At 38.9% G+C, this 70,480-nt stretch overlaps 2 protein-coding genes across 2 annotated transcripts; both read left to right on the top strand.

The window, feature by feature from the left end:
• Positions 1 to 418: 418 nt before the first annotated feature.
• On the top strand, positions 419 to 12,519 carry lpcat2 (lysophosphatidylcholine acyltransferase 2). The gene is made up of 14 exons (XM_058089463.2): positions 419 to 733; positions 988 to 1,130; positions 2,110 to 2,327; positions 3,776 to 3,888; positions 4,078 to 4,138; positions 4,238 to 4,296; positions 4,444 to 4,478; positions 4,597 to 4,651; positions 5,928 to 6,010; positions 6,080 to 6,205; positions 6,280 to 6,433; positions 7,401 to 7,499; positions 7,883 to 8,024; positions 9,233 to 12,519. The coding sequence occupies exons 1-14, from the start codon at positions 623 to 625 to the stop codon at positions 9,409 to 9,411; spliced, it is 1,578 nt and encodes a 525-aa protein (XP_057945446.2). The 5' UTR covers positions 419 to 622; the 3' UTR covers positions 9,412 to 12,519.
• Positions 12,520 to 25,566: 13,047 nt separating this feature from the next.
• slc6a2 (solute carrier family 6 member 2) lies at positions 25,567 to 62,167 on the top strand. The gene is made up of 15 exons (XM_058089462.2): positions 25,567 to 25,685; positions 25,917 to 26,346; positions 30,612 to 30,743; positions 34,273 to 34,510; positions 43,801 to 43,939; positions 44,810 to 44,944; positions 47,018 to 47,121; positions 49,261 to 49,385; positions 49,775 to 49,887; positions 50,103 to 50,231; positions 51,846 to 51,945; positions 54,221 to 54,321; positions 57,138 to 57,305; positions 59,699 to 59,770; positions 59,859 to 62,167. Exons 2-15 carry the CDS (start codon positions 26,049 to 26,051, stop codon positions 59,880 to 59,882), a joined length of 1,878 nt encoding a protein of 625 aa, XP_057945445.2. The 5' UTR covers positions 25,567 to 25,685; positions 25,917 to 26,048; the 3' UTR covers positions 59,883 to 62,167.
• The last annotated feature ends 8,313 nt before the right edge of the window (positions 62,168 to 70,480 follow it).

Genomic DNA, 70,480 nt, shown 5'->3' with positions numbered 1-70,480 from the left:
CCTGTAGGTGGTGATAGAGCGCAGTACAAACCATTGACAGACAAAATGATCAAATAATGAAAAACAACGAAGAACTTGTGCGCTACAAGATTTTTACACTCCGGAGGAAAAAAGTCCGGGATTTACTTTGACATTTAAATGTCTTATTTCATTCGGCCTGCTTGTTCTGAATCTTTGGTATCAATTTGTTCAGTAGTTTTTAGTTGATTTTGTTAAAAGTTAGTACGAATATCAAGGGGCAGGCGTGTTAGCTAAAACGGTGGACGTAATCAGTGAGGGTTTGTATATTGGAAAACGAACTATTTTTTTACGTTTTTATTTTCATAGTAACCATTGCCTCAACTATGGCGTCACTTTATTTCGTCACTTGCTATGTGACGCAAGCGTTTCAACTCTCGCTTTATAGGAGGAGGGTCTTCAATCGAGCTACTTCCGGGTTGGCTACCGCTCCTTGTTATGCTAGCTCGAACGCTCGTGTGACTTAGGGAGGGAAGGAAAGGGAAGGGGTGGATAAGGGCCTCCGAACGAGGAAGTAGTGCAATGATAACATGAAGCTCCTGCTGCTGCTGCTGCTGCCGCCTTCTCTGTGATTGCAATCCCCCGCATCTGTTTCCTGCCCGCGATGCCGTCCCAGCGCGTCTTCGCTCTGCCTAGGCAGCAATCTCTGCTCCTTCCTGCTGTTATCAACCCCTTCGTACAGGACACTAAACTCTCCAAGACCACCATACTCAAAGTGAGTGACTACGGCGTTTCTTTTCTTATATTTAAATACGCATCGAGGTATGTGAAATGACGTCCACATCGCCAAGGCCTTGGTGGTGTTATTGTTATTATGATAATCTGCTTTGCTATGTGCAAAGCCTCACTGTGTGGTATGCATTTCAGGAACAATGGGAGCCCTTATGTGATGGATACAGATCTTTATTTTACACAAGGAATGTAAACAATGTGTGTTAACCGCCTGCATTCGTGTGTCTCTCTGAGTAGTGTGTCCTCCAGGGAATCGTCCTGGTCCCGCTTCGCGCCATCCTCATTTCATTGGTGCTCATGGTAACATGGCCAGTTGCTGTCATCATCACCTTCAAGCATCCTCTGAAGGGAGCAGTGGCACCAATGACAGGATGGAGAAGGTAAAGATTAACGGCACCTAGAACGGAATGGTGGGAAAAAGTCAATCCGGTAATTGTACTGCCTTTGAGAGTAGCAAACACTACCTTTATACACTACAGTTATCATAGTTTATGATATTACGCTCTTAACGGTGGATAATTTACCATCAATTGTGAGTGCAGAAATCGATCGATTTGTGTGCTAACGATGGATCCATCTCGGGTGCAGCTCTATCAATCGTGCAGATCCATCGTTGGTGCGTAACAGCCATATTGTACAGAGCATGCACATATGTCACACTAACTTTTGTTTCACATTCTTAATTTTTAACATAGTCATATTGTACTGAGCAGCTAGGACATTGCTTCTATGGTTATCATCACACTTTTTAATCTCTTCAATGGTGGCATCCCACTAATAAGTCATAAGTCTTCCTTTAAATGGTCGCTGAGCCACGGTGGGTTGTTCAGGTGTACCCAATATTGTGATCTACTATGACAAACAAAGAATCGGCATTATCTTGGATTTACGATCCAAACACAAACAAGCAGCCTATTGTCACAACAAATAGATCCTGGCACTTTGTAGAAAGTGCCTTTTTAAAAAAAATGAAAGATCATATCAGCACCACCAACATGACTTCAGCTCTGTTCCCAGAACACAAGAACAGACTGAGTGGGTGCCATAAGCTACAGTAAATTAAGCTAATAATGTTTGATTATCTGATGATTCGATTTTGTTAGTCATGCTGAAAGTCTGTTGTACAAATAGTTATGATTGTAGACTACACCAATGAGGAAGTGTGGCGGAAGTGAAAAGTGGTTGCAATATATAAAGTTGAAGCAAAGTACATAGGTTGTGCAACTGTCACAGCAACAAGCCTTGAAGCCATAAATGCAGAAAAAAAAGCCTACTCCCCAAGATAATAAACATCGTTTCATGAAAATCTCTCTGTTTTGGATTATTATTAAACACGATTCAACTTTGTGTTGTCTGCAGGCTCATGTGTCAGAGTGTGATGGCCACCCTGGGGAGAGCCTACTACTTCTGCATGGGCTTCCGAGTGGTGGTCAAGGGCAAGCAAGTGAGCAGCAGCGAGGCCCCCATCCTGGCCGTGGCCCCCCACTCCACCTTCTTTGACGGTATCGTGTGCATCGTGGCCGGCCTGCCTTCCACTGTTTCCCGCATGGAGAACCTGGCCACGCCCATCTTTGGCAGTGAGTCATTTTAACATAAACGTTGTGTATAATTTGTTGTTGTGTCCATCGTAAAGCCATTATTAACTGCATTGTTACCGACACAAAAAGCTGAAGCAACCTTTGCTGTTTTATTCTTGAATATGGCCTATTATTACTTTAAAAAACACATTGTAAGCAAATTGTACTTATTCTTTGTTGAAATTAAGCATTTTCAAGCAAACAAATGGCTAAATTAACTAAAATTCAATCAGAAGACACATTCTATAGATACAAGGGCTAGACGTGATCACCAGAAAATGTTTAAATTACATCACAACAGGCACAGTAATCATAACATAATCATCGTAATAATAACACGGATTACTGTTGGGCCCACCTAAAAACTTGCTAGAGAACACATTTACTGTGTCACACAATATGCTTGTATTATGTTTTCTGTATTGGTTAATACGAGTGTAAAGCAATTTAAAGCCGCCATTGTAATACATTAATGAGACAATAAAGAACCCTCATTCATTCATTTTGTACCGCTTATCCTCACAATTCATACCTATGGACAATTTGGAGTCGCCAATTAACCTAGCATGTTTTTGGAATGTAAGAGGAAACCGGAGTACCCGGAAGAAAACCCACACATACACGGGGAGAACATGCTAACTCCACACAGAGATGGCCGAGGGTGGATTTGAACTCGGGTCCCCTAGCTGTGAGGCCTACGCGCTAACCACCCAGCTGCCGTGCAGACCTTTCCAAACATACACGAGCAAAAGAGAATTCAACCGTACTGTACAGTAAAACTAAAATAAAGTAAAATTTTAGTCTATTCCAGCTGTCTTTGGGTGAGCGGGGTACACCCTGAACTGGTCGCCAGCCAATCACAGGGCACATATAGTCAAATGGGGGTGGGATTGGACTCTGGTCTCCTAGCTGTGAAGTCTGCGCGCTAACCATTCGATTATTATACTATTTATGTCTAATATATCTTATTTTCTCAGATTATATATATTATATATATCATGTCTACAGGGCTCTAATAATATTAAGTAAACTATTTAGAAGTTTGTAAACAAGTGTCTCTCCATAACTATGAAAATATCTGTCCGACTTGCATAAATTCACTTATCGCAGTAGAGTCTGGAACCATTTAACTGCGATAAACGAGGGACGACTGTACATTAAATGTTGCAGCATATAATAAAGTGTCCGCAAAGGGTTAAAACAGGAATGCAGGCTGTGTGTAAACATATGCGTCACACACTTCATCTCCCTAATCTGATCAGCATCTACGGTTGCTGCACAATTTCACACCCTCCCACAATGTTTATTACGAGACTCAAAGAAGAATTTAACTACTAATTATTACAAAAATGTCTTTATTGTTAATTTTGGTGTGTCCACTGATAATATATCATCTTTAATGAGGACATATTTTCTTAAATGTGCTTTATGTGTGTCCTTTCCTGCAGGGTTTGTACGCTGCCTCCAGCCGGTGCTGGTGTCCAGAAAAGACCCCGACTCAAGGAAGAACACCATCCAAGAGATTGACAGCAGAGCCAAGTCAGGAGGTCGCTGGCCACAGGTTTGTTTAAAAAAAAAAAAAAAAAAAAAAAAGTCTGTTGTTGCCTAAGGATAGTTGCAGACTAATGTTGAAGTAGGCTGCGCCACTTCCTGTTGTATGCAATCCTCCTTAAAAAAAAAAAATCTTGTTTTAAAAAGTCAGGATTATTATAACAAAATTGAAGTTTTCTCTATTGATTTGCCCCTTGAGGTTTTGATATTTCCAGAGGGAACGTGTACAAATCGCTCGTGTCTCATCACATTCAAACAAGGTGCGGCATCACACACACACACACACACACACACGGGAAAAACTCACTTTTATTCGACTTTCTCCACTTTATTATTGCTTGCACATATTCTGTCCTTAGGCGCCTTCATTCCAGGCGTACCTGTGCAGCCTGTGCTTTTGAGATATCCCAACAAACTAGTAAGTGTTCATGCACAATAACACACAACCGATCAAATATTATTATTATCTTTTAAAGGTGGAATTTATTCAACTCTTGTATTAGCTCTTCTTATGACGTGGAACATGTTGTGCTCATTCAGTTGTGTTCCATTTCCTTCCCTGCAGGATACAGTGACATGGACCTGGCAAGGTTTCAGCTCGTAAGTGTTCTTCTGTGAGGACTTGTTTCTTTTTCGATAACAGCCATGATCATAAATAAGTGATTTTGTTTCTGTTGTTTATATAAATTACATTACATCCCGATGAAATCACATGCAGAAGGACCCTGCTGCTTCTAACGCTGTGCCAGCTTTACACCACAGTGGAGATTGAGGTAAGCGGACATATCCAAAATGCAGCACATCGACATCGCTAGCTTTCATTATTCATTCATTTTCTACTGCTTATACTCACGAGGGTTGCGGGGGGTTGCTGGAGCCTATCCCAGCTGTCTTCGGACTGGTGGCCAGCCAATCACAGTGCACATATAGACAAACAACCATTCACACTCACATTTATAGCTATGGACAATTTGCAGTCGCCAATTAAATTATCATGTTTTTAGAATGTTGGAGGAAACCGGGTTACTACACAGAGATGGGCGGGGGTGGAATTGAACCCAGGTCTCCTAGCTGTGCGCTAACCACTCGACCACCGTGCAGCCCCATCGCTAACTTTCATTCATTCATTCATTCACGACCCCCGGTCGTGGGGGTGCTGGAGCCTATCCCAGCTGTCTTCGGGCGAGAGGCGGGGTACACCCTGGACTGGTCGCCAGCCAATCACAGGGCACATATAGACAAACAACCATTCACACTCACATTCATACCTATGGACAATTTGGAGTGGCCAATTAACCTAGCATGTTTTTGGAATGTGGGAGGAAACCGGAGTACCCGGAGAAAACCCACGCATGCACGGGGAGAACATGCAAATTCCACACAGAGATGCCCGAGGGTGGAATTGAACCCTGGTCTCCTAGCTGTGAGGTCTGCGCTCTAACCACTAGACCACCGTGCAGCCCCGTGAGCCTTGATAAATCAGTCAAAATTGTCTAAAATTGGCCGGTAGTGAAGGGGTTGTCTTGAAAATGTTCGACATTTTATTCAAGAGGGGACTGACAACAGCAAGAAAACCTGAGAAACTGCAAAAACCACATGCATTGAACGCATCATCCCAACGAGACACACTCAAAAACAAGAACAACAGAGAAGAGAAGCCGCCCCATCGCTAACTTATAAAATACAATTATTTGTGGCCCGACTTTTATGTCAAGTACGTTTACTGCAATGGCTTTTGGTATAACACACAACATGCGACAATAATGCACATGAAGTATTAATCTAAAATGAAATAACTAAAAAAAAAAAAGATGGTGGAATTAGGGAGATCTTTTTTTTGCATTTTTTTCAAACATTTTACTATGCCAAATATGCAAAAAAGAAATCTGAAAGGGGGTAAATAGGATACCACATGTCTGAGTCAGGCCTCTAGATGGAGAAATATGATAAACATTACATTTTGTATAAGTCTGCAATCGACCACCGCGCCAAGAAATGGTGTTTGAACCTTGTCATCTTCAATTTTTTTTGCTTGTGATGGTTCTTCAGTTCCTGCCACCTCACGTCCCAACAGAAGACGAGAGGAGAAGTCCGGCATTGTTAGCCAGCAGAGTGCGAGACATCATGGCCCAGTAAGTAGACAAGTACATACATGTGTCCTTTCTAGACCGTGTCTGATGTGTGCTTGACGCTGCTTCCAGAGCACTCGGCGTCCCCGTGACAGACCACACGTACGAGGACTGTCGCTTGATGATCTCCGCCGGGGAGCTGACACTACCGATGGAGGCCGGCTTGGTGGAATTCACCAAAATCAGTCGCAAGCTCAAGTAAGACTTTGTTGAATCATCTCATCACTTTGACCCCCCCGACTCTGTATGACCTCCTGACTACTGTTCTTCAGTTTGAAGTGGGACAACGTGAGGAAGGAGTTGGACGGTTTCGCCGCCATGGCTAGCTCGTGTAAAGGAGGACGCATCACCATTAAGGAGTTTGCCGGCTTCCTCAAGCTCCCAGTCAGCCCCGCCCTAGAGGAGCTCTTTGCCCTGTTTGACAGGGTAAGACACTCACATGTCACATATTTACTATAGTTACTTAGAAACCAAAGACTGGCAAGTATTTGAGGCCAAAAAGATGGCACTACTTGTAGTTGTCTGACTAAAGATACAGTATTTAAGTCCGCAATGGCAGGTTGAGCTACAACCATTCTATGTAAATGCAATATGATGCTCAAAAAATCGCATGGTAACAGGAGTTAAAAAATAAAAAAGGACTAATTCACTACAATTTTTTCCCCAAGAATTGATCATGTATTTATGTAGTACATAATATTAGATTGCACATAGGAAAATAAAAAAAAATAATAAATTAGTTATTAATTTTCAGTTAAATAATTCAGATTCCATAGGTCTTCTGTTTTTACAACATTAATGGCAATTGACCCACAGCACCGTTTGTAGTCTCAGGTCTTTTTATTAACATAAAATATGTACAATAATCCCTGGTTTATCACAGTTAATTGGGTCCAGGTACAACCATGATCCTTATTTATAAATGCAATATTTTCATAGTTAATGTATAGAAAACCTGTCTATGATATTCTAAACATGGTCATTTGCATTATTAGAGCCCTTTAGACATGAAATAACACCCCTATAGTCACCTTTACACTCATATTCCCCAATATAGTAGAAGTAATCATAGAATATTTGAGACATAAATTAGGCTTGTGTGTTTTGCTGTAAATATTTTCCGACACAAGGGGAGTGAAGTATGTATTTTAGTTAATTTAGACTTTTTATGCTTGAAAATCCTTAATTCAGGCAAGAAATTCATAAAATTTGCTTGCATATGCATATTTTTTTTTACTAACAATAGACCGTATCAACATCAAAACAGCCTCATTTATGAATTAATATATATATATATATATATTTTTTTTTTTTAATGTGTTAAAGCAAAGCTGTGAAATTCGAAAGGGCAAAGTGATGAGGGATCACATATTTTTTTGTGCTTCTTTTCCAGAATGGCGACGGCACCATAGATTTCAGAGAGTACGTCATCGGAGTGACCATCCTGTGTCGGCCAGCCAACACCGAAGATGTGCTGCGGATGGCATTCCGGGTATGACAAAGATGATTTATTTATACTTGAATACTTGAATACACATACAGATATACTGTATTTTGTGTGAGTTAGCACAAGGTATGTGTTTATCTTTCTGATACTGAGTAAACCTGAAAGCAGAAACACGCCACTGCAGTGAAATGGAAACAGAAAGCAGCACGGGACAGACATGTGGATCATGTCACAGTAATAATATATGGCGTGGGAGGCTTGGAGTCAGTCTCGGGAGTCAATTGTCCGACCAGAACAGCAAATGTGGTTTTGGAAATTCAACAAAGAAAAAAAAAAAATCTTATTACAAAGTGCAGTTTCAGGATGAACTACTGTACATCGGAGGGGAACAAACAGGAAGGATTAATCCAAATGTTGTGTTTTCGTAGCTGTTTGACACGGACGAGGATCAGAAAATCACACGAGAGGAGTTCACGGCGCTGCTGCGCTCCGCTTTGGGCGTGTCCGATATCAACATGGTCAAACTGTTTAAAGAAATCGACGCAGACAGCTCGGGGTTCATCACTTTCAGTGAGTATATTATTATTATGATTGACAAAACACCAATTGCACAATACAAAACAATTATTTAGTAAGCTGAAGATGTTTGGATTTATTGTTTATATGCTATTTCATGGCCTATTATTGGTCCAAAATGATGCCTAAATTCAGCATTTTCAAGCATAATACTTCACAAATGAGCTAAAATACAAATACAAGGCATTCAGAAGATGCATTCAAAGACGAATGATTGCAGCCAGAACAACAAGCTTTTATTGAAAGTTTGAATTATCTCACAAGAGTCACAGTAATACCGAATAAAAACACAGGCTACTTTTGCGGCCATAACCCACGCCAAGCTAAAACCGCTATGCCATTCCCCTCGGGAACACATTTTTAGCAATACAAAGACTTATTCATGCCTTAAATGGCTTATTTACTCTTATTACATTGACTATATTGGGTAATATATATTGGGTAATATATTGGGAATGTAAAGTTGTAGCCTAATAATGTTAAAAGACTTTCTTTATTGTCAGTGCACAATAACGAAATGTTGTTGCCTGCCTCCTGTTTAATAATAAATAATAAATAAATAATAAATAAATAATAAATAAATAATACATAATAAATACATAATAAATAAATAATAAATACATAATAAATAAATAAATAATAAATAATAAACAAATAATAAATAAATATTAAATAATAATAAATAAATAATAATAAATAATAATAAATAATGTGGAGAAGAAATACAAAAAATTTAAATAATTTAGAATAAATAACAATATATACATATCACTATATTGACAGTTACTATGGTAGCCATTATGTCATTGTATGGTCATATCACCTCGTGCTTCAGTACGTGAAAAAAGAAAAACAAAAAAAAACAAAACTTGAAAGCAGGAAGTGAACAAATGTAACAGTTACTGATTGTAAAAGTACCAGATGGAGGGGTAGGATTTAATAAGCTTTGCTTCTTCCTACTCCTTTTGGACATGTGGAACTGTGAACTGATTATGGGATGCATTCAATTGTAATCTGATGCATGTTCAAATGAAATAAAACCATTCCCATTACCAATTACCATGGATAAAATGAGGGTCCCAAGGCCACTTCTGTCCTGTAGGCAGCAGTAATGTCCAACCGGATTAGTTTTGGAATTCACCAGTAGCCGCAACACGTTCTTCTTCACACGTTCCGTGTGTTTCGGGATCCCCTTTTCACAGGTGAGTTTCAAGCTTTCGCCACAACCCACCCGGAATACGCCAAGCTCTTCACCACCTACCTGGAGCTTCAGAGGTACCAAGCCATCCAGGAGGCGAGGCCAGGAGATCTGGAACTGTCCGGTCAGGTCAGTTCAGGGGAAAGTCGGGAGGAGAGCACCTCGGATAAGAAAGACGACTGAGAACCCAATCCATGGTCCACTCCACTTTGGTCTGGTCAGAAGCATCTTTTTTTTTTTTAAGTCTTAGTGCCTTATGGTGCAGACACTACTTCCACCTGTCAATGTCACGGCTAGGTCACAATTATCTATGTCTTTTTTAATGATTATTATTATGACAAATAATAATAATACAAATTATCCTAAAAATTTTTTTTAACAAATAATACTATTGAAATAAATAATTATCTTTAATTATCTGTAACGCAAATACCCAAAGCTGGTGTCATGTTGTGCTTCCTTAGTCAGCAAACTAGCTGAGAATTCTTCAAAACAATCAATAACCATGCCCGTTGCCTCTGGTGCTCAACTCAACTGATTGGATATGATTTGTAAAGACACTTAAACGGTCCCATGAAGGCCTCACAGATGTCAAAAACATATCGTGGCGACAACAAGAGACCGTTGTGACAAGACGCAGATCTATCCGGGTTGGGCTTCTGCTGCCATTGATGTTCCCAAGAAACACAGGAGCGTCTTCTTGACTCAAATTATCAAATCTTTGGGGACGACTACAACTTTTTCCCCAGAGAAGCGAGTTGCTCGTTGCTATGATTGGCATCATCTTCTCTAAGGAGCGCGTACCGATTTTTGCCGCAGTACTAATCCCATGTTGGATTTATCTCCCGTTTCCAGTTCCATTATCATCATCATTACTGGGGGGTGTGTATTGGCAAGAATCTGGCGATACGATATATCGCGATACTGTTAACAAGGCGATATTTTTTTTTTGTTTTTCTTGTAGTTAATAATAATAATAATAATACATTTTATTTATATAGCGCTTTTCAAAATACTCAAAGACACTTTACAAAAGAATGGAGTTGAATAAAAACAAGAAGACACACCAAAATACAACATTCATTGGTTAATACACAGTTAAAACGGGGCACAGCAGTCAGATATAAAAAGTTAAATATTATTTCCTGGGAAAAACTGAATTACACCAGCAATATGCACTTACTAAACATATTTTTATTTTATTACAACAGTATGTTATGCTGTATCACAAACTTTCCACTGTAAAAACTTAAAAGTGTAGCATTTGGATAAATAAAGCTTTAAATTTACAAAAAAAAAAAAAAATTAAATTATGTATAAAGATCCTGCACAAATGTTCACATTCTATTAACTGTGAAAAAATGCTGAGTATACAGTCCCTGAACTATCCACCATCAGAAGAGTATTTTTGTGGAACAAAGTAACTAACATCAGTAAAAAGTCATTTTCAGGATGCTTGAAATAACCATTATTTAACAAAATAGTGATATCAATTTGAAAAATAAAATACCTGCAATATCACAGTACTACTTTTGTAGTATACAAAAGGACCTTGGTATTGCTTGCTAGCGGCAAGTCCTCATGGTGTCTCGCTGAGTGGAATCGCAGATTTGTTTCCCGAATACTTTATTCAGGTTTAAATTAAAATCAGAAATGAACCTTTTATCGTGTCTGCACTTGAATAAATACCATATACAGTCTATGATAAATACCTAAAAATATCCATATCATACTTATAGGTTATCACATGGTTTGGTTTGACCTTCGGTCTCGGGCTGATACTGACACTTGGGGGCATGATACTGGGCAATGATACCAGACAAACCATGTGACATACTATTTAATCAAAAGACTATTTTGTTTCCAGAAAAATGTCAATTAAAGTTCCATTAATCAAGTTTGGGTTTTTTGGTGACTGAAGAAGCACTAGGAACTAAGCACTCGTGCGCTGTTCTCTGATTGGTTGTTTCACGGGCTGATACTGGACATTGTTAAACTCTATATTTTATCAGTATCACTGCCCTGGGCTTTGACACAGTATCATTTCATCCTTTTCCCGTATCATTCATGGGCGGTTTCTAGGGTACAAGGCCAATTAATACTGTAGTATGTGATAATAATGCGATAATATCGATACAGTATCGCGATATATCGCCGAAACGATATTTTCTTACACAACTTAATCATTACTTTTTCTTCCTTGCCATAATTTTTTTTTTATTTTTTAAATGACAAAAATATTTAAAAATAGTATCTCACAGTTGCAGGTAGAGAATGTGCAAAAAGCAGGAAGGAGGCAATAAAGTAGAAAAAAAGAAGCACAGTTAAGTGGGAGACGGAATTGCCGACTAGAAGACACGTTGTTTTTTTACGCACGTTTTTTGCGGTGTGTAAACGCATCTTAAGGCCGCAACACACCAAATGTATTATTATATTTTGTTGTGATAAAGTGACGCTAGTTTCAAGTCTCTTGAACACATTTATACAAACGTATCACAAACATATACATTTTAAACCAACACCTCATGTTCAGAACCGACGAAAAAAACATTTCTTACGTGTTAATCTAATATAAAACGTGTTGGTGTTTTTTAACAAATGGATTATTGTGCTTTGATTTTGCTTATGCTGTGTATTATTCCACTTCATATGTGTTTGTAATTAGTTTACAGTAAGCTTTATTTGGATCCCGGCAAGTGTGTTGTGTGTGTGTGTGTGTGTGTGTGTGTGTGTGTGTGTACTCAGGGACACGGACCTTGTAAAGACGGCTGTATAATTAAGGAGAAGGTTTGCTTTGCATGTTGTATCTATTTGCATCCCCACGCTTCATGTTTGGTGCTGACACAGCAAGAGCGTTCACGTGGAAAATAGGGCAATTTGTGAGCAAAAAAGGCAAAATAGGAGTGTGTGTATTCCGGTGGGGTGTGCGTTCAGATTAACAAGTCGTCATTTTTTTTTTTTTTTTTTGTTGACGTTGCAAAGTTGAAAGTACAACAAGAATGCATATTTAATTGAAAAACTTTAATTGAAAATAAGGCATAGGTTGCATTACCGTGTCATTCTCTAATCCGGCACCAGGTGGCAGCAAAGATCTTTTTTTTTTAATCCAGCTGTTTTCTTTTATTATTTACTTCCTCTTTCATGCATGTGTGATCTGAAGTTTTAATGACTTATATTTTCATGTGACTCCAAACATTACCGCAGTGGAGAAAATTAAATATTTAAGCTCCTGTAAATGTGACATGTAATTGTGAACAAAATAAAAAGGATAAAGATGCCAAAAATGACTCAGTTTATGAGTTTTGTCATTTTTTTTAACCAACAGAAAATTTTTAAAAATAATTAAACGTGTGTATTTAAAATTGGTTTATTTTATAATTTTTTTAAAAAATTAAAAATATATTATTTTTAATGTTTTTATGATTTCAAAATATATTTTCTGGGATTTTTTTCTCTAAGAATTTGGGAGTTGCTGTGTGAAAGGACACAAAATTGCAACAATAGGACGCTGGGCGCTGTGTAAACTTCTGATAAAGGCTTAAACTTCTGTTTTGGGTTCAGAAGTTGCAATTTTGTAGCGAATCTCTGTAAAAAAAAAAAAAATCCGTCATGAATAAGGTCCAGTTTTCCCACTTCCACAGGTGGGAGTCGAGCTGTCACGTGCAATGATCATAATTGTGAGATGGATATCAGGATTTATTCCCTCTTGTGTGTCCAATTTTCATATAATTTTTAATGATCTGATTGTCATTTGGGTTTTAATGACTAATATTTCATGTGACTCCAAACATTACTGCAGTGGAGAAAATTAAATATTTAAGCTCCTGTAATTGTGAACAAAATGAAAAAGATAAAGATGCCAAAAATGACTCAGTTTATGAGTTTTGTCATTTTTTTTTACCAACAGAAAAATGTTTAAAATAGTTATACATGTGTATTTAAAATTGGTTTATTTTATAAATTTATTTTTTTTAATTAAAAATATATTATTTTTAATGTTTTTATGATTTTAAAATATATTTCCCTGGAAGTTTTTCTGTAAGAATTTGGGAGTTGCTGTGTGAAAGGACACAAAAGACTTAAAGTTCTGTTTTGGGTTCAGAAGTTGCGATTTTGTAGCGAATCTCTGTAAAAAATCCGTCATGAATAAGGTCCAGTTTCCCACTTCCACAGGCTGTCACATGCAATGATCATAATTGTGAGATGGATTATCAGGATTTATTCCCTCTATGTGTCCAATTTTCATATAATTTTTAATGATCTGATTGTCATTTAGGATCCCCCCCCGCAGTGTTTGTGTGTAAGCCATGTGCAGTCCATGATTCCGGCCCTGCCCCTTCAAATGACTAGCACAGAAAGCCCTCATGTTCTCTGCACGTGCTCAAGTGAGGCCTGTATAAATGATTATGGTGGGTGTGGTGTCTTTATTAAAAGCCTGCCGTGAAAACAAACTGATTTCCACCTTTTCAATTGGATTTAACCTTTTCAAAGAGTCATTTTATTTTAATCCAAATTGATGCAATCGATGGGTATGGGGGGGGGGGGGGGGGGCACGTGCCTGTCATCCCTTTACGACATTGGGGACTTCTTCCTGCGTGACACCCCACCCCGCTCTGACTACACACACACACCCATTCTCCCTCTTACATGACTGTTGTATATTGCTATATCCATTTCAGCAGCGCCCGGGGGTTGATCCTGTCGCAGTAGATTGTGGGAGATACGAAGGCCGCTAATGTGATTTGGTGGCAGGACCTGGCACAGCGAGCAGCTTCTCTTTGTGGGGCCGCAGCCGGACACGGGCCTCCGACGCACGGTGGAGTCAACGGACCGGCCTGGAGAAAGGAAAAAAAAAAAAGGTCAATACAGACGGGCCTTGTTGGTAAGTGGAGGTGACACCACCAGGTAGTGCCACATAATCACATCCATCACCTGATCCACAATCGCTATATAACACGCTTAAGGTGGGGGTGGGGGGGTTTGTTTGAGGAACGTTACATAAGAGGAAGAAAGATGTTATTTTAGCTTTATGTTCCTGCAGAATGGATCGTCCTGTTTATGAGGACAGGATGCATGCCCACACGCCCACTACAAAAAAAACAACAGTCTCAGCTAATTTATTAGCAACTTCTGCATTAGTATCAGCTTTGTGGGAGCAAGAGTGCAGGAAATACTTGTAATATAGGTAAAAAGGCATTTTATCCCCCCGCTCCTATTTTTTTTGTGTATAAAAAAACAAAAAAACAAAAAAAAAAAACAGGCTGAGCTTATATGTTGACAAGTTATTCATTATCCTCACAGTTGTTGGCGCTAAAGTGCAGGAAATACCCAATTCACCTTTCTAGAGGCATCTTGAATCACACTTGTGTGTCAAACAAAAACAGCTCTCAGCTAATACTTGACTGTTTCGTTGTCTTCAATTTTGTGGCTGTGAGAGTGCAGGAAATACTTGTCATATAGGTGAAAAGGCATTTTATCCCCCCATTCCTACCTACTTTTGGGAAGAAAAAAAAACAAAAACACGAAAAAAACAGGCTGAGCTTATATGTTGACAAGTTATTCATTATCCTGACAGTTGTTGGCGCTAAAGTCCAGGAAATACCCAATTCCCCTTATAGAGGCATCTTGTATCACACTTGTGTGTCAAACAAAAACAATCTCAGCTAATACTTAACTTATTTGTTTTGTTGTCTTCAATTTTGTGGACGTGAGAGTGCAGGAAATACTTGTCATATAAGTGAAAAGGCATTTTATCCCTCCGCTCCTACCTACTTTTGTGTAAAAAAAACAACAAAAAAACAGACTGAGCTTATGTGTTGACAAGTTATTCATTATCCTCACAGTTGTTGGCGCTAAAGTGCAGGAAATACCCAATTCACCTTTCTAGAGGCATCTTGTATCACACTTGTGTGTCAAACAAAAAGAGCTCTCAGCTAATACTTGACTTATTTGTTTCGTTGTCTTCAATTTTGTGGACGTGAGAGTGCAGGAAATACTTGTCATATAGGTGAAAAGGCATTTTATCCCCCCGCTCCTATTTTTTTGTGTAAAAAAAAAAAACCCAAAACAAAAAAAAAACAGGCTGAGCTTATATGTTGACAAGTTATTCATTATACTCACAGTTGTTTGTGCTAAAGTGCAGGAAATACCCAATTTATCTTATAGAGACATTTTGTATCACACTTGTGTGTCAAACAAAAACAATCTCAGCTAATACTTAACTTATTTGTTTTGTTGTCTTCAATTTTGTGGACGTGAGAGTGCAGGAAATACTTGTCATATAAGTGAAAAGGCATTTTATCCCTCCGCTCCTACCTACTTTTGTGTAAAAAAAAAAACACAAAAAAACAGGCTGAGCTTATATGTTGACAAGTTATTATTATCCTCACAGTTGTTTGCGCTAAAGTGCAGGAAATACCCAATTCACCTTTCTAGAGGCATCTTGTATCACACTTGTGTGTCAAACAAAAAGAGCTCTCAGCTAATACTTGACTGTTTCGTTGTCTTCAATTTTGTGGCTGTGAGAGTGCAGGAAATCCTTGTCATATAGGTGAAAAGGCATTTTATCCCTCCGTTCCTACCTACTTTTGGGAAGAAAAAAAAACAAAAACACGAAAAAAACAGGCTGAGCTTATATGTTGACAAGTTATTCATTATCCTCACAGTTGTTGGCGCTAAAGTCCAGGAAATACCCAATTCCCCTTATAGAAGCATCTTGTATCACACTTGTGTGTCAAACAAAAACAATCTCAGCTAATACTTAACTTATTTGTTTTGTTGTCTTCAATTTTGTGGACGTGAGAGTGCAGGAAATACTTGTCATATAAGTGAAAAGGCATTTTATCCCTCCGCTCCTACCTACTTTTGTGTAAAAAAAACAACAAAAAAACAGGCTGAGCTTATGTGTTGACAAGTTATTCATTATCCTCACAGTTGTTGGCGCTAAAGTGCAGGAAATACCCAATTCACCTTTCTAGAGGCATCTTGTATCACACTTGTGTGTCAAACAAAAACAGCTCTCAGCTAATACTTGGCTTATTTGTTTCGTTGTCTTCAATTTTGTGGACGTGAGAGTGCAGGAAATACTTGTCATATAGGTGAAAAGGCATTTTATCCCCCCGCTCCTATTTTTTTGTGTAAAAAAAAAAAACCCAAAACAAAAAAAAAACAGGCTGAGCTTATATGTTGACAAGTTATTCATTATACTCACAGTTGTTTGTGCTAAAGTGCAGGAAATACCCAATTTATCTTATAGAGACATTTTGTATCACACTTGTGTGTCAAACAAAAACAATCTCAGCTAATACTTAACTTATTTGTTTTGTTGTCTTCAATTTTGTGGACGTGAGAGTGCAGGAAATACTTGTCATATAAGTGAAAAGGCATTTTATCCCTCCGCTCCTACCTACTTTTGTGTAAAAAAAAAAACACAAAAAAACAGGCTGAGCTTATATGTTGACAAGTTATTATTATCCTCACAGTTGTTTGCGCTAAAGTGCAGGAAATACCCAATTCACCTTTCTAGAGGCATCTTGTATCACACTTGTGTGTCAAACAAAAAGAGCTCTCAGCTAATACTTGACTGTTTCGTTGTCTTCAATTTTGTGGCTGTGAGAGTGCAGGAAATACTTGTCATATAGGTGAAAAGGCATTTTATCCCCCCGCTCCTATTTTTTTGTGTAAAAAAAACCCAAAACAAAAAAAACAGGCTGAGCTTATATGTTGACAAGTTATTCATTATACTCACAGTTGTTTGTGCTAAAGTGCAGGAAATACCCAATTTATCTTATAGAGACATTTTGTATCACACTTGTGTGTCAAACAAAAACAATCACAGCTAATACTTAACTTATTTGTTTTGTTGTCTTCAATTTTGTGGACGTGAGAGTGCAGGAAATACTTGTCATATAAGTGAAAAGGCATTTTATCCCTCCGCTCCTACCTACTTTTGTGTAAAAAAAAAAACACAAAAAAAACAGGCTGAGCTTATATGTTGACAAGTTATTATTATCCTCACAGTTGTTTGCGCTAAATAGCAAGTTGTTTATTAGCTCATAGGGACATGTGGGAGTTAGAGTGTAGGAAATGCCAGATACAACTTATAGAAGTCAAAATATGTCTTACTATGTGTTACATTTACAGCTACTTGTGTGTAAAAAAAATAGTCTAGGCTAATATATTAGCAAGTTGTGCATTAGCATCACTTTTGTCAGAGTTAGAGTGCAGGAAATAAAGACTTTATAAGGGCTTAAGGGCATCTTTTGACTCACCTGCCCACTTGTGTGTAAGAACAATTTGTACTAATATTTTAGCAAGTTGTTTATTAGCTCATAGGGACATGTGGGAGTTAGAGTGTAGGAAATGCCAGATACAACTTATACAAGCCAAAATATGTCTCACTATGTGTTACATTTACAGCTACTTGTGTGTAAAAAAAGTAGTTTAGGCTAATATATTAGCAAATTGTGAATTAGCATCACTTTTGTCAAAGTTAGAGTGCAGGAAATAAATATCTTATAAGGGCTTAAATGCATCTTTTGACTCACCTGCCCACTTGTGTGTAAGAACAATTTGTGCTAATATTTTAGCAAGTTGTTTATTAGCTCATGGGGACATGTGTGGTAGTTAGAGTGTAGGAAATGCCAGATACAACTTATAGAAGTCAAAATATGTCTTACTATGTGTTACATTTACAGCTACTTGTGTGTAAAAAAAGTAGTTTAGGCTAATATATTAGCAAGTTGTGAATTAGCATCACTTTTGTCAGGGTTAGAGTGCAGGAAATAAATACCTTATTAGGGCTTAAATGCATCTTTTGACTCACCTGCTCACTTGTGTGTAAGAACAATTTGTGCTAATATTTTAGCAAGTTGTTTATTAGCTCATGGGGACATGTGTGGTAGTTAGAGTGTAGGAAATGCCAGATACAACTTAAAGAAGTCAAAATATGTCTTACTATGTGTTACATTTACAGCTACTTGTGTGTAAAAAAAGTAGTTTAGGCTAATATATTAGCAAATTGTGAATTAGCATCACTTTTGTCAAAGTTAGAGTGCAGGAAATAAATATCTTATAAGGGCTTAAATGCATCTTTTGACTCACCTGCCCACTTGTGTGTAAGAACAATTTGTGCTAATATTTTAACAAGTTGTTTATTAGCTCATGGGGACATGTGTGGGAGTGAGAGTGCAGGAAATACCCATTTCATCTTATCAGTGCTCAAAGGCTTTCTTTGTACCAATGTGAAATAATGTTTTTTTTTAACAGATTAGCTGGATAATAATAGGTGTCAAAATGGCGGCACTGTTGGATGATAGTATGCTAGTAGCCTTTGCTAGCACGGCTAAAATTTGGTCACATCTCTTTATATCCGCAGGTCACAGCCTCAATGTACGGTATGTCAATAAATTAAAAATGCTTTAAAATGTTTAGGTATATTTTAAGGTAGATTTTTGGGGTAAATATTGCAACTCTGATAGATAAAGAAGTGACAGGAACTTGCTAGCATGCTATGTTAGCTTGCGTTTGTTGACTGACTTGAAAGTTGTAATTTTTGTACCCCAATAACAAAAAGAAAATGTGAGTTGGTTAGGTTTATTTATTTATTTATTGATTGATTGATTTTTAATATTTACTGTCCCTCAATATAGTAAAAAGGAAGTAGTAACGCACACAGAGACGTCTTGAAAATCCCCCTCGACTTCTTTTTGGCAAGATGTCTCCTTCAGCTCGTCAGGGAGTTCCTCCGTACTCATTGTTAGGTTTCCTTATCGTGCCAGATGACACCTTGTTGATTCAATCCCGACATTATTCTCTTAGGGAAGTGATTGTTCTTCATTTCCCGTGAGATGGTTCGTCCAAACAGTGAAGGTTCCATCCAGGCCAAGACGGTATTAAAAACGCTGTTATCTGCACATACAAGTTTATTTTCTCGACTTGGGGTTTGACTGTTTGACATTTTTTTTTTTTGTTTTGGTTCTTTTCCAGATGGTATTTTTCGAGACAAAAGGAATCTGTGAAGGTCCAGCAACGGCAAATGGTTTGTTTGTTTTTTATTTATTCTCAGTATCTGCAACATAGCATTCAAATTAGCTTAAATTGATGTGATACTACACGGAGGGGCAGTGCCCCTAGTGCAGGGATGTGGCCCGAAGCTATTTTTTATTAGCCCACAGCACATGAACCATTTTACAAGAATAACGTTGGGGGGGCACGGCGGTCAAGTGGTTAGCGTGCAGACCTCACAGCTAAGAGACCAGGGTTCAATTCCACCCCTCGGCCATCTCTGTGTGGAGTTAGCATGTTCTCCCCGTGCATGCGTGGGTTTTCTCCAGTTTCCTCCCACATTCCAAAAACATGCTAGGTTAATTGGCGACTCCAAATTGTCCATAGGTATGAATGTGAGTGTGAATGGTTGTTTGTCTATATGTGCCCTGTGATTGGCTGGCCACCAGTCCAGGGTGTACCCCGCCTATCGCCTGAAGACAGCTGGTATAGGCTCCAGCACCCCCTGCGACCCTCGTGAGGAAAAGCGGTAGAAAATGAATGAATGAATGGTCGACGGGGCAGTTATGATTGTGCCCCGTGAACTCCGCCTAGCAACAAGTGGATGTGACCAATTAAAATAATAGTCATTTTACTTCGCTCTGTTTAATGTTATTTTTAGTTTTGAGGCGTAAAAACTAAAACTAAGAAGTCAGCTGGGACATCCGGTAGTTATCCAGTCAACTCATTGACCCCGCCCACCTCTTAGATTAATTAATTAAATTAATTAAATTACCACTAATTAGATTAATTGACTTCCATTACTCGGGAAATAAATATTTAATGTTTATCAACCATTTAAAAAATTTGTTACCATTTTTATGAATACATTTATATTTTTATTATTTATTTCATGTATTCATTATGCATATATTATTTTATTTATTGAATTTTTATCACCAAAAAAAGCCCAACCATAGTCTTGGTGCTTTAATGCCTTTTAGCTGACCTTAAGCTTCATAGTTTTAGGTGTAAAAGTTGTCAAGCAGTCAAAGAAAATACACAAATCCTACATAAACTCCCTGTTATGTAATAACAAGCCATAATTCCAAGTACATAATTACTTCATCTAAGAGTCTGAATAGGAGGCGGAGCCATCCGAGGACATATAGAAGCAGGTCATAAGTTTAAACGCCATATTGCTTGAATCTGATGTTTGGATTTAAAGTGCGTTTTTGCAAAATGTGCCGCTCCCTTTAGTGCAAACACCTAAGTCACATGTTATTTTTTTTTTTCTCACGGTCCATGTATGGAATCGAGACTTAACATAACTGAGGCGCTTATGTTTTTTTCAGATACTAACAGCAAAAGCCTCCATAAATCGAAGCTTAACCACACGTTTCCAGCAGCTTTCGATGGTTTTGAGGAAAAAACAATCATACGCCATGATCCTCATTAACTAATGTGGTTTGCGGTACTTGGAGTCAGCTGGGACTCACGACATGTTCTCATTTGTGAGGCAAAGAGGTTTTATTTATCAAGCACAATTTGTACGCGAGCTGATTTCAAAGTGCCTTACAGAAAAGACGAGTAAAAGCAAAGTCTTCCCGAACGATTCTGCTTTTGGGGTGGAACAGACAGGTCAAAAAAAAAACAAAAAAAACATTTGAAATGGCAATGATGTGTCGTCTGTTCTGGGTGGGCTCAGTCACATGCTGAGTTATTGTAATGATTTAATTTTATTTGAACATGCATACAAGTTACAATGGAATGCATCACATAATTCAATTCACAGTCCCCCCCCAGGAATCCTTCAGCTGCTTGTTTTGTTTCCCGAATTCGCTCATCTTGGTGCATTGTTTGACTTTCTCCATCATTTTATTCCACATATTGATTCATACAGAGCTTTTGGAACGGCAGAGAATGTATATCTCCTACAGCCACGTCCTTCTGTGACATCACAAAGGAACAGTTTTGCAACGCCCTTTTACATCTTTCATTTTTTTACATCACAAACCTAATTATCTGAAACTTTGGCGTCATTTAACACGATATTACAACATTGTAACGGCATTAAAAGTGGAAAAAGGTTCCCTTTAAAAGATCCATCATTGAGTACAACATGACTGAGATTAGTTGGAGTTGAACTGGACGGCGTGTTCTTGTAAAGGATGTGGATTAGATTGCTCTGATCAGACAGTGTAGCTTTCTCTTAACTAATCTTTGCAGTTTAATAGTACGTTTTTTTTTTTTTAAAGCCAGAAAGAACACTCCCTCCCTGGGCCTGTGGTTGATATTAGATTTAGCGACGCAAAGGTCCTTATTGTCCCCACAGCCTTTTTGCCATACCATAATTATTCACTCATACATGTTGATCATTCTCCAAAAGTAGACTGTAATACAACTGGTATGATTTTGGTGCAACTGTACACTAGGTTGTCTCCCTCTACGACGTATCCTGGGTCTTCCTCGATGCCTCCTACCTTGCACGTGTACCTTGAACTCATCTGGCTTCTCTCAATGCGGAGGAGTGGCGGCTCTATTCCATGTTTCTCCCGGATGACAGTGCTTCTCACGTTATCTCTAACTAATACTCTTGTCCTTTAGGTCACTATGCAAAGATCATGACTGAAGGGAAATTGAGAGCAATGGTAATGGTTTTATTTCATTTGAACATGCATCAGATTACAATTGAATGCATCACATAATCAGTTCCCAGTTCCACATGTCCGAAAGGAGTAGGAAGAAGCAAAGCTTATTAAATCCTACCCCTCCATCTGGTACTTTTACAATCAGTAACTGTTACATTTGTTCACTTCCTGCTTTCCTAATATATTTTTTAATTTAATTTAATTTAATTTAATTTAATTTAATTTAATTTAATTTAATTTAATTTAATTTAATTTAATTTAATTTAATTTAATTTAATTTAATTTAATTTAATTTAATTTAATTTAATTTAATTTAATTTAATTTAATTTAATTTAATTTAATTTAAGTTTTTGTTACATACTAAAGTACGAGGTGATATGACCATCCAATGACATAATGTGTACCATAGTAAGTGTCAATATAGTGATATATATAGCACATCATGACTGGTTCAAGACTCTTCATCCTTGTATTTAGCAAACATCAACTGCATGTATTGTTTCTTGAATTGGCTCCATTCCATAGTTTGATTCCACATACTGAAATGCTATGGCTTTTTAACATAGTCCTAGCATATAAGTGTTTCAAATGTACTTCTTCCCTGAGATCATATTTCTCCTCTCTTGTAGAGAAGTATTGGATTTTATTTTATTTTATTTTATTTTATTTTATTTTATTTTATTTTATTTTATTTTATTTTATTTTATTTTATTTCATTTTAGAAATAAGGAGTTAGTATGTTCTCTGTGTTATGTGTTACAAATGAGTTACAAATGCATCTCTGCGTGGGTTTTCTCCGGGTATTCCGGTTTCCTCCCACATTCCAAAAACATGCTATGCTAAACATTAATTAGAGACTCCAAATTGTCCATAGGTATGAATGTGAGTGTGAATGGTTGTTTGTCTATATGTGCCCTGTGATGAGCTGGCGACCAGTCCAGGATGTACCCCGCCTCGCTCCTAAAGACAGCTGGGATAGGCTCCAGCATACCAGCACACCCGCCACCCTAGTCAGCATAAGCGGCATCAAAAATGGATATATATATAGCCAAAGTTTACCCCTGACTTACTGTACTTCCAGCTTGATTCGTCATCATGTCAAGCCGTTATTAAACCAATTATTTGCTTCCAACTTTGGCCCCATTGTGGCCAACCACAAACATTATCAAGACCTCACAGACACACTAAGACATCGTACTGAAATTCTTCCCCCGAAAAGTGCAAGCTGCTTTATCTTTGACTTCCCGTTGAAATGACAGCAACTTTCAAACATCACATCATAATAATATGCAATATACTGTATTGTATATTGCGCGATACTGTAATGTACTGTAAGATGTTGGAATGTGTCTGTGAGGTCTTGATAACGGTTGTGGTAATAAATGGTCGCATGAACTGAAGAAATAATGGTAGTTTTATCATTTTTTTCTCCATTTTTTTTCTCGCTGATATTTTTATGAACGATTCTTTCATGTGAAGGGCTTCCCCCTTGCTTCCCATCTCATGTGCATGCAACCCAGTGTTGCCAACTGGGCTATTTTCTTGCTAAATCTGGCAACATTCCAAACCCACTTGGTAATTTATTTTCCCAAAAGCGACTAGCGTAAAATATGTGGATATGTGGATAGCTACAGTTTTAAAACATATTTCTATGCTCTCATTAATTACATACTGTGGCTTTATTTTACTCCTGCAACAAGGAGGCTGAATAGCCGCATAAGGCTCCGGAAACACAGGTTGCTGACCCTCTGCCCTAGATGAATACTCCTGAGGTTCATTTTAGTGTCAATCATTCAGTGGTAAAATAACAAAAAGAGTGATCCATATGCATATTTTTGTGTCCGGTATTTCCATTCTTAAGTGATTTTAGATTTGAATATGATTTACTGAATTTAATTAATTTTACTTTTTAAAATGTTTTGGCAAATGAAAGCTCTATGATGACCAGTAAAAATGCCGTCTTTTTATTTTTTTTTAATTTTTTTGACATTTTATAAATTCCAATAATTATAAACCTGGGAACTACACTTTTTAAAAAATATTTTGCCATCATTCACAAATCACAAATACATATTTCTATACCTTTTCTGTGCATTATAACATCAGAAAATGAGTTAATATGAGCTATCTAACAATGCAAGTCATTGGGATACATTTATATCGACTATTAAAAAAATATCCTGGTTTGATATACATGCTGTGGTGTTTTTTTTGTGATGGCTTTAGCATCAAAATAGGTATTTCGCATGACATTGTTAGCTAGCTAGAATGCACAGAAAAGTGGAATAAATATGTGTTTATGTTTCACATAAAGATTTTGAATGATTGGGGGGGGGGGAAGTGCAGTTCCTCTTTAAGGCTGGGAAATATAATAAGTGGCACAACCAAAAATATGTGATTTTTCTTAAAGTTGAAGTCTAAAGTTGACAAATAACAGCAGTAAACAGGATGTTGCAGGGCCCTGGCCAAATGATATGGGATCAAACCCGCTGGCTTTATTTTACTACTGCAACAAGGAGGCTGAATGGCCGAATAAGGCTCCGGAAACACGGGTTGCTGACCCCCTGCCGTAGATGAATTCTCCTGAGGTTCATTTTGTAACTTCTAAGAGTGCTATGTCATCTCTTATTAGCTTCTCATGTGAAGGTCAACAACCAGAAAGACCAAAATCTTAAAATCCTAACAAGACAAGACGAGCAAACAATGTTATGGTCTCAGTTCCCATTGGAGCTCAGTTGTGCTGCACCAGTCCTTGAACCAGTCCACCCAACACACACACACACAATAGAAAACGAACACAACAACAGTAATATGATCGTTTCTTGTTACCTGTTTCTTTACTCGGCCAACGCTGCAGTTAATCAATCTCCACAAACACAACAACCAAGCCTATTAGGCTTTTATAAAACAAACCCCCGAAGAGCAAAGAGGACATTCATTGACTTTAATGGGATGAACTGATCAAGCATATCTAATAGAAATCATTCCCTCTGGCAAAAGCTGATGTGCAATTGAATTTCGCATGGAACACAATGCTTTTTACGGCTTCTTCGAAAAACTGTAATTTGATCAGTTTAGTGCAGAGAAGAAACAGATAAAGTCTGAATCGTAAGATTTTTTTTTTTTCGAGTTCGCTTGAATGCAAAATTGGGAGTCATTTTTTTTTGGTATAATTTAAGCTTTTTAAAGTCACTCAGTGTTTTTATTACTTTTGTCACTTTTTTTGTCACGTGACATCCGTGGTACTCCCAATTGGGTCGTGGTCAAAACGCGTTGGAAGACATGCAAGCGTAGATAGAAGTTTTAGAATCATCACAATTTTCGAGTCGTTGCTACGTCAACCAATCTTGCTTTAATTTTACACACGCGTGCTTGTCGGCGCACTGAAAGTGTGTGTCAAAATTTGTAGTGATTCGACGAAACACTCTTATGTCCCAGTGAACGTTCTGTAGAGCAAATTGAGCTGTGTGAGAAATTTCAAGTCAAACTTTGCTACCATTTGGCGTATTTGACTGAAAAATAATAGCACAGTAGTAAAAGAGTTAGCTACACAAATAAATACTTTACTGTAGAAAAAGTCCTTAATTTAGGATTAGGAACGTAAAACTGACTTTCAGGGGAGACAAAGTGGCCAATTAGGATACAGCATGAAAAAAAAGAGGAGAGGAAACCCGTTTTTTTTTTTTTTTTTTTTTTAATGAGCGTCTTCTGGTTGGATGAAGGCGAGTCTTAAAAGTTTCTTCAGGATAGACCAGATCCCTTCAGACGCATCTGGACCACAGCAGCAGCAGGACCGAGTCATGGAGACTTAAATCCACTAAGTACGTGCATCGCCGTGGTGCCATCTTATTAGTTTGTTGTTATCTTTGTACGGAATTACATAGCTTGTTAGGACTTCTCTGTGGATTGCATGTATATTTTAAATATTACTAAAAAAAAGCGTGTATGATACGAGCTAAAAATGTTTAAAAGCTGTAATTACTGCCGTGCGTAATTTTGCGCAGCTTTTACGCACGGGCACATAACCCTCTCCCCACCTGCTCTCTTCCCAGTATCCAGCCCATGTACGCGACGGTGTCACCGGCACTGTTTCCCGTGGAGAGCACCCGCCGCCGGCACAAATACACGCACGTACAGCCCCACTCCCACCACGGTGAGAGCGCACAGCGGGTGGGGGAACCAAAATGAACATCCAGGTTGTGCCCGAACACAAGCTCTCGTCGGTGGCCCCGCTCAAGCAATGCAACGTGGAGAAAAAAGAGGTCGAGCTCTTGCTGGTGAAGGACCAGAACGGCGTCCAGTACACCAGCTCGTCTATCGTGCCGGCGCCCGGTCGACATGCGGGGCCGCCCGGATCCTTGTCCGAGGAGGAGCGGGAGATGTGGGGGAAGAAAATTGACTTTCTGCTGTCTGTCATTGGCTTTGCGGTTGACTTGGCTAACGTCTGGAGATTCCCTTACCTGTGCTACAAAAATGGAGGGGGTAAGTAAGATACACATAACAGGTGTTAACAGATATGATTTTTGTTGCATTTAAACATTCATATGTGTCATCTATACTACACATATACACACACTGGAAGTAAAGTTTTGCATAAATGTGATTTTTTAAAATATATTCCCTTTATGTATTAACATGCAGTGTCCACAGTGTGGAGAAAGTCACTTTTCATGCACAGAAAAAGGATGCAGTGTAAAATATTAACTATTACCTCATGGAAACTTTGGGATTGACTTTTATAAGCTGCCACACTTACAAATATCCCATAAAGTGTCAATCATTCAGTGGTAAAATAACAAAAAGAGTTATTCGTATGCATATTTTTGTGTCCGGTATTTCCACTCTTAAGTGATTTTAGATTTGAATATGATTTACTGCATTTAATTAATTTTACTTTTTAAAATGTTTTTTCAAATGAAAGCTCTATGATGACCAGTAAAAATGCTGTCTTATTTTTTATTTTTATTTTTTTTTTACATTTTATAAATTCTAATAATTATAAACCTGGGAACTACACTTTTTAAAAAATATTTTGCCCATTGTTAACAATTCACAAATACATATTTCTATCCCTTTTCTGTGCATTATAACATTAGAAAATTAGTTAATATGAGCTATCTAACAATGCAAGTCATTGTGATACATTTATATCGACTATAAAAAAAATATCCTGGTTTGATATACATGCTGTGGTGTTTTTTTTTTTTTTTTTAGTGAGGGCTTTAGCATCAAAATAGGTATTCAAGTGGAATAAATATGTTTCACATAAAGATTTTGAATGATTGGGGGAAAAAAGTGCAGTTCCTCTTTAAGGCTGGGAAATATAATAAGTGGCACAACCAAAAATATGTGATTTTTCTTAAAGTTGAAGTCTGAAGTTGACAAATAACAGCAGTAAACAGGATGTTGCAGGGCCCTGGCCAAATTAGGGCCCCGATGATATGGGATCAAACCTGCGATTGACCCGCTGTCAATCATTGTGACAACAAGGTGGTGTCAGATAACATGTTTCTTTTTGTCTCTCTTGGCTGGGTATGACTTGGTGCTCTATGCCTCCTTTGCGCATTTCCAGACAATGCGCCCCCTTGAGCCAATCAATTGTGGGCCCCCACACATAGTGCATGTTGTGTATGGAGGGATGGGTGTGCCTGGGTACAGGTTCCATGTGTGTTAAATTATGATCATCCATCCATCTTTCTTCAACTTATCCGAAGTCGGGTTGCGGGAGGCAGCAGCTTAAGCCGGGAAGCCCAGACTTCCGTCCCCCGGCTACTTGATCCAGCTTATCCTGGCAAATCGAGGCATACCCAGGCCAGTTGAAAGACGGTCTGACATGTCCTGGGTCTTCTTTAACCGGTCGGACGTCCCCAGGGAGGTGTTGGGGATGCATCCTGACCAGATGCCCAAGCCACCCCATCTGGCTCCTCTCAATGTGGAGGAACAGCAGTTCTATTCCGAGTTTCAAACCTTATCTCTCAGGGATAGTCCAGCCCTCCACTACCCAAAGCTCATGCCCATCGATGAGGGTCGGTACACGGATCGATGGATACATTGAAACCTTTGCTTTTCTGTTCCTTCTTCACCAAAATGTTCCAATGCAGAGTCCGCACAATGGCAGACGCCACACCAATTTGCTTGTTCCAGATAAAAAAGCATTAAATCAATTTTACAAATGTTAAAAAATAAACTTTAAAAGCTCAAATTGTCATTGACCCCGCACTATCAGTCTTATTAAGCTGCCTTTATGTCTTTATATATCTTTACATTAACAGTGACATGTGCCTCCTTGTGTTTTTCTTGGCTTCTGGGCACGAAAAGGAGTTATTTTTTTTCTCTCTCTGTGCTTACTTTGCTTTCTTAGCAGGAGAGTGTGACGGGTTTACAGCGCCTCTGTTTTCTTACAAAAACCTCCCTTTCTAGTAAAAACAATTGGCTATAAAATGAATGTTGAAGTGGCATTCCAAATGTAGTTTCTTAAAAAGGAGAGGAAAAACAACTTGGCTCAATTAGTTTTTTGTGGAGAAAATGTAGGATAGATAGATGAGTTTGATGGACTGACAGAGATGGATAGATAAGACACAAGGATGGACTGATGGACAAAAAGACACAAAGATTGATGGATGGATGAATGGACACAAATGAATAGCTAGATGATTGTATAGATGTGTATACATATATGAACTTGCAGATGTGTATTCTCCTATCTTTCCGTATTGCTTCCTGTCAGCTAAGTAGCTTTGGACCCGGTTCAATTTAGTTATTAGGATGTCATGATTGATTGGTCCGAATTAGACATTTTGATCTGACAAATCTTAAGTAACTTTGATCAAATATGGAATTACTGCATATTTTGCTTGGATATTTAACACAGATGGACAAACTGACGAGATTATTGAACGGACGGACGTACATAGAAGAATGGATGGATAGACATGTAGAATGACAGACATGACAAAAAACGGTAGCTCACAAATAGAAGGATGGATGGACAGACGAATGAATGGCAATGGATGGATAGAAAGATGGACAGACTGACATATGTAGATGGATGGATTGACACACAGATCGATGGAAGGATGGACCGACAGACGAATGGATGGAAATAGATCCATAGATGATAGACGATGTTCCATATCGATTACTTCCAACTCCCAATACCGATCTGGATGTTGCTGTCACCGTGTTATTACTACTACTACTGTACATCGGAAGCTAAAACGCTAGTCAAAGAGACTCGTTTTGGTGAAGAATTGCAAGTCACTCCTTCGGAAGGGTAAGGATTAGTAGATTATGAATGGATAGACAAACATCAAAGGAGGGATGGACGAATGAATGGACACAAAGATTGATGGATGGATGAACGGACACAAACGAATAGCTGCATGATTGTATAGATGGATGGACAAACTGACGAGATTATTGAACGGACAGACGTATGTAGAAGAATGGATGGATAGACTTCTAGAATGACAAACATGGATGTCAGACCAACAAAAAAACAGTATCTTACAGATGGAAGGATGCATGGACAGACGAATGAATGGCAATGATTGGATAGAAAGATGTACAGACTGACATAAAGATAGATGGACATAGATGGATGGATTGAAACACAGATCGATGGAAGGATGGACCGACAGACTAACGGAAACAGATCGATAGACGATGGGCTGAAATGGAATATGATATAAATATGAGGCGGTTTTGAAACAAAACGCACAATAAAAGTTGGAGATGTTCCATATGGATTACTTCCAACTCCCAATACCGATCTGGATGTTGCTGTCACCGTTTTATTATTACTACTGTACATCGGAATCTAAATCGCTACTCAAAGAGACTCGTTTTGGTGAAGAATTGCAAGTCACACCTTCGAAAGGAAGGATTAGTAGATTATGAACGGATAGACAAACATCAAAGGAGGGATGGACGAATAAATGGACGGACATAAATAGATGGATTGACAGACCGATAGACGAAAACATGGTTTGACAAGCGAACAGATACCGATTCATTGATTATGTAAACATTATACGACGGATCGAAGAAGGGATGCATGTTTCTGGACGGACGGATGTATGGACAGATAGATGGATGGATGTACAGATTAATGGATGGACATAGATGGAAGTATGAACGAATAGACCGTCGAGATGGACTGACGGATGCATGGACACTAATAGAACATCAGACAGATACATAGAAGGATGGACTAATGGAAGATTAGATTAATATATTGATTCATGGATGAACCGATACAGATATCGACAAATATGGACGAAGTGGTGGACAAACAGATCCTGTCTGTAGAAGTGGACTATCAACAAGACTGTCAGATCAACCATTAAATTCCCATCATTCATATGGGAACTTGTTTATCATATTTACCCGTGGCAAAGCCTATTCATTACTGTACATAAAGTGCCATGAAATATGAAAGACAATCCAATTCCCAACGCTTATTTCCTTGTGGTGCCGCATGAAAATAGCCGCCAGGTCTTTCCTGTCTGGTTCCATGGTTCCTAGAATGTCAAGATGGACCTTCAACATCCACACATACCAAAACCCCTTGGGCTCATTTTAACATCAACCTGTAGCTTTTAATTGTCACAAATGTTCTTGTTCCGTTATTGTCTTAATTCTATTGTGCTTGTGTGGTTTCCCTCATTATGTCACACCTCCACAGGGTGTTTTATGCTGACAATGATTGTCTTTTATTTTAATGCAATTATTTCTCTTTTTTCCAGGAGCCTTTTTGATCCCTTACATTCTTTTCTTGGTCATCGCGGGAATGCCATTGTTCTACATGGAGCTGGCTCTGGGCCAGTACAACAGAGAGGGGGCGGCCACCCTGTGGAAGATCTGCCCCGTTTTTAAAGGTGAACTCACACAAAAAGACTTTAACTAGTAATTATTCGGTTTTATATTTGAACTTTTTGTTTGTTCGTTCAAATTGTATGTACAAACCTCATGGAATCGACTCTAAAAGATAACTAAAATATCAGGGTTCCTTGTTCATGGATGATGAATCTGACAATGAGGCCGTACCATTTTTGTACTGCGGGGTAGGGGAAGATTTCCATTGTTATTCAAACAGTAAGAGAAAATAGAAAAAGTGAAAACATTGCAGCGTGCCTTTTTGATAGCTTGCCAACTGCTTCCTGCTTTATGGAGAATATCAGGACCATACATGCATACACGACATCCATTTTTTTTGCGCTAAATGCTTTTTTTTTGTGACAAAACTTTCAAGAACACATACATTCCTTTAACAGAACTGTCAAAATAACAGAGCCCCATAATTGTGTTTATTTTCCCATTTGCACACAAGCCAGGCTACTTTTTGGCTTGTGGAAGATAACAAGGCCGTACCATGTTGGGGTCTGTGGTAGGGGGGGTACTTTCGTAATACGACAGTATTGCACTATTTCGTACAGTGGCATCGGACAATGACTTAAGCAGCAATGCTACACAAAACTGATTCAAAATCGGAAATATGCCATAATGTCCATGATATGTATTATATTTGTAATAATAATTAGTACAACAATTATCGTTTTATTAGGACAGTTGTTTTTCTTGTCAATGTGGCCCTTATCCGCCGTCATAAGAATCACTTGGGGGCCAGTTAAAATCAAGCTGCGTACCACTAGTGGCCCCCGTGCCGCATTTTGGTCACCAACGACATTACCACTGCAGTGTGTGTGTTTCATCTGATTGCGAATTGGAACGTTTGGACGTTTAGCCACCTAAGAAACTGCAAGTTGGGGAAAAGAAACATTGTTGATAATGTCAATCAATAAATTAATTAATAGGTGGAGAATATAATCAATCAGACAAGAAAATCCCTCAAGGTTGATTATTTAGAAGAGAAGAAAAAAACTATGTAGTAAATATTATCAATTTGAAGTCATACTGTAAATTCAGTCATTGAGAAAAAAACACAAGTTGACGTTGACGTTCACATTCTTGTGTGGTCCGTCTTTGCCTTTTTTACAATCTCTTGCAAAACACATGCCGTGTTTGCCTACAGAGTTCATTGTGTAAATCATACATATTTTCATAACTTTGTGTCTAAATGTCACATTGAGAGCTATGAGTCATGTGTTTATGCTAGAGCCAAGACTCCCATTCACTTTGCAGTTTTGTTTGTCTTTTCCAGCCGTGTGTTTTTAGCTTAGCGCCAGGCCACGGAAAGGTCCGACTCCTGCTTATTTTCAGTTCCTGTTATTGTAGTAACCGTAACAACCGTTTCCCTTCATGTCAACCGACAAGACGTCACGGCGAACGTGAGAGGGGGCGGGCTTTAATACCATCAAGCATGCGCGTAATACAAGATGGGGGGGGGATGCTCAAGAAGCCATAGACGAGGGGTCTCAAAGTCAATTTACCTGGGGGCCACTGGAGCTAGGGTCTGGGCGAGGCTGGGCCGCATCAGGTTTTCCAAAAAAAACCCAAAAAACGCATTTATTAAAAACAGAAAAATGAATAAACTTGGCTTTGGTTCCGATTTTCTACAAGAAAAGCTCTGATAAAACATTCCACTGTTCTCAAATATCTTAATTTTTATTTTTCTGCACAAAATAAGATGAAAAAAAAATCAAGAATAAAGAAAATCAATCAATCAGTAATAAATAAATATAATAATAATAATAAAACACCAAATAATAAAAAATTAAGAAACCACATATAGTTGGTGGGTAGACAAATTATTTTTTTCAGATTAAAATAAACAAAGCATTTTAGAGCCCTGTAGACATGACAAAACACGACTATAGTCACATTTATACTCTTTTTATTTACAACATATTGCGCAACTGCAGGGTCTTGAGACACATGCTAACTCGCAAACTAGAGAGCTAGCGACCTAAACGGTAGCCTTCAAGTTATTTCCTTTAAACTTAAATAGCCAAAAACTTACCACTTCCACACGGATAAGGAGGATAACTATTAACAGTTATTTAACCTTTAACATGAACATTAATCAAACGTAATAATTTTTTCTGGGTACATGATACCATACAGCATCCATATCAAACTAACATTAAACTTTCCTATCAAGGCGGGGGCCTCAAACTAGTGTCCTGCGGGCCACATTTGGCCCGCGGGCCGCGTGTTTGAGACCCCTGCCATAGACTTTAGTTACTACCCAAATTAGATTTTGTCCATTTTTACACATGGTGTATATGTGTCATAATTCCCAATGTTTAAGACGCTATTTTTTTCTTTGAGCTCTACGACTTAAAGTGGTGCAGCTAATATATTGCAAAAATTGTATCTTGTGACATCTACTTTATTAATCGTTTAAATACCGTGCCAGTCAATATAACAGCATTTATTGGTGATTGCCGTGGCGCTGAAATGACATCAGCCTCCCTCTGGGCTCCTCTGGCACCCTCTGATGGACAGAGGCAGCATTGCGGTGTCATCCATTCATTTTGTATCCCGGTTGTCCTCCAATGAAATGCTTTGCTCAGATATTATTATTTTGGCTGAAAATGTTTGACGAAGCAATGACATGATGCTTTTCAGTATAATATGACAAATTAAACACACGTCTAAATTTTAAGTACTATGAAAATTTTTCTTAAAGTTTCTGATATGATGCTCGTAATGTTCATTCGGCGACGAATATGAGACATGATATTGTAAAAAAAAGTCCCAAAATTACAATATATTGTTATGCATGATGTTACATTAGGAACATTCACTGCAATATAAAATTTGTATTATTTTTAATTTATAATAATTCAGTCTTTTCTAACTAACTAACATTATAATTGTATCCTCGTAAAACGGCAACTATTTTGCATTATTACTTCATTTTCTTATATCGATGTTATTGTTCTTTTAAAATTATGACATTCTTTCTGTAAAACTGTGAGAATATTATGATATTTTCACAGCATTATAGCTTTCTTTGTAATATGACAACTTTATTCTCGTTAAATTAAAAAGCTGACATAATTCTCAGCAAATTTTGACTTTTTGTCAGTTTTTTTTTATAACGTTGCAATTTTATTCAGGTTGAATAAAACTTTATTCAAGTATAGCAGTCTGGGCACAGTGAGGGGGAACTACCGCTGGAGTGACAGAGCCGAATATCAAATGTCCGACGGAACTAAATGTACCGCGGTACACCACGTGGTGCATTTTCCTTTTCTTGCGGGTGAGGCATATTATCGCACTTTGAACGTTCTACGGCATAAACGGATTGGTCCGATCTCATGGCGATTTTATTCTATTTTCAAAATACAGCAGACCCGATTTCTAATATTATCTTTATTGACATGAAATTACAACATTAACATTTCATTTTTCTCATATCATTTAAACGCCAACTATTGGTCAATAACAACATTTACGCTAATTTTGTGTCAAATGCTAACTTTTAGCCTTGTTCCTCAGGTGTGGGCTACACGGTGATCGTCATCGCTTTGTACGTGGGCTTCTACTACAACGTCATCATCGCCTGGTCGCTCTACTACCTGTTCTCCTCCATGACCGGAGAACTTCCGTGGCTCAAGTGCGACAACAGCTGGAACAGCCCCAACTGCACCGACCCCAAGGTCATCAACGGATCGGTCCTGGGCAACGGAACCTCGTACGCTAAGTACAAGATCACGCCGGCGGCAGAGTATTATGAGTAAGTCAGAATATTATTTATTACCACATAGGTTGAACCCCCGTTGTAAATATTCACTCTGCTAAAAATGTACATGGAAAGTTCACTTAGTCTTTGAAGTGCATAAAAAAAAAGTCAAGTCTTTTTTTAGTTCAAAGTGTGTGGGGTCCTGCTCTGATGGCTCCACTGCAGCCTGGAGGAAGTATGTTGGACAATACATTCACTCTGCAAGTCTCTAGTCCTTCAAGGACGACTACAACTTGATCTTTCATGGTTTCTTAGTACAAGAAGTGTTGGTGTAATTACAAAAAAAAAAAAGTTATTTGTAAAAAGTAATTAGCTACGCTACTTGGTACGTTCCTTTTGGATTTCCAGGAAATGCACCTCAGGGAGCGGGGACCAGCTGTTAGCTACACATGTTGGTGTTGTCGGTGTTTGGGAGATTGGGCGGAGTGTTGGCAGCCGCGGAGAGTCGTTTGTCCTCGGGGCGTAATTTACACTTGACACTCAGATTCTTGTCCTTTCGCGACACATGTTCAGAATAGCCGGGGACATTTCCACTGCTGGCTGCACGGCGGTTGAGTGGTTAGCGCGCAGACCTCACAGCTAGGAGACCTGAGTTCATGCGTGGGTTTTCTCCGGGTACTCCGGTTTCCTCCCACATTCCAAAAACATGCTAGGTTAATTAGCGACTCAAGTAGGTGAAGAAGCGTGTACAGGCAGGATGGAACGGAATGGAGAAAAATGTCAGGCATGACGTGTGATAGAATATGCTGAGGTTCTTATTGGGAGTGACCAGGATGGATAGGATCAGGAACGTTTCCTCCCACATTCCAAAAACATGCTAGGTTAATTGGCGACTCCACATTGTCTGTGGCTGGCAACCAGTCCAAGGTGTACCCCGCCTCTCGACGGAAGACAGCTGGGATAGGCTCCAGCACCCCCGCGACCCTCGTGAGTTACAGTTACAGTTAAACCACATCTAATTGGCAACTCCAAATTGTCCATAGGTATGAATGTGAGTGTGAATGGTTGTTTGTCTATATGTGCCCTGTGATTGGCTGGCGACCAGTCCAGGGTGTACGCCGCTTCTCGCCTGAAGACAGCTGGGATAGGCTCCAGCACCCCCGTGACCCTCATGAGGATAAGCGACAAAAACTGAATGAGAATTTGCATTTAGAGAAATTCCATGAACGGCAGCAGAAATTGACGTTTACATCAGAGTTTCAAGGTAGATCATTATAAGCAGCTGGTGGCAAATCTCCAGACCTTGGCTGCAATATGTCACTCAAGATTTCTTGCCGTTGAACTGTGGGGAAAAGCACCGCTGCTTTAGTATTCATTCAATCCTCAATCGGATTGGGGAAAGGAATATTCCACCTCTGGGAATCTGATTATATATTCATTCGGATTGGCACTTTTCTTTCGGAATGAGGTGTCTGCAAATGTTAGATTCTTTCAGTTTGAGCAAATAAACCGAATGCAATTGGAATATTTGGGTCCATGTATACATGGCTAATGCTATGGCAATATATGATATATGGTGAATGTTCCTATGGTAGCAGTTGTATCGGAACTGAAGAACCAGCACCTGTTTCCCCCCCAAACACAAAACAGTTCCAATCAGCTTTTTCCAAACTTTATTTTTCACTTCGCTACTTTCTAATTGGAACCAATAGTGAAGCAGAAGCCTTCCAAACCAAACCATATGAGCTCAGAAAAGCCTTTGCCAAGTTACGCCTAAAATCTCAACCACCGTGATGTCGCATTTTAGCAGTAAAAAAAACATCTCATGTGTGATTCATGTCTGCAGACTTTTGGCTAAATGAATAACATTTCTTCTCTGATGGCTTTGTTGACGGGAGGCTGCAGAGCATGCACAACAAGCTGGTGAGATTTTAACTTAATAAATCATCCAATTGGGGGCAGGAGGGGGGGGGTTGGTTGAATGTGGTATCAAATGGAGAACAGCTGAAACAGAGCGAGTGCCAAAACCAACCAATAGAATACTAGGGATGTCATGGTACATGGTTTTCTAATCAGGTTACATTGGAATATACATTTCCCATACAGGTACCAAGTACTCAAGTGCCAGAGCTTTAAAACAATCTTTAAAAAAAACCAAAAAAAAAAACCCTTAAACTGTATTATGGAAAGCAGGAAGTGAACAAATGTAACAGTTACTGATTGTAAAAGTACCAGATGGAGGGGTAGGATTTAATAAGCTTTGCTTCTTCCTACTCCTTTTGGACATGTGGAACTGTGAACTGATTATGTGATGCATTCAATTGTAATGAAATAAAACCATTACCATTACCATTACCATTACCATAAAGGGATAAAGTGGATATTGTTCAGTCGAGATCCTATAAGCAGTTTTAGGTTTTGTATTTTGTTCCTTTACCATACCCAAAATGAACTGAATTGTGACCTGAAAAAGAACCGAACCGTGATTACGGTATACTGTTACACCCTTGAATTTCCGACCCGCATTTGGGTCCCGAGCCACCAGGTGAGAATCAGAGATAATATATGCCTTTATTAGTCCCACAAGGGGAAATTTCAGCAGGTTTATAGCAACGGAAGTTCAAAAGCAGACAAAAGTTAAGGTAATATTAAGGTAATACAAATCAAATACGTTACATACACTAATCCTTGCATGATTAATTGGGATTTTTGGAGCAGTTTGTTAGAGTCCGACATCTGCAGGAAGGAAAGACTTGCCATAAACTCTCCTTCACACACTTTGGATTTATCAACCTGTCACTAATGAAGCTGTGATGATGATCTTGCCCACTTCTTCCACTACGTCCAGAAGCCATACCAAAGTCATAGCTTATACTTCCAGTTTATAGTTCCGATTTAACACCCAGGTACTTATTAGATGCCACCATCTCAATGTCCGTTCCATGTTGTTCACTTCCATGTTTGTGTCTATGTGTGTCTTATATAAGGTATAAAACCCACAGTTGACCTGAAGTCCTTTCAAGTAAACATTAGCTCAGACAGAAGCATAAGATCATTTATAAGTAACCTTGAAAAACTGTTACTGTTACTTAAATCCAACATTTGAGAAGCTTCCTTCATCTTGGCTTGATCAAAGTATAAACAACACAATACAGTAGAATACATCACTTGTGTTTTTATTTTAGTTTTTTCTCAATTTTTATTTTGTTTTCAAACACTTTTTTTGTGGCTGTGTAAAAAAAAACAAGGCGGCACACAGTGGAGTGAATGGCGTCATTGAGCGTTAGAACCACGCGATGATTAAAGCACATGCGTTTACACGAATAATGAGGCAGCGGGGACTTGGATTGATGTTATAGACCAGGGGTCTCAAACTCAATTTACTTGGAGGGCCACTGGAGCTAGGGTCTGGGTGAGACTGGGAGGTTTCCCCCCCAAAAAAAACACATTTATTAAAAACAGAAAAATGAATAAACTTGGCTTGGTTCCGATTTTCTACAATAAAAGCTCTGATAAAACATTCCACTGTTCTCAAATATCTTACTTTTTATTTTTCTACACAAAATAAGATGAAAAATAAACAAATCAAGAATAAAGAAAATCAATCAATCAGTAATAAATAAATAAATATTATAATGATAATAAAACGGCAAATAATAAAAATTAAGAAACCACATATAGTTGTTTTGTAGACAAATTATTTTTTTCAGATTAAAATGAACAAAGCATTATTAGAGCCCTGTAGACATGACAAAACACGACTATAGTCACATTTATACTCTTTTTATTTACAACATATTGCGCAACTGCAGGGTCTTGAGACACATGCTAACTCGCAAACTAGAGAGCTAGCGACCTAAACGGTAGCCTTCAAGTTATTTCCTTTAACCTTAAATAGCCAAAAAATTACCACTTCCACACGGATAGGGAGGATAACTATTAACAGTTATTTAACCTTTAACATGAACATTATTCAAACGTAATATTTTTTTTTCTGGGTACATGATACCATACAGCATCCATATCAAACTAACATTAAACTTTCATATCAAGGCGGGGGCCTCAAACTAGTGTCCTGCGGGCCACATTTGGCATGTTTGAGACCCCTATTGTAGACAGAGCCCTTACTGGCGGCACGCTGTCAGCCCGACGAGGATCCCGTATCCAGGTCAGAGCACCCGACTGTACATTTACTATTCCATGTCCTATCTACCTCCCAGAGACCGCCCCACCCCCAAGACCCAAATAGAACCAAAATGTTCAAAAAAGGACTCCGTAATCAGTAGTTCGGTATTCTTGTTCATCACCTCAAGAATTCCTTTTTGGAATGCTTGATGTCAGTTTTTCCAGGAGGCCAGTGGGAATGTTGCTTCAGGTGGTCAAGATAACACCATGGAGGGCCTCCACTGTCTTGGACTGATGTCCTTTTTATAAACTTCCCAACCATTCCGGAGTTTTCTCAATTGGATTTAAAACATGGGAACACACAGGATGGTCCGAAAGAGTGACGTTATTCCCCTGGAAGAAGTCCTTTGTCATGCGGCTGTTGTGAACTGTCATCCTGTCCTGTACCACCGAGACGGACATCCTTCAGTTATGAGGGATGCGACATATGTACTTAGCCAGTTGCCGTTTGACGCCCCTGCACAACCTGAACCCCGATTGTTCTATTGAAAGAAAAAGCACCCCAGATTATCCTCAGGTATTTCTTAAGACATTGTAACTGGTGAAATATGAAAGAAAGTAAAAAAATAAAGAGGGAAAAGTAGTTTGGTTTTTAAAATAGCATTTTGTTCACTGTTATCTCCTAATTATTTGCAATTAATCGCGGATCGAAATAAGTTTTTACCTATAATAAATAGAGATGTAAATCTCTTTGAGTACGGGTTAATATATATGATTCAAAAACAATATGAACGATTCAATACGATTCAATGGTTACTTTTGTCGATGTAGACATTAATCTTACATTTTAAAATAAAGAAGCCAATTCAATAAATGTGTACACAAAATATACAGGTAGAAAGCACGTTTGCACGTTTACTGCAATAATGCTCTGTCCTTGAACACACCATCTTACCGGTACTTTGGATAGACCAGTAAGTTTTTCTTTCACCTAAGATTTGATGACCTTTGCGAGTGCACCTTGCTAAAAAACTAACTCCAGGCTTGTACTTGGTGGATGGTGGCTCTGTATTCATTTAGTGATTTTAATTTTATGTTGTTCCTGTCATAGTTTTACACTATACACAATTTCTCGTAGAAATCTTTTGAGGTTCCACTACCCAAATATTCACAAGATTTAAGAGTTGCATAGAAATAAAACCATAACACACCACCGCAACGTTTAAAAATATACACAAGTCCGCAAAGTTGGAAAAATGTAACATAAGGTGCCTTTAAAGTATTGAAATTCAGTAACCGTGTTTGCAGCATTTATCAGCAGTGTCACGTCACATGCTGGCGACTTAATTGAATGTTGCTCGAGGATAGTCTGACCGAGGGAACAGAGGTCCCGTTCAACGGAACTTCTTTCAAACAGTCCTGGCTTCAGCAGGAGGCGTCTTTTGTTGAGTATCACGAGTGTTTGTCTGGATAACTATACAGTAAATGTACTATTTCACTATTCGTGATTTGTGGTAATCCTTTTTCCAAGGTCTGGAGAATATCCTATAAAAAGATTTAACAGCCAGCGCTAAGTTTGTACTACTTCGTGTGGACACTGGCTAGTGTGATGCTGAAAAATCTCGGTATGTAAATACACGGCCAGTATTGGGAATGAAATGTCAAACTTATGTGATTTTGCCTTTATTATTATCCATTATGTTAATTATAGCATTGCTGTTTTAAAAACTGCTGTTTTTTAAGGAGCTACTGCAAAAAAAGTAGTCAAGGATCTTTGATGTGACGGGATCGTTCTGTCACTAGTCAAAGATCTTTTTCTTAAGGATCTACGGCAAACATTGTTAGTCTGTGATCCGTTATATGACAGAAGTGTTCTGTTTTTAAGAACCTACTCGTATGTATGTGAATGAGAGGGACCCAAGTGGAAGAGTGAGGTTCCAGGGGGAAGAGATACAGAAAGTGGAGAATTTTAAGGGTCAACAATTCAGAACAACGGAGACTGTGAAAAATAAGTGAAGAAGCGTGTGCAGGCAGGATGGAACGGAATGGAGAAAAATGTCAGACATGACGTGTGATAGAAGATGCTGAGGTTCTTATTGGGAGTGACCAGGATGGATAGGATCAGGAACGTTTCCTCCCACGTTCCAAAAACATGCTATGTTAATTGGCGACTCCAAATTGTCTGTGGCTGGCAACCAGTCCAAGGTGTACCCCGCCTCTCGACCGAAGACAGCTGGGATAGGCTCCAGCACCCCCGCGACAGTTACAGTTAAACCACATCTAATTGGCAACTCCAAATTGTCCATAGGTATGAATGTGAGTGTGAATGGTTGTTTGCCTATATGTGCCCTGTAATTGGCTGGCCACCAGTCCAGGGGTGTACCCGGCCTCTTGCCCAGTAACAGCTGGGATAGGCTCCAGTACCCCTCGCGACCCTTGGGAGGATAAGCGGTAGAAAATGAATTAATTAATGAAAGGAAAGGTATACAAAACTGTGGTGAGACCAGCCATGTTGTTTGGTCTTGAGACATTGCCATTGAGGAAAAGACAGAAAGCAGAACTGGAGGTAGCAGAAATGAGGATGCTGAGGTTCTTATTGGGAGTGACCAGGATGGATAGGATCAGGAACGTTTCCTCCCACATTCCAAAAATATGCTAGGTTAATTGGCGACTCCAAATTATCTGTGGCTGGCAACCAGTCCAAGGTGTACCCCGCCTCTCGACCGAAGACAGCTGGGATAGGCTCCAGCACCCCTGCAACCCTCGTGAGGATAAGCGGTAGAAAATGAATGAATTAATGAAAGGAAAGGTAAACAAAACTGTGGTGAGACCAGCCATGTTGTTTGGTCTTGAGACATTGCCATTGAGGAAAAGACAGGAAGCAGAACTGGAGGTAGCAGAACTGAGGATGCTGAGGTTCTTATTGGGAGTGACCACGATGGATAGGATCAGGAACGTTTCCTCTCACATTCCAAAAACATGCTAGGTTAATTGGCGACTCCAAATTGTCTGTGGCTGGCAACCAGTCTAAGGTGTACCCCGCCTCTCGACCGAAGACAGCTGGGATAGGCTCCAGCACCCCCGCGACCCTTGTGAGTTACAGTTACAGTTAAACCACATCTAATTGGCAATTGTCAACCAGTCCAAGGTGTACCCCGCCTCTCGACCGAAGACAGCTGGGATAGGCTCCAGCACCCCTGCGACCCTCGTGAGTTACAGTTACAGCCATGTTCTTTGGTCTTGAGACATTGCCATTGAGGAAAAGACAGGAAGCAGAACTGGAGGTAGCAGAACTGAGGATGCTGAGGTTCTTATTGGGAGTGACCACGATGGATAGGATCAGGAACGTTTCCTCCCACATTCCAAAAACATGCTAGGTTAATTGGCGACTCCAAATTGTCTGTGGCTGGCAACCAGTCTAAGGTGTACCCCGCCTCTCGACCGAAGACAGCTGGGATAGGCTCCAGCACCCCCGCGACCCTTGTGAGTTACAGTTACAGTTAAACCACATCTAATTGGCAATTGTCAACCAGTCCAAGGTGTACCCCGCCTCTCGACCGAAGACAGCTGGGATAGGCTCCAGCACCCCTGCGACCCTCGTGAGTTACAGTTACAGCCATGTTCTTTGGTCTTGAGACATTGCCATTGAGGAAAAGACAGGAAGCAGAACTGGAGGTAGCAGAACTGAGGATGCTGAGGTTCTTATTGGGAGTGACCACGATGGATAGGATCAGGAACGTTTCCTCCCACATTCCAAAAACATGCTAGGTTAATTGGCGACTCCAAATTGTCTGTGGCTGGCAACCAGTCTAAGGTGTACCCCGCCTCTCGACCGAAGACAGCTGGGATAGGCTCCAGCATCCTTGCGACCCTCGTGAGTTACAGTTACAGCCATGTTGTTTGGTCTTGAGACATTGCCACTGAAGAAACGACGGGAAGCAGAAGTGGAGGTAGCAGAAATGAGGAATTGGGAGTGACCAGGATGGATAGGATCAGGAACAAGTACATCAGAGGGACATTTACATGTTAGAGGCCTTGGAGATGAAGTCAGAGAGGCCAGACTGAGATGGTTCAGACATGTCCAGAGGAGAGAATATATTGGTTGAAGGATGCCAGGTAGGAGGCGTAGAGGAAGACAAAGAGGAGGTTTATGGATGTAGTGAAGGGTACTTGGTGTGAGAAAGAGAACTCAGTTGTTTTTAAGGACATACTGCAAAAACACTGGTCGAAAGTTCTCTGCGAGAGCAAGAAAAATACTACTTTTGAATAATGACGCTTGAAGTAGCTGTGTTTCAGAGATCGAAGGTCTAAAAGTCCAATAACACTCCAGTCCGGTTGCATTAGAGGAACTGGTTGGGCAAAGAACAACAGAGATCTTGCACAGCTGGAACCAATACTTTTCAGCACATGACGTATTTTACCTTGATCTGACAGTAAACTCTTGAAGAAAAAGATATATATTGCACATTGCCGTCAAATAAAAACCCTGAGATTAAATTCCAGCCAAGACACCCTTGATTAAGTGAAAGTCCCGATATCAGCGGTCTCTGTCCAAGTGAATTTCATCGCCTCCTCTGTGTTGTAATTCCTGCTGGAAACGTTGTAGTAGTCAAAGAAAAGTAGTTTATGGAGAAAACAGATTGAAGTATTAAGCCTGTATGTCTTTTAGACATTTTTGTTGTGTTTAAAGTACCCTCCTGAGGAAGATCCTGTCTGGATTTCTTCCACGTTGTTAAAAAAAAAATTCTACAAGACATCCTGGCTCTTTACTGAGCTCAAAATCATTCATGTACTTCATAATAGTGATGACCCTTCCTCATGTGAAGCTCATCCCGTTGGGGCAGGATGCTAATAGAGAAGAGGATCTTAACATCGTAATTCTTGGCAATTTTTGCATTCCGATTCCAATCATGTAAATAATTATGTTCCAGGGTCAAACGCTCCCCATTGTAACACCCTTATGAACTGCACAGGCAAGGTTCGTCATGTAAGCATAATAAGAAGTTGTGTAGGAGTCGAAGGTTATTGCATCAGCTCCTCACATAAAGACTGAACCGAGTTCACCTTCCCAAGACCGCTAGATCTGCTAAGATCTTGGAATTTTTAATCGGTTGATCGCTTCTTGACTGTGTCTCACTCCTGGCATTGCCGCCACTTTTATCTTGAAAGTGTAATGTTTTTTTAATGTGTGAAATGTACCTTTGTGTGTCTGCATACAGACGGGGTGTCCTGCACCTCCATGAAAGCAGAGGAATCGAGGACCTCGGCCTCCCTCGCTGGGAACTGACGTTGTGCCTGGTGGTGGTGCTCTTCATTCTCTACTTCAGCTTGTGGAAAGGCGTCAAATCCTCGGGGAAGGTAACTTCCTGAAGCTGGTATCAGAGCTGTAACAGAGGCAGGACATTGTCTGTGTATAAGGGGAAGTGTAGTTCCACACCTGTTTTTACTCCTATGGGATCATATTTGAGCTCTAAAGAGAAGTAAAGATGAATGAATGAATTGCAAAATCAGTGCTAGTGGCTAGCACGCAGGGCTCACAGCTAGGAGACCCGAGTTCAATTCCACCCTCGGCCATCTCTGTGTGGAGTTTGCATGTTCTCCCCGTGCATGTGTGGGTTTTCTCCGGGTACTCCGGTTTCCTCCCACATTCCAAAAACATGCTAGGTTAATTAGCGACTCCAAATTGTCCATAGGTATGAATGTGAGTGTGAATGGTTGTTTGTCTATATGTGCCCTGTGATTGGCTGGCAACCAGTCCATGGTCTAGACACCCCCTGCGACCCTCGTGAGGATAAGCGATTGAAATGAATGAAAATACCAAATAAAAATCATGTTTTTCTTATAATGAAAATTATTTCAGAGACTAGGTGACCCTAGTTCGATTCCACCCTCGGCCATTTCTGTGTGGAGTTTGTATGTTCTCCCCGTGCATGTGTGGGTTTTCTCCGGGTACTCCGGTTTCCTCCCACATTCCAAAAACATGCTAGGTTAATTAGCGACTCCAAATTGTCCATAAGTATGAATGTGAGTGTGAATGGTTGTTTGTCTATATGTGCCCTGTGATTGGCTGGCGACCAGTCCGGGGTGTACCCCGCTTCTTGCCCGATAACAGCTGGGATAGGCTCCAGCACCCCCACGACCCTCGAAAATGAATGAATGATGAATGAATGAATGGTTTCTAATCCTGCACTTGAGTTCTTTTTAAACTGAGTCCATTTTTCCCCACAGGTGGTCTACATCACGGCTACCATGCCCTACGTGGTCCTGTTTGTGCTGCTGATCCGAGGGATCACCCTTCCAGGGTCTATGGACGGCATCCGGGCCTACCTCCACATCGACTTCAAGAGGCTAAACAATCTGGAGGTCAGAAACGGACACAACTAGAGCATACAGAACTTATATTATTATGAGGAAAAACTATTGAGGTTTAAGTACTGCTTTTGGGGAGAAGTTTCGAGGTAGAGCAGATCGTCCAGGTTCAATTCTCACTTCCACCCAGTCACTGTTGTTGTGTTGTGCCCCTGGGCAAGATGGTAGGCAGGAATTGGCAGCCAGGTTTCTGTCAGACGACCCCACGGCAGCTACAGATGGCTAGCAGTGTGTGACTGAGGATTGAATGAATAATAAAGCAGCGGTGCCTTTCCCCACAGTTCAACGGCAAGAAATCTCGAGTGACATATTGCAGCCAAGATCTGGAGATTTGCCACCAGCTGCTTATAATGATCTGCCTTGTAGTTTTTCGAAGAGACTCTGATGTAAACGTCATTTCTGCTGCCGTTCGTGAAATTTCTATAAATGCATACATTTCGTCAAATTCCAAGAGAGAGATTTCTGCCAATAAAACAAAACATTAGGCAAACAACCATTCACACTCACATTCATACCGATGGACAATTTAGAGTCACCAATTAACCTAGCATGTTTTTGGAATGTGGGAGGAAACCGGAGTACCCGGAGAAAACCCACGCATGCACGGGGAGAACATGCAAACTCCACACAGAGATGGCCGAGGGTGGAATTGAACTCGGGTCTCCTAGCTGTGAGGTCCCGTCGACCAATTTTGATAAAATAGTACACACTATGCTGTTTAAATATAAATGAATGGAAATTACTCCAAATTTAATTCAAATTGAATCGCTGCTCTGTATTAAATAGAAAGTACTGCGTAACCGCTAATATTGAGCACCACAGATGTCGTACAATTCAGAATTTGAACAAAAAAACGGAGAAAACGTGGGGAGAACATGCAAACTCCACACAGAGATGGCCGAGGGTGGAATTGAACCCTGGTTTCCTAGCTGTGAGGTCTGCGCACTAACCACTCGACCAAAACATGGTTGCTTGTAGACACATTGTACATTCTGATAAACTACCGTTTTTGCCTTATTTTGCATAAATTTCCAATTTTTACCCAAAACCGCATCTTGGAAATTCTAGCCAATCTTCACTTTTGACTTACTTTTTCTTTAAAAAAAAATGTCACTACTTTTGTTCCGGGAGTATTGCTTGTAGACCAGTGTTAAACTTTTTATGGAACCATTTTTGTGGTCTTGAGAGCCGAGTTAATCAAAGTCATTTGTTGGAAATCAAGCCCATCACCACCTACATTAGCAACATTAAATACTTCCAGAAGGTCCGACTCGAACCCAAACAGATGTTAACCAAATCAAATTTTTCGCTAAGAAATCATGTAAATCCAGTTAATACGTTCCAGTAATGCTAAACACATTTTTAAAAATAGTTTTGCATGCAGAAAACAATTCAAAAGGCCTATAATTACATACAAATGAACATGTAAGGTTACCAGGTTTACAGTATTTCACGTTTATTGCACTTGTTTATTGCATGGTTTATTGCACGATTATTGTACAGGATTTTTTTGAGCAGTTTTTGAGTCTTGACAGCTGCCGGAAAGAAAAAACCTGCAATATTATGAAGTCTCTTCACATACTTAACACAGCTCACTTTTCAGTGTACATTTTATTTCATGATTTTTGTTACGTCGGCCATGTTGTCCTGAGCAGCCAGGACAAGGACTAAAATTATGCTTATTTCACTTTTCTGACCTATAAAAGATGGTAGAATGTTGTATTCTTGTGTTAAATGGTACCAAAATTTCAGATTATTAGGTTTGTGTATTGGGAAGTGAGCCCCGAATGAAGTCTGGAATGGCTCTAAAGCGGGTGTGCCCGAAAGCGGGCCATTGATGGAATAAATTAAAACAGACATGTTGGAAATACAACTGGAATAGGTGCAGCTATTGGAAGATCTAGAAAGCTTTCTTTGCGGGTTATCATGCGAAGAGGAGTCCACAATTCAATACAAAGTGAGCTCCGTGTCCTGTTCTATGGTTATCGTTACACTCAAATCTCACTTGTTGTTCAAGTTAATCCAAATATTTTGGTCTTAAAAACTTGTATTATTTTTGTCCAACAGGTGTGGATCGATGCAGCCACCCAGATATTTTACTCACTAGGTGCAGGATTTGGAGTGCTCATCGCGTTTGCTAGCTACAACAAATTTGACAACAACTGCTACAGGTAAACACAATACACAAACACACACACACTTCTAAAAGGGTCTGATTTGGATCATGAAGCTATCGAGATAATCTGCTAGGTTTGACCCCAGAAAGGCCTCCACGCTACCGCTATTAGACACGCAACTGGTTTTCCTCAAAGGGATTTTTATCATCGGAATTGGCTACATTGCAGCTGTTTCGCGGAAATACTGTATAGGATTCCTGTTTCAATGCCAAAAAAAGGTGGACGTAGCTTAGCTTCCTGACACTTGTTTCACAGCAAACGAGTGGACTCGTTGCATGCACAATTAATCAGCAATCTCACCTTATTTTTTAACGTCTCGCTTTGAGACCTGTGAACATCTGGTAAGGATGATTTTGTTTTACAGCAATGTTTTTAAAAATAGTAAACAAGTGGAAAAAATTGTATTGACAGTTTTTCATATGGTTTTTATCTTAAGGAATTTCGGGAGAATTAGGTTGGGTACAGTTCAATCTGGGAGACAAAACAGTTTTTGAAGAATGGCATTTTTTTTTTCCCAAAAGATACACTTGATTAGGTACGCTTGTGAAAACCAATGCAAGAGCATGAATGGGATAATTATGCTTTTAAAAAGAAAACACAAAAAATACTTTGATTCACATTGTTGCATGTATAAAGATGTAACAAAGTGAAACAATGTTGACATAAATGGAAAAAACATGCAAAAGATATGAGGTGGCTAAACCCAAAAATGAAAGGATGCCACAAAAGCTAAGATGTTTTTCTTCCTCATTATGATAAAATTACACATTGTTTAAAAAAAAATTCCAAATAGCCTACATATTGATTTTATTCTTAACTTGACTTTTTTGTGCAGCCTATTTTTTTAACACCCTTTTTTAATTATTTTTTTTAATCAGTTGTTTTTTTGTTTTGTTTCAATAACATTACTTTTTTTTTTTAATGTCTGTTTTCTTTAATGTTTCAACTCTATGCTCCCAAAATTAGATTTTCCTCATTATATTATGTTATTCTAATAAAATTCAGACCTTTTCTTGTTAGATTTTCTACTTTTTTCTCTTAAATATTTTTACTTTATTTTTGTAAAATTACTGCTAATTTTCAATTTTTTTGGTTTCTTCCTAAATAATTTTTCTTAGAATGTGCCACGGGCCACACATTGGACACCCCTGATATTGAGTCTATAAGGCAGGGGTCTCAAACTCAATTTACTTGGGGGGCCATTGGAGATAGCCCCCCCCCCCAAAAAAAAACGCATTTATTAAAAACAGAAAAATGTACAAACTTTTTCAGTGCTTTGGTTCCTCAAGAAAAGCTCTGATAAAACATTCCACTGTTCTCAAATATCTTAATTTTTCTGCACAAAATAAGGTGAAAAATAAATAAAAAATCAAGAATAAAGAAAATCAATCAATCAGTAATAAATAAATATAATAATAATAAAACAGCATATTTGTGGGTAGACAAATTATTTTTTTCAGATTAAAATGAACAAAGCATTATTAGAGCCCTGTAGACATGACAAAACACGACTATAGTCACATTTACACTCTTTTTATTTACAACATATTGCGCAACTGCAGGGTCTTGAGACACATGCTAACTCGCAAACTAGAGAGCTAGCGACCTAAACGGTAGCCTTCAAGTTATTTCCTTTAAACTTAAATAGCCAAAAACTTACCACTTCCACACGGATAGGGAGGATAACTATTCACAGTTATTTAACCTTTAACATGAACATTAATCAAACGTAATAATTTTTTCTGGGTACATGATACCATACAGCATCCATATCAAACTTGCGCGGGCCGCACTAACATTAAACTTTCATGTCAAGGCGGGGGCCTCAAACTAGTAGCCGCATGTTTGAGACCCCTGCTATAAGGGAATGTACCAACTTGAATGGTGAAATGTGTATGGTGGAATTTTGGAAAATGTATAAATCTTCCCATTTATAAAGCTCCTCATCAGAATGTCCTAATCATGAGTTCTTCAGTGGTTCGTATTTTGTGTTTATAGAGTGAAAAAGTTCCAATGTTGACCAAAAATCACTTATCATGCATGTGCCACCATGAAAACAATGTAGTGTACTTTTGTGTAGTACTCCTAAATAACAAAATGGTGCAAAATCAACACTTCCTTTTTTCTCTCCAGGGATGCTCTGCTGACCAGTACGGTCAACTGCGTCACCAGTTTCTTCTCAGGGTTTGCCATCTTCTCCGTGCTCGGCTACATGGCGTACAAACACGGTGTGAGGATAGAAGACGTGGCGACCGAGGGTGAGTAAATATCGATTGTACAACCTGTGCGGTTAAAATCTTCAAAAGCAGTATTGATTTACTTATGTGTGGAAAATACGTCAAAACATCTGGCAACACAAGTGAATACACATCAAAGTGAAGATGTCTGATTATATGTATTGAATGTCAGTTTACATGCTGGAAATCATATGAACCGCAGCTCCCGCAGCACTCGTGCAGCTTCAGACTATGACTCTATCTCCACTATATATGACTGTAAGAAATGATCTTGTGTTGCCAGGTATTTAGATACTAGTGGACATTTATATTGGCTCGTTTTCAGTGGAAAGTACATAAATCCACACTCTTATTACACAAGCTGTACGACGGTTGCTGAAATGTCAGGTGTGTCTCTGTGCATGAAACAGGAGCAGGATTGGTGTTCATCATCTACCCGGAGGCCATTTCTACCCTCCCTGGCTCAACATTTTGGGCGATTGTGTTTTTCATCATGCTGCTGACTCTTGGCATCGACAGCTCCGTGAGTCCAAAAGGAGCAACCTTTAAACGATGTCACATGACTGCAAGCGTTAATGCATGGTTATGTTCGGCCATTAAAAACAGGATCGAAAGACTCTTAAGATAAATGTGGTGTCTTTCTGGGAGGGAGTACACTAAAGAAGAGTATGGGGAATCACATCCGTTTATCACTGGTAGACTTCCATGGGAAGTTAAAAAATTCTTTTAATCCATCAGATGGGCGGCATGGAGGCAGTCCTCACAGGCTTGACGGACGACTATAAGATCCTCAAGAGGAACAGGAAGCTCTTCACCTTCGCTACAGCCTTCGGGACCTTCCTGCTTGCTCTGCTGTGTATTACTAATGTCAGTATCATCGCACATCAGCCTTACAGTAGTTCATAGGCGAGATGAAGATAATTAGACTTTTTCTATCCCAGCTTTACTATTATTTACTATTAATTATTATTATTTTAATCGGTCACATCCACTTGTTGCTAGGCGGAGTTCACGGGGCTCAATCATAACTGCCCCGTCGACCATTCATTAATTTTCTACCACTTTTCCTCACAAGGGTCGCAATGGGGTGCTGGAGCCTATCCCAGCTGTCTTCAGGCGAGAGGCGGGGTACACCCTTGACCGGTCGCCAGCCAATCACAGGGCACATATAGACAAACAACCATTCACACATTCATACCTATGGACAATTTGGAGTCGCTAATTAACCTAGCATGTTTTTGGAATGTGGGAGGAAACCGGAGTACCCAGAGAAAACCCACGCATGTACCGGGAGAACATGGAAACTCCACACTGAGATGGCCAAAGGTGGAATTGAACTCGGGTCTCCTAGCTGTGAGGCCTGCGCGCTAACCACTCGTCCGCTGTGCAGCCCTTTTCAATCATACACGAGCAAAAGAGAATTCAACCATTGTACAATAAAACTAAAATAAAGTAAAATTTTAGCCTATGCCAGCTGTCTTCGGGCGAGAGGCGGGGTACACCCTGGACTGGTGGCCAGCCAATCACAGGGCACATATAGACAAACAACCATTCACACTCACATTCATACCTATGGACAATTTGGAGTCACCAACTCGGGTCTCCAAAGTTGAATCAAATTAAAAATAATAATACATTAAATAGACTGCATGGTGGTGGGGGGTTAGCGCACAGGCCTCACAGCTAGGAGACCCGAGTTCGATTCCACCATCGGCAATCTCGATGTGGAGTTTACATGTTCTCCCCGTGCATGCGTGGGTTTTCTCCGGGTACTCCGGTTTCCTCCCACATTCCAAAAACATGCTAGGTTAATTAGCGACTCCAAATTGTCTGTGGCTGGCAACCAGTCCAAGGTGTACCCCGCCTCTCGACCGAAGACAGCTGGGATAGGCTCCAGCACCTCTGTGACCCTTGTGAGGATAAACAGTATAAAATGAATGAAAGAATAAAACTGGCTAAATTAGGACTTGCAACAAATCCTACACTAAACCTCCAAAAATCCCTGAAAAAAACTTGCATCAATTTTGTGTCAAAGTTAAATTAGCATCAATATTGCAACGCTCATCCAGCGAGTATGCTGGGTTCCAGCACAGCCGGCTGCGTCCGTGTATGAAAACATCTTTGAAGGAGATAGAAGCAGTGTGTCGTCCATATGCCTGGAAGGAAATACCTCACATTCAATCTGGCGTTCTGATTAACAAATCAGACTAAAAAGGACGGAATAAAGAAGGGCATTAGGAAGTAAATTACAAAGCTGATTGTACTTTGTAGTTCAGACATCAAGGCTTCTTTTCCAATGGTATCAAATATTGCTATTAAAGTAATCATGGACTGGAAAAACTGAGGATTGTCTTTTTGTAGAATATTCGTATTGCATCTCCTTAGAGACCAATCTAAGACATATTTGTATGACTAAAAATGAAGCTTTAGGGAGGTAATCTGTTGAAGATTAACATCCACGGTCAATTTTTTCCTCTTCAGGGTGGAATCTATGTGCTGACTCTGTTAGACAAGTACGCAGCTGGGACCTCCATCTTGTTTGCGGTGTTGATCGAGGCCATCGGAGTGTCGTGGTTCTACGGTATGGAATTCTCCTACGCAAATATGCAATGTAACGTTTTTTCCCCTACTTCGGAACAAACCTCGCTGTGTTGTGTGCACGTTTTTTTTTTTTTTCCTCTAACTCATCTCGCTTGTTAATTAATTTAGTGGAAGAGCGGAAACCTGAACACAAGGAAACAACAACAATGCGTTTTGTCCGTTTAATGAATTGTGACGTTAAATAGGTGCGATAAATGAATACAGCCAATTGCAATGATTTGATTGGTGGAATCCACATAAGGACACTGTGGGTATAAACATTCAAACGAGACGTTGAATCTAAACTTTTGACTGGTGCTGTATATTTTAAAATGTTGCTTTAATGGTAAAATAGGGTTCTTGATTGGCAAATGAAATAACGATTGAATCTAATCAGGCTTTTAAATGTCCCTGCTGCGGTGCCTACTTTCTATCAGTGATTGAATTTGCTTAATCACCTAAACTAGTTTTTTTTTTTTTTTCTTTCCATTTCAACTTCCGTGACTCTTTGGCTATGCTGCTGTAATACTCACGGAAAGGCTGAATGAAGATGCTTGAAGGGGAATCTGTATTCTTTAATTCAGTTTTATTTTTGCAGGACTGGTGATGGCGATGTATGTAATACATACATCATATACTATGAAGCGTTTCTATGCGGAATATCCAGCCATCCGTTTTCTATACTTGTCCTTATTAGGCTTCTGGGAAAGCTGAAAACTTATATGGACTCATTAGAATAAAGCTGCACGGTGGATCAACATATACTGGTCCGTCCTTTCACTTTGAAATGTTCCGTTTTCTCGATGGATGGAAGGATGGAAGGAAGGAAGGAAGGAAGGGAGGAAGGAAAAAAGGAAGGAACAAAGGATGGAAGGAAGGAAGGAACGAACGAGTGACGTCACGTAATAATTGATTGTTCGGTTTTCTTGATAAACTGATGGATGGATGGACGGATGGACGGATGGAAGGAAAGAAGGAAGGAAGGCTGGAAGGAAAGAAAGAAGGAACGAGCAAACGAGTGACGTCACGTAATAATTGATTGTTCGGTTTTCTCGATAGACTGATGGACGGATGGATGGTATGGAAGGACGGAACAAAGGAACGAACAAAGGAACGAACAAAGGAACGAACAAAGGAACGAACAAAGGAACGAACAAAGGAACGAACAAAGGAATGAATGAGTGACGTCACGTAATAATTGATTGTTCGGTTTTCTCGATAGACTGATGGACGGATGGATGGTATGGAAGGACGGAACAAAGGAACGAACAAAGGAACGAACAAAGGAACGAACAAAGGAATGAACAAAGGAACAAACAAAGGAATGAATGAGTGACGTCACGTAATAATTGATTGTTCGGTTTTCTCGATAAACTAATGGATGGATGGATGGAAGGAAGGAAAGAAGGAAGAAGGGAAGGAAGGAAGGAAGGAAGGAAGGAAGGAAGGAAGGAAGGAAGGAACGAGTGACGTCACGTAATTGATTGTTCGGTTTTCTCGATAGACTGATGGATGGATGGATGGATGGATGGATGAATGGATGGAAGGAAGGAAGGAAGGAAGGAAGGAACGAAGGAAGGAAGGAACAAAGGAGTGAGTCACAAAATAATTGATTGTTCGGTTTTCTCCATAAACTGACGGATGGAAGGAAGGAAGGAAGGAAGGAAGGAACGAACGAACGAACGAACGAGTGACGTCACGTAATAATTGATTGTTCGGTTTTCTCGATAAACTGATGGATGGATGGATGGATGGATGGAAGGAGGGAGGGAGGGAGAGAGGGAAGGAAGGAAGGAACAAAGGAATGAAGGAACGAAGGAACAAAGGAACAAAGGAAGGAACGAACGAAGGAACGAACGAAGGAACGAACGAACGAAGGAACGAACGAGTGACGTCACGTAATAATTGAAGTAATTTCACCTGCCAACTGCCACTGCGATCGGTCGGTCTACCAAGGGTCATGACTGCATCCAGATCAAGACCGAGGTCCGGTATTTGGTCATGGCTGTTATAGAGTAAAATATTGCCTCTTGGTTTTAAATCACATCATTATCAGTTTAGATTTCTCATTAAAAAAAAAAGCCTCAGTGGAATCCAATTTCAGGCAAGAGGATGGAAATCAAAGCGAGTATTTGTAAGGATTATTAGGAATAGTCAGCCAAACAATTCATTATGTCAGCTGAGATCAGAAGGAGGTTTGATGGTTATTATTTTGGATACTTGTCTTGAAGGACTACACGCAGCTTGGACTGAGTCTGAGCTCTGACTTGTTTTAGGTGTGGACCGCTTCAGCGAAGATATTGAGCGAATGATGGGATTCAAGCCAGGACTCTACTGGAGGCTATGCTGGAAATTTGTCAGCCCAGCTTTTCTTCTGGTAAGAAGAGTCACACGTATTTTTATACTCAGACGGCATACATGTCCTAGATACGGTATCCGGTGTGTACCTCCATGAGTTAAAAGGACACATTCACATGACATACAGTTGGAGTCTTGAAATGACATCAACGCTTATTGTAAAGTGACTTTCCTGCAAATGAGCAGAGGTTCGATACACAGAACACGACCTCAATCACGGTGCCAACACAAAAATCATTCATCGTAAATACACATAAAGTATATGTCAAAAGTATGTTATTGAATGGGAATTGGAGTCCAGACCTTTGACTGTAATATTAAGCCATTTCTTCCCTAAAAGGTATTTCCATACAATATAATTATACTGTTGCTAGCCTTGGAAAACGCATGTAGGTTGAAATAATGACGTTAACAAAAAGCAAGAACATGTGTGCGGTGTAAGCGGAGATAACAAAACATCGAATTTTACGACAAGAGAGTCAAATTGAATTTCCCTAGCTGCTGTCAGAAAGTGTCAATTTGCCAACAGAAATGGAGTGTGAATTTACACCGCAGGAGAAGCACAATTTTTAGCACAACATCTACAAGTCTATGTCTGTACGGGATTGGCCCTTGTACCCCCCCACCGGAACAGGTTCACTGCTGCCAGCAGTAAGTTGAGCCTGTTTTCGGTGACATTCGCAAAGGCTGCCCTTTGTCACAGATTCTTTTCGTAATTTTCATGGACAGAATTTCTCTGCGATTTGCAGAGACGAATAGCACACAAAAATGGTCCTGTGACCTTGAGCGTTTACTGGGGTGGTTTGCAGCGTGAAGCTTCTCCAAATCCGAGGCCATGGTTCTCAGTCGGAAAAGGGTGGATTGCACCCACCGAATTAGGAGTGAAGTCTTGCCCCAAGTAGAGGACTTCGAGTATCTCGGGTCACCTCACGTATGGTCATACGCTTTGAGTTTCCTCCGTAGAGTGGTTAGACCAGGGGTGGGCAAACTACGGCCCGGGGGCCACATCCGGCCCGCCAAGTGTTTGAATACGGCCCGCCCAATCTTTCCAAAGTATTTCATTTAAACTCAACATACAACCTGGCATCATGGCCTGAGCCAACCTTTTGATGGTTTTATCAATTTCGTTTTTTGACATGGTCTGTTGTTTACAAAGTGCTCCTGAAAAAGGGACACAAGCACATAATAATAATAATAATAATAATAATTATTAGATTATTATTAGATTATTATTAGATTATATTAGATTATTATAATTATTATTAGAACTATTATGATTATTATAATTATTATATTAATGCTAATTATTATATTAATTATATATAATATTATTGTTATATTTGCATATTTTACATAATAATAATAATTATTTTAATTTTATTGTAATTATTATAATATTTTATTATTTTTAAAATATTTAAATATAAATATAAAATAATAAATAATAATAGCAGATTGCATGACAATTTTACAGATACAATAATACCACGTGGACTGTTACGTGAAAAATATATAGTCTGCCCCCCCCGTAAATTTTGTCATATCAATGCGGCCCGCGAGTCAAAAAGTTTGCCCACCCCTGGGTTAGACTCACCCTAAAAGATAGGGTGCATGCCCACCTAGAGAAGGGCCCGGGGCAGACTGAGGACACAATGGAGGGATTGGGAATGCCATGGTGTCATTATAAGGGCTATCAATATAAGGGCTATAATGGATTATAAGGGCTATCAATAATACTGATGATTAGGACTTAAGGAGGTAAGGTTAATGTATGACTTTTCAGTTCCCAGGAACTGACAACGGACAAAACGGACAAGTGAAATAATGTTTTGAATTGTCCACTCCTTACCTCAACGACTGCTGTGTATGGAAAATGTCCCTGTAATTTATTTAACACCTTGACAGTGGCCAGGCCGTAAGAAGCATTCCAGCACCCACCTACTGCGTAGTACATCGCCCAGCAGGCAGCATCCTTCAGGCAGACACAGTGCAGGCTCTTCGGCTTTCACGACTCATTTATCCTCCTTTTGGCCTGTAGAAATATAAACTGTGAGGAAATATCGTTGGTTAAGATGTCAACCAACCTGTCATATTGATGTTTTATATACTTTTATATCCTGTTTTTTTTACTTCTACCGCTGCCACTGGGTGTCCCTCAAGTCTGGACATACAGTATAATACACACACATATAATATAGTACATGTATATACAGTATATGTATAAAAATACAATTAAATATAAAAAAAACATACACAAATAATGAGTAATTATTTAAATATTATAATAAAATAAAAAAATAAATACAATACAAATTTAGTTAAATTAAACATAATATTAAATTTTAACACTTTTAAATAAATTTTTTATTGTATTTGTATTGTATTTTTTAATCGCTATACTTACTGATGCCGTATCACCTCTGAGGTTGTTGGGAATACACATATACATGTTTATGAGTATTTTTGGCAGTTATAATGTATTATGTTAGATAAATAATAATTTTAACTTGTAAAAAAAAATACTAAAAATACACTTTACAATGGGATATCAGCTCGATTTCCAAAGACAGACATATTTTAATATGAAATTAAATATATACTCGGGATGTCCGATAATTATCGGTACCTGATCTGCATAAAAATGTGATAATATCGGAATCAGAAATCGGTTTTCGTCAAAAAAGCCAATATCGGACATCCCAAAATATACAATACAAATCTCAAACATAATTAAATCCTATTCATTGCGCTTTGGTAGAATAATAATATTTTTAAAAAATGACATTTGAAGGATTTACAAATTACTTTTCTATTGTTTTTTGTTCCCTCTCACAGTTTGTGGTCATCGCCAGCACGCTGACTTCATCGGGCCTCAAGTATGACGAGTACGTCTTCCCCAATTGGGCCAACGTCATTGGCTGGGGCGTCGCCATGTCCTCCATGCTGTTTGTCCCGTTCTATGCCGTGTACAAATTCTGCAGCGTCCCGGGAACCTTCAAAGAGGTCAGTGTCCACTTTACTTACTTACTTGAGGACCACTGCAAACCACTGGATTCAAAGTAGTCATAGAACACGAACACCCGATCCCAACAACTTATTTATACGTCTTTTATGTTTTTGTTTTTTTTTGCGTGGCTAAAAGAGGAGATGGCACAATTCCCCACTAATGCACACATAGTTCAGTTCCAAATAGGATAACTGTAAATACTTCATGTAAATAAATCCGTACTTAATTTCATGTAAAACAACCCCTTTTTGTGTTTTTTATGTTGATATAGTTCTTTAGATGTATGAGCTATCACAAAAGCAAAAAGTGAAAAAAAAGTGAAATTTCTCCCTTTTTTTTAGTTGGGAACTGATATTTTCCCCAAACGTATCCATGTTCTACTGGAGATTACTAAAGAACGGAAAAATTTTTAAACAATATTTTTTCATGATGAAAGACGGGAGTGGGCGGCACGGTGTTCGAGTGGTTAGCGCGCAGACCTCACAGCTAGGAGACCAGGGTTCAATTCCACCCTTCACCCTCGGCCATCTCTGTGTGGAGTTTGCATGTTCTCCCCGTGCATGCGTGGGTTTTCTCCCACATTCCAAAAACATGCTAGGTTAATTGGCCACTCCAAATTGTCCATAGGTATGAATGTGAGTGTGAATGGTTGTTTGTCTATATGTGCCCTGTGATTGGCTGGCCACCAGTCTAGGGTGTACCCTGCCTCTCAGAACTGGAGGTAGCAAAAATGAGGATGCTGAGGTTCTTATTGGGAGTGACCAGGATGGATAGGATCAGGAACGTTTCCTTCCACATTCCAAAAAACATGCTAGGTTAATTGGAGACTCCGAATTGTCTATGGCTGGCAACCAGTCCAGGGTGTACCCTGCCTCTCGCCCGAAGACAGCTGGGATAGGCTCCAATACCCCCGCGACCCTCGTGAGGAAAAGCGGCAGAAAATGACTGAATGAAAGACGGGAGTCTAATCTTTCTTTTGGTAGGTTCCATGTTTATAAATGGTCTAAAATGGCCGCTAGTTAAGGGGCTGTCTTTTAAAAAAAACGTCTGGGATTGAATTAATTAACAAAGGATCTTCCACAAGGTTCCACGATGCAAACAATCAAACGCCTTATTGACCCCCGGAACATGGTAGAAAGTTGATCACAGTGTCACGTTTGAAGCCGCTAATTGTGATGAAACATGTTGCAAATTGTGTTACGTAATAAGAAGTAATTGTTGTTTTGGCTGCGGTTGTGACTGCAGGGGGGGAAGCCTTCTACTCTCGAGCATCGACTTCAAAATAATCATAATCAGATTTGACTTGCGGCTGTTTACGATGGTAATCATCAAAGCACCAGAGAGCTGTTTTCATCCTTGTGTCAGCGTCACTCTGCTGGAAAGATTCCTGCATCCGAGGCCGCTCATTGCCACTTCCTGTTGCTGCCATCATCCTCCTATCAGCTTCTAGTAGCATCCTATTCGTGACAACTGCTTCCTAATGAGCGTTGCAGTTCCCGGGAAGCGTTAAACACATTTACTGTTGATTGCATTCCAGGAATATTTGTACAGTGGTCCTGCAGAAGTCCATTTAAAATTCCATTTCAATGTCAATCTTTTTGTCCCGTAGTAAATAATGTTTAGCGGAAAATTGCGGATTAGAGTCCTCGGGCAACTTTTATTAGTAATAATAAAGTATTTCCATTAGGAAATAACAGAAATACAAATAATCCGTAAACTGTTAAGACTGTTGGGAAAAACTGTGTTCCAATGTCAAAAAATCGCCGTCATGAAACTTTATGAAAGGCAAAGCTTAACATGCTTAATGGTCACATAAGTGTAAAAATAAGCTAAGCATGGCTATTAGCGATATCTCACTTTGAAGACACTTGTGACGAAAGCATACAAAGAAATTAGGAACTGTCAATAGTGACCAAGACGATAATGTACCGTCATTTATAACGATAATATCAGCAGTCTAACGGATAACTGTGTCGGTTAGCGTTCAAGATATTTAATATAGTTTTACATCAAAATCGCATCTGTTTATGGAATAGATTTAGGTATTTTTTTTACAAAAAAAAATTGAAAATATTTAAGTTGCACATCTTTATCTGTCAAGCTTTGGTGGTTTTCCACCAGCTGCTTATAATTATCTGCCTTGTTTCTAAAAAAAACTGATGCAAAAGTAAATTTCTGTTCCAAGAGAGATTTTTGCCAATAAAAACTCTAACCATATAAAAATTAATGTATTGGAATGCGCAGAAAGGCTTTCATATAGAACTGGTTGCTTGTAGACACATTACTGTACATTCTGATAAACTACTGTTTTTTGTCTTATTTTGCATACATTTCCTATTTTGACCCAATACTGTATCTTGGAAACTGTAGTAATGGACACTTTTTACAGAAACTGGCCTATTGTATCACTCCCGAACATGAACATCACTTGGTTGCAGAAGGAAACGTACGGCAGTTTAAAGTAAGTTGCTTTCACCCAAGATTTTCCCCGTTTTTCTGCTACATGCTACAACATTCCCAATGTTCTTTTGGAATTTTGTGTCTTGCAGCTCAGGCACTGGTTGGCCATTTGATGAACACCCACACTCCTCGCATCCGTCCTTGCAGCCGTCACTGTGGAGTCAACCAGGCAAGGAAGGCGGGTCTTTAGCTTTTTGTTTTCATCGCATTACGTTTTTTTTTTTTTAGCAGTTAGCATCTAGCACTTGATATCAGAGAGTGAATAAATCATTAGATGGCTGACAGATTACAGAAAAATACCCTAAATGCTCCAATTATACCCGGGTGTGGCTAATCTGCAAAGAGGACGATTAATTGGAAACATAGAGGCTGTTATTAATGATTTGGAGTCCATGAGAAAATGTAAAAAAAAACATGGCAGTCTTTGACAACAGGGCAATTTGTTAAAGCGGATGTATTGTGCTCAATTTCGGCCCCTCCGTATTGAGTTGAGAGCAGCTACACACGATAAGCTTTCTAGATCTTCCAGACTTTGCGCCTCTTTCTGCAGTCTTTCCATGGACTTCCTTTACTCCACCCCTGGCCCCTACTCTAGGTACACACTCCATTGTGATTGGTCACACTCCCAAGCGCTCCTGAGGACTTCTGGATACGTAGGTCGGTGTTTACTGAGTGACGTCAGTGAAACCGATCATGTGGAGCCAACCAGAACTTCTTTCAGGGCTCACTTTCAAATGCACAAACCTCATTCTATGACGATTTGGAATTATTGAACACGCAAAAATACAGAAAAATACGCAAATTCAGAAAATTGGATAAGGCATAGTAGGTCCTCTTTAACAGAACAGCAGAAACAGAACCGTTGTAAGAACCGTTTTTTTTTTTTTTTACCTGCCCCTGTGGTTATTTGCTACTATTTGTTATTGGCAATATGGTGCATTTAGGGTATTTATTTTAATTTTGTATTTTTTTTTTTTACGTTAACAATGTTGACTGTTATCTCCTGGAAGGCACTGAATCAAACATTCAAACCAAAAGCTACATTTTATGTGTATTTTTACACGGAAAACTCACCTGTTGTTATTTTTTTCTAGCCTTTATGAATGCATGTACATTTTCTTTTTTTTTTTTTTACATTTCTATTGTTTTTTTTACAGTTTTGTTGCCAGTGCCTTATCGAGTGAGACACTCCATATTTTTTTTTACAGCGGTTAAAAACAAAAGAAAAAAAAAAACAAAACCAAAAAAAAAAAAAATTAAATGCTTTGACTCAGGAACCCGCAACAAGATATTTACGGTAAATAACCATAGACGGTAATCTCTCGTTTTTCCATCTTTAAGGTCAAAACAGGCCGCATTCTTTTTAGTGTCCCACTGAATTAAAAAAAAAAAACAAAAACAAAAAACGATGAGGGAAAAATGCATAACTCCAAAGAAAAATACTGAATGATTATAAATGGTGTCTTTTATGATAATGATGATTATAGTTATCTGTTCAGTGCCTATGAGGACTATATGTGGCTCCAAGGAGAGACTGTGTGATTGTGTTGTTTTTCACAAAGCAGGGTTTCCCAGACTAAACCCAGAACCTTACGACAACAACAACAACAACAACCATCATCATTACATTGACATAGTATGTCCATTAACTAACGATAATTAGCACAACATATACCTAATTAGTCATTGGTTTATTTCATTGCACAAGGAAGAAACTACAGCCTTTGACTTGTTTTACCATTTTTTAAAGTAAGAGAAAAATTTAATGTAAATGTAAAAAAAATGGATGTGCGGCCTATTTTGTGCCCTTACCTGCAGTCTGGGGAACCTTGCTGTAATATAAGCCTGAATGTCTTTTTTTATACATATGATATTTGCTTTAATGTATGTGCATATTTTTTTATTGCCATCAAAGTGCCATATTAAATATTAATCTGCTTTTTTCCCCCCTAAATTATTTTGTGTTGAAAGAAGTAAAAAGCCACAGAGGTAAAAATAACGACAACCAAAAAAAAAAAAAACAAGGCTATTAAATGTGGAGTATATATAAGAAGTTATAAAAGTATATATTCTTTTGTTATATCTAATCTTGTATTTATCAAACGGTTTATAACAGAATGTGAATGTAAAGTATTTGAAATGTTTTCCCTGTCATATCACGGTGTTTGATGTGTTAGCTCATGTTAAGAAGAATTAAGAAGTCAAACTGTTCTTCAGCGGAATCCCGGGTGTTCACGGCCAACGACGACACCCTGGCTTTCCTGGACTATGTTTACAATAAATAGCGTGTATAATAATAATAATAATATACTATAATGTGACTGTTTGAACGTGAGTGACAAATATCTATGAAGAAGTATTCACACTATGGTAATAAAGTATTTCTTCTACACCAACACCACTGACTGAGGATCTTTTTACAGCCGGATGCACTGCCATGTTTGAAGTAAAAATAGTAAAAAATAAAAATTTTAAAAAAGAAGAAAAAAAGAAATAAATATATTTTATATATATATAAATATATATATATTTTTATTTTTTTCAAATATATATATGTAGTCAAAAAGTCAATATATATATATATATATTTACAAATATATATATAGTCAAAAAAATATATATATATAATTCCTTAATGACCACGATATATATATATATATATTTTTTTTTTATTTTTATTTTTTGTGTGTGTGACTATTTTTACTTTTTTCTTTTTTACAATTTTTTTCAAACATGGCAGTAAATAATGGCAATAAATAAATATAAATATGTGTTTATAAATAAATATTTATTTATATTATAAATAAATATATATATTTATATTTATAATATTTGTATTTATTTTATAAATAAATAAATGTATTTATAAAAAATATTTATTTATATTTATATTATAATATTTATATCATAAATATATTTATATATATTTATATTTATAATATTTGTATTTATTCATGAATAAATATTTATATTTTTAGTAAATAATGGCAATAAATAAATATCTATATTTATTTATTGCCATTATTTACTGCCACGTTTGAAATAAAAATAAGTAAAAAAGAAAAAATAGAGTAAAAAATTGAGTAATAAATATAAATATTTATTTATTGCCATTATTTACTGCCATGTTTGAATTAAAACTAGTAAAAAAGAAAAAATAGAGTAAAAATAGTCTATATATATATAAATAATCACAAAGAAAAAAGCATAATATTAAAAATAAATAATTTGTAATTGAATTCAGATGACAATGGATATGACCTTTGTGAGATCAACTGAGCCAAAATGTCAGGGCACTGGCTGGGACCCACTCAGGGACCCATCAGCCTCCAATCACTCACCACAGAGTCCACATCAGGACCCAGGTGGATCCACCGAGGGCTGGAAGAACTCATCCTGTGAGCTCGGATGGGCTTCAAACCAGAGTCGTCCGGGTCACTGGTGCTGAAGAAGTGCAAGGTCACAGAGGGATTCATCACTGATGATGTGTTCAGGTGCATCAGAAGATGTATTGAAGAACCAAATGGTATGTATACTATAGAAACTGTTAGGAAATCAGGCACAAAAATAATTTCCATAATATTGTTTACGATTAGCTTTCTGTTTTGTTGTTCCTCCAGAGCCATTTTGTACATGACTGGGCACGATGTACTGCACTTCCTGTTTATTTCCCCTCTAATGAGGATCTATACCCAAATGTAAACACATGATGTGCCTTGCTCTACCATGTTTTTCCATCTTCATTCCATTCTTATTTATCCACAGTCGAGAAAAAGCTTTCCATAAAAACAAAAACTAGTGCCTGTTTTCCTGTTTCCAGAGCCAAAGTAGACATTCATCTAATAGACGCCAAATGGCGATGTCAGCGTCAGATACAGGCTATATAAGGCAACGTCTTATCGTGGCTCCCAGTACGCACTTTTGACCTCGGGGAGGCAAATAATGTGTGCTAAATGACAACCATGTGCACTTTGCAGTGAAACAATGTTATTGTCGGGGGGCGGGGTACTGTATGTAAAATGTCATACATGTCTGATGTATTTGTGTTTGACAACTTGCATGGCATATGCAAAAACACGCACAAAATAGCTCAATTTAAACCACACGCAACAATAAGAAAATGCAGTTAAAATACCCACAATTCCTTCATGACCACTTATTACAGTTTATGATATTATTAAGCATTGAAAATGCATTATGGATTAAAATATATATCAAATAAAGCATTTAAAGGGCTGATTTTTGTCTTTTAAACAAGGCCAACAATCACCCACCTGTCATCTTGACTTGTAATACCACGTTGGCCGGCAGGGGGCGTACGATAGTCAGCAGCTGTCAACACACATAAAATGAAAGCTAGCATCAACAAAAACTAGCATAAACAACAATTCACAATCGTTTGTCATGTTTTTACACGGAATTAATCCCCACAAATTAACACACTGAAAGGAACGGAATTCCAGGCGAGCGACCCTGCTGATATTTTGAATCACCTTCTGGCCGCTAATTGATAAAAGGTAAGATTCTACACTTTGGTACGGAAGTTAGCATTAGCATTAGCCTGCATTGCATTGTTAAACACAAGAGGGATGGCATCCTCCGATTTACCAAACAAGTAAGCTTTACGTTCAAGGTTTACACCAATGCAAATATAATGATGGTATAATTTAAAGTATACCACATGATTTTAGTACTTGTTCGGTGTCAATTGGCCCACTAAAGAGTTTTTATACGTTTCGTTTACATACTGGGCATGTATGTCGGGGTGTTCTCCCAGATAGTTTTTTACTGGCCAGCGAGATATTCCAAACAAAAAAATTAAACATGGAAAAAAATTATAAAAGATTACGAGATGTTATTAGATATTAAAAAAAATATATAATACTAATAAATACAAAACAAAGCCAAGAAAAAAAAAACGTATGATATAATTTCTACGTCGTTTTATATGGCCAAATGGCTCTGGCGGCTCTGGTCCATAAATCAGGACTGAAGGTCAGACTGGCGTTAGTCCAGTTAACCCTGCAATGAAGTGAGTGTAAATCAGCATGTGTGTTTTGTAGACATGAGAAAGTCATTAGCAGGTTTCAAAAACATTGCATGTAATCGCACGGGACTGATTATGCAGAAGCTGTTGGATAGATTTCCATACAACTTGCATTCAAATTCAGTTATTCTACTTTACCTTCTTCTGTTTGTTTTACTCTGCAATGTAATCGTGTTTGAGCTGGTTCCTCGTCTGCAGTCTGTCATGAACTATCTATCATCCTCATGTTGTCATATTGCCCAGTCATTTCCTGGCTGATAGTATATGCAACCATCCATATAGGATTCATAGAAAAAATACGAAACATACCATATGCCAGTGTTTCGCTTGTAGTGCCGCAGATGCACTTTGAGGGAAACGTTATGGAAGTATAGTCAAAAAATTTCTTCAAAGTTGTGAGGATCATTCATTCCTGAATAAATGATGCTAGTGCAAGCAACTTATACGGTGGTTTGTACAGATAAATACATTAATATGACAGATTCTCAAAAGTATTTCAAATTGGAGGGGTGTGTGAAAAAATGTCGGGGAAAATAATTGACAAACGCTTCAATAAACCAAAACCAAGACAAAAAACTAATTTCATACACACGGAGAAGACATTCTGGAGAGAACCAAGAAAATGATACAGTGGAAACTGTAAATGTCAGTAATGCTAAATAACCCACCATGGGGCTAAAGTTGTGCGTGGCAGAAGTTGATAAACACAATTGAATTAGATCTCGTCAGGATGTACAGGAAGTTGATTTTGCAGTTTTTCCATGGAAAAGTAGAATTATTCTACTTGTAAAAATGTATTTTTGCTTTTTGTCAGACCTTTTGCAACAAATAAATAACAAAAAGCAAGGTTCTTCTGTATTTTTATATATGTTACTAATACAGTAAAGTCTTGTTATACCGATATCGGTTATATCGAAGTACTGCTTATTACGATACTATTTTCATTTCCCGGCAAATTTCTAGTCTTTTATGATATAATTAGTTCAGTTAGTACGATACCCGGTTATTATGATAATCTGGTTACTACGATGCCCTTTTCATCTCCCGCCAGCCAATTTGGTCTGCTTATATCGATACAAAAGCAGCTTAAATCAATCTTTGCTTAAGGATTTCAATACCAAAAAAGAACACGACGAACGGCTGCTTCCAGTCAACTTTATTTTTCACACTTCCACCACCGGAGCACAGCACACACACCGATTCCCGCACTTCCTGGTTCACAGGTCATGCTCAACCCGCCCCACATAGCTGGCCAAACACATGCCTGCAACAGAAGAACCAACTGACATACCATACACACCTATTCCAACGAAGACACAAGCGTACAAATACATGTATTTAATTGTGTTGTATTCAGATATCTTTTTATCGCTTGCAATAATCACTGTTTTTCATATGTACATGCTGGCGTTCGTGGTTTCTCTTGTGTGTATAGATTCTATACACACACACATATATGTATATATATATATATATATATATATATACTATAGAACAATGTCGAGTGCATTATTGCCCACTTTTAATGCAGTTCGGCGCAGGATCGGATATATCGACAGTCCGGTTATATTGATATTTTTTCCGACTCCCGACAATATCGATATAACAAGACTTTACTGTAGTTTCAGTGGAAATTCTTAACATTTCTTGTCGCAACTGCTCCGTCTTTGCCAATTAAAAAAAGCCAAATTAAAAACAAAACATACTCCGTTATTGTCTGCTTCACTTAGCTCTCCTTGACTTCTTGTGTGATGTCATTTGAATGCAATTTTAGAAGCATATTTTTGGTGCATTCAGAGTTGAGCGATCTCTGGGGCATTTGACTTTTTTACAGTTTCAGCTGTAACTTACAGTACTCCAATTTCCTCCAGTACGAGCGATAAGTCACAGCTGGTCTGCAAAATGTGCCGCCAGCTTGGACTTATCGGAGTTACTTTGTTGTCAGATAATATCAAAATCTGATTTCAAGGGTGCGCCTGGCAGCCTCGGGATGAAGAGAGACTGATGAGGGAATTAAAACTAATATGAAGGGTGTCTAGAAGGGTTTTGACAGGACCGCTCACGGTGATGTGGGAAGTATTGGCCAATTTATCAATGGCATGTTTTGATAGATAGAGCTCCCATTCATCTTCCTGCTCTTTTTTAATAGATTAAATATTTTTAGTTGTGTGTTTTAAAGAGAATTTAGTTATTTTATATGTTGTTTCTGGCAAGGTGTCAAGGTTTTTTGGATTGGGATGATAGAACTGATCGAACATACATTGTAGCTACAGTTGTAGCTCCTCAGGGGTCTGTCCTTGAGCCTCTGATTGTTAAATTTAACATGTGGGCCCTATATTAGTCATCACATTGACTGTGGCTTTTGGACACGTGTTTACAGGAGACATGCACTCACCGACCACTTACGCTGACACAATTGTGTAATACTATATCTTTGGTCTGGGTTGTTGTAGAAGCTGATATCAAGAGGTGCCTATGGAGTGGCAGAAGTCTGTTTACTTCTTATCAGTGTGTCCTTCAGTGAGAACCTTGTTGGGAAACTTAAGTCTTATCTTGGATGCTGAACATAATCTAAGTTGTCACTTTGAATCAGTGAGACAAGCATACCATGTTATAGTTTGTTATGTTGGATTGGTTGCATGTTCTCCCCGTGCAAGCGTGGGTTTTCTCCGGGTACTCCGGTTTCCTCCCATATTCCAAAAAAAAATGCTACGTTAATTGGCGACTCTAAATTGTCCATAGGTATGAATGTGAGTGTGAATGGTTGTTTGTCTATATGTGCCCTGTGATTGGCTGGCGACCAGTCTAGGGTGTACCCCGCCTCGCGCCCAAAGACAGCTGGGATAGGCTCCAGCACCCCCGCGACCCTCCTGAGGAAAAAGCGGTAGAAAATGAATAAATGTTGGATTGGTCACCACCATGAAACCTATAAGCTATGATTTAAGTTACAGTTAAACTACGTCTAATTGGCGACTCCAAATTGTCCATAGGTATGAATGTGAGTGTGAATGGTTGTTTGTCTATATGTGCCCTGTGATTGGCTGGCCACCAGTTCAGGGTGTACCCCGCCTCTTGCCCGAAGACAGCTGGGATAGAAAATGAATGAATGACTGAATAAACTTGTGGCCCCTTCCTGACTTCAAAGTTTAGCTAAGTGCTCCTGGCTTCCCAGCATGCTTTGCGGTTTGCGACGGTTAAAACATTATTTCTTTTCTGACCCTGTGAGTCAGCCTGTTGAGCAATGACTTTCCTCGTTGTTGACCAGTTAAGATTTAAAGCATCTTATGGTGTTGCAAAAAGACAACCACTGTTGGAACCCACGCAGCCTCGTGTATAAACCCACCACAAGTTGCCATTGTACGACCCTTGCAGACATTCGATTGCAGCAGTGTTTCATGGTATTCATTGCTTCTCTCTTCTCTAGTGCTGGATGCAAAGTGGAAAGGGCTCCAGGGGTGGGGTGGGGTGGGGGGGGGCGTGTCAAGCTAATGATGGCAACCAAAGTTAATTGGATTGACTTAAGTCCCCTCAGGCTGAGTATTAGAAAATCCAAATCAATGTCACTGGTAGAAAAGACAAGAGGAGGCTTAGCCTTCACTCCCAATTAGATTCTGTCATGACGTTGCATTCACTGGTTCTCTTTTCTCTTCATGATATTTTTCACAAAGTAGACAGGGCGACTGTGGGAAAAAGCCTGGAGCTACCAGTCTGGGAAACGGCTTGTTATTTTGTATTACATTTCTGCATAATCATCATAAAAGAGGTAACTGAGTGTTCTTGTTCTTGAGAAAAACAGAAAACATGCACTGATATACTAGAGTGGCTACATCACTACAAAGTACAACCACAATATTACAAGTATTGATATGTTTTAAACTGACGCTGTCAATACAATAAAATATATTATATGCATAAGGATGGTATTTTCTGATGAATCTATTGCATTGGATGGGATTGAAGTGTGCAGGTGTCAGAAATGTGGTGGTATTTTTTTTATGTTAAATGCGCCCCCTGGTGGTGACAATCAAAGATGCAAAAATTGGCACCATGGTTTTGCAAGAGACTTGAGGCGTTCCAAGGTTGACATCTAGTGGTTGGTAGCCGTCATTACATGTCAGAATGCTATGGTCCTGTGAGAAAGCTGGGACAAATACAGGCCTTGATTCAGAGTTAGTTCTTCCCACGTTATTCTAAGAGGTTTTATGACTTTATACATGTTCCAAACCTCCTCCACAGTTCTCAGATGTCCTCCATGTTGTCCCGCATGTTGTTCTATCAGACTGCACCAGTGAGCACAACATCAAGAACGCACATGACTTTTATTTTGTACTGATGCAATCACAGGCAAGACCCAGACTGTCCTTTACGGCAAAACAAAGGAACACTTTATGACACCACACTGTTGTTACTCACTAACTCCAAAGCATATAGCATATGCAACATGTTAAAAAGTTAGCCCCCGCTAGTTAGCTGCAGTATTCTTGCAAACAAGCCCTTGAAATATAATACAATATATTTAAGAATTGAGTTAAAAATGTCCACAAGTCACTGAAGGCTGACGGTGGATCCCCTCAGCCAAACCATATTGAGAACCATTGCTACAAGGTACATTAATGTTGATAGTACACATCGTTTTAGAAAATAGGCATATTCAAAACTTGAGTTTTTGGCGCTTTGTTTACACACAAGCAGGATATAGCGTCTGTTCAAGGTCATTGATGTGATGTTTCAACTTTAGTTAAATATATTCTATGTTCATAGGTATGTTCTAATTGTTGTTTCCTTGAAAGCAAAAGGTAAATTCGTACAAATCATATCATGACGTTATATCATTTATAGTACATGGCAGCAGAAATGGTCGTTGACAGGCGTTTCCGAAAGCTACGTTGGCAAAGGGGCGGCTCCTATGTTAGAGCTAAGTAAATAAAACGCTGATGACAAGATGTTTACATCGATTATAGCAAAGATTTGAGCGATGTTAATAGTTTTCGAGGAGGAAGAAACATCTGGAGATGAGCTTTATTTATTCGGAACACAGACGTGTCTGATGAGGCATGGCGATGAATGCAATGGTAAGTGTAATCCTTAAATTATTGTTTGAAATTTGAGCATAAAGCCGTCTTTATAGCCTTTTTTTTTTTTATTGTGTATTTCGCCGCCACTGCTGCCCCTCTACCAGCACTACCTATTTTGTGGCAACTTTCTGTAGCTTCGTTTTATCCCTTCCTGTGTAGAATAGCATCCTTGCATCTTTAAACTTACTCTACATTCTGACTCACTGTGTTATAAAATAAAGCTAAAATCACACGGTAACTTAACAGGACAAGACAAGACACTACCGCTACTAATGAAGAATAATAACTATGTTAACTCCTAACATTGAACTAGCAACAGTTTAGCAAAGCATGCTGGGTAGCATCCCAGTGATGCTATACAATATGCTATACTAGTGCAACCAGTTGAACACCCCTTAACCTATTATATTTGGAATAAACCTGGAAGCAGATGTAATTCCACATAGGGGCCACATAATAAGGAAATTATAAGATTTGGGGTCACAGAGGTGGACTGGTGCCTGTGTTAAAGACTCTTTTGCAACACTGGAAGTGTTAGTATAACGCGTCACAACAGATATTACTGTGAAATGTACAGGTGAATAAATGC

Source organism: Doryrhamphus excisus, linkage group LG13 (genome assembly GCF_037039965.1).
Source record: "Doryrhamphus excisus strain RoL-2023G ecotype Guam linkage group LG13, RoL_Dexc_Guam_v1.1, whole genome shotgun sequence".
Classification (NCBI taxonomy): Eukaryota; Metazoa; Chordata; class Actinopteri; order Syngnathiformes; family Syngnathidae; genus Doryrhamphus; species Doryrhamphus excisus.
Note: the sequence above shows the minus strand (reverse complement) of the source record. Positions and strands in the feature narration are given on the sequence as shown.

What these genes read in the sequence shown, in the direction of transcription:
- slc6a2 (XM_058089462.2), top strand. Translation starts at nt 26,049, where the DNA reads ATGAACATCCAGGTTGTGCCCGAACACAAGCTCTCGTCGGTGGCCCCG. An exon ending in GATCTGCCCCGTTTTTAAAG is followed by an intron (nt 30,744 to 34,272) that starts GTGAACTCACAC and finishes CTTGTTCCTCAG; the next exon opens with GTGTGGGCTACACGGTGATC. An exon ending in AGAGGCTAAACAATCTGGAG is followed by an intron (nt 44,945 to 47,017) that starts GTCAGAAACGGA and finishes TTTGTCCAACAG; the next exon opens with GTGTGGATCGATGCAGCCAC.
- lpcat2 (XM_058089463.2), top strand. Translation starts at nt 623, where the DNA reads ATGCCGTCCCAGCGCGTCTTCGCTCTGCCTAGGCAGCAATCTCTGCTC. An exon ending in CCAAGACCACCATACTCAAA is followed by an intron (nt 734 to 987) that starts GTGAGTGACTAC and finishes CTCTCTGAGTAG; the next exon opens with TGTGTCCTCCAGGGAATCGT. An exon ending in CAGGAGGTCGCTGGCCACAG is followed by an intron (nt 3,889 to 4,077) that starts GTTTGTTTAAAA and finishes TTGCCCCTTGAG; the next exon opens with GTTTTGATATTTCCAGAGGG.